General features: G+C 45.9%; 1 long non-coding RNA gene across 2 annotated transcripts; it reads left to right on the forward strand.

Moving 5' to 3' along the window:
- Positions 1-6,436: 6,436 nt before the first annotated feature.
- LOC119240068 (uncharacterized) lies at positions 6,437-37,910 on the forward strand. Of its 2 annotated transcripts, XR_008551163.1 has the most exons (4): positions 6,437-6,766; positions 20,836-20,909; positions 27,555-27,605; positions 37,578-37,910. It is a non-coding gene; the product is annotated as an uncharacterized LOC119240068 (long non-coding RNA). The 2 variants fall into 2 exon arrangements; XR_005124068.2 differs by lacking the exon at positions 37,578-37,910 and having other exon boundaries at positions 27,555-27,967.
- Positions 37,911-72,089: the final 34,179 nt, after the last annotated feature.

The raw sequence follows: 72,089 nt of genomic DNA on the forward strand, positions 1-72,089 counted from the left end.
GTCCCCTCGTGGGTAAAAGTCCATCCATATGGGATCGGCCCAGAGCAAGGCCCCAAAGCCTGCCACAGTCTAAAGCATCTTCCAGTGGGGACCCACAGAAAAGGGTCACAAACAACCAGACAAGCCCAGAAGGAAAAGAGCAAAATCAACATTAAGATAAAAGCTGCTATGGTCACCTCCCCACGGGTCTCACCCACATCTGTGTCACCCAGTCCACGACCAAAAGACAAGCTCAGTTTCTTCACGTGTCTCTAGGCTCCATGCGCCTCCTCCAGGTCTCCTGGCTCCATCCTGCTTCCTTCCTCAATCTCTTCTGCAGCTTCTGCTCTTCCTGCTCAGCTCCACCCTCCCTTGGGTGGGGCAGGGAACCTCCCCCTTTCCTGGGGACCACCTTGTTGCATCTGGTTCATAGTTGTTTGTTGATTTTGATATTTTCTTTCTTATAGTTATTCTTTTTCCTGGTCCCTTATTTAAGTTTTCTAGATTCCTGCTATGAGTGAGACCATCCAGTATTTTTCTTTTTCTTTTCTGGCTTATTTTGCTGAGCATGATCCCTTCCAGAGCCATCCATGTTGCTGCAAATTGCATGTGTTTATCTTTGTTGAATGCTGAATAATATTCCATGGTGTATATGTGCCACATCTTCTTGATCCAGTCATCTATTTTTGGGCATTTGGGTTGTTTCCAAAGCTTAGCTATTGTAAACAGTACTGCTATAAACATAGGGGTGCAGGTGCTCTTTGGATTTGATGTTTCTGTGTCCTTTGGGTAAATACCTAGGGGTGGAATTGCTGGGTCATATGGAAGCTCTATGTTTAGTAGGTCGAGAAATCTCCACACAGCTCTCCATAGTGGTTGGACCAGATTGCACTCCTACCAACAATGCAGGAGAGTTCCTTTTTGAGATGATATGGTTTGAAGCCTGGAACTTGGGTTGGGAAGGGTCAGTTTGTGTCTGAAGGCTGTCACAGAGGGCACCAGGCTGGGATCCCAGGCCTGGAGGGGTTGAGTTCTGTGGTCCACACCTGTGTCCGGGTCTGTGCTGATGTAAACCCAAAGGGGTGTGAGTGATCTTCTGAGCTCTTTGGACTTCACCATCTTCCTGCCTAAAGAGCTGATGAAGTTGGTGTATAGAGCAGAGCAGGGAGATAAGGAGCAGATCCTCCCAGCAATGACAGGTTTAAAACTAAATAGAGGTAAGAAAATATCTGAAACTTTAAACACTTGTTTTTACATTCTATGTCATGAACATAGTATGTATCCTTCAATTAGGTTTCTAGAATATCCCACATTCATGTGTATTTAGATTTTATTTTACTTAGTAAGTAGGAGTCTCACTAAAGTCTTTGCTAAAAGGATATTTAATGGCTTTCCTTGCTCACTGCTAGGAGCTTCCTAAGTAAAGTTGCAACATGATGGTGTGAGCTTCTATTCAATGTGCTCACCTAGTGTACATATTATAGGCTGCAGAGTCAGCGTGTTTATAAAGCTGACTTGACCCCTGGCTAGTGATATGCTCAGCTCTAGCAGAAAGTGGCTAACTCTTCCTCTGTGGGAAAGAGAACTGACCAGGAGTCATGGTATGGCATTACCAGGAAGGGTGAGGGGCACCCCAGAACTTCCAAGTCTGCCTGATCTAAATAGGTTCTGCCATCTGCCGCATCAAAACACAATACTCTAGTGCATGAGACCTTTAATGGAAAGGAACTTCAATACAATCAGTATGCAATAAAGAGAAGAGAAGGGAAAGAATAGATAAAATAGTTTCCAAATCAAGGACCAAAATTTACCCATCCCCATGTGGGCAAATGCCCAGCCAAACAGATTGGCCCAAAACAGGGACACTGAGGCCCAAAAGCCTGCCACAAATCTAAGGCAACTCCTGGTGGGGACACATAGGAAAGGGGCAGAAGGCCCCAGCACATTTGGGACTGAAGGACAATATGAAAATCAACACAAAATCTGCCATTGTTAACCTCCCCAAGGGTCTCTCACCCACATTGTTCCAACCAGTCCAAGGCCAAGAAGCAAGTGCAGCTTCTTTACATGTCTCTCCGCTCCATGTGCCTCCTCCAGGTCTCCTTGTCCTCCATCCATCCTCCTTCCTTCTTCCAGTCTCCTCTCCAGCTTTCCCTCCTCCCTGCTCAGCTCCATGCTTCCTTGGGTGGACCAGGGAACCTGGAACCGCCCCTTTCCCTGGGACCACCTTGTTACAATGGGCCAAAGGGGCTTCCAGCTCAGTCACCTTTCCCATGCCAGCAAGAAAGACATTTCCAGATTCCAAGGGTTCTGCTCAGAAGGGTTCTCTGAGAGGTACAGTTTTGTTTTTTAATGTCATACAGTCTATATTGTGTTGTATTAAGATTTTGGATCTAGAGTATATTCAGTATGAAAAGCTATTCTTTTCTCTCTCTTATTTTTTTCAACCCCTCTTGTGAAGAACCAAGAGGAAGGACAAATGTTGTCCTTCCTCCAAGAAGTGGGTAATACAGGTCTTCAGGGATGTGGGGCTGGGGGTAGGAGAAGCATCAGCCCCTCACTTTCCCTTTCCAGTTTATGCCTATGAATGTATGATGGTCACGTTTAATGGCACTTTGAAGAAAGCAAAAAATAAATGTTGAATTCTTGACTGTGGGGTTAGGCGATCTTTCTCTGTCTGAGAGGTGGACAGAGCAGCCTGTGTGAGTGGCCTGTCAGGTCAGGCCACTCTGCCTTTACTCTTACCAGTCCCTCATCTTCACTGCCACAGCATTTCTCTACTAGTCCTGCCTTGAGGCCCCACCGACCTGGCACAACTGCCTTGAACTGTCCTATAACATTTCAGGTATGTCTGAGGACATGTCTCAGGGATGCCCTCTGAGTTAGTGGCAGTGCCCCTTATGCCTCCCTAGGTGCCCACACCTCCTGTTTAGGTGGTCTGTGGTCTAGGCTTGTGAAAGGAACCACCACTCTGAATCAGAACTTTGAGGTTCGGGGCTCTGGGACAGCTGGCTTCCCCCAGCTGTAGGATGGGAACAGAAGAAACACATGCCTTCCCTAGAGAATCAAGTAGCTGGTGTAAATAGCTGAAGTACCAAGAGCTCAGCGGAGTCAAGGAGAGGCATGGTTCTTGGTAGCCCCAGAGCCTGCCTCTATTCCTTCTGAATTCTTGGCATGTAAGGACCAAAGAGTTTCCCCTACATGGTTTGAGAGCCTGGGAAATAAGGCAGGGTGGGAGGCTGGGAAAACTGGGGTCTAGTCTGAGCCCTGCCAGAATCTCCCTGTGTAACTGCAGAAAAGAAACTTAGTCTCAGTTTCCTGGACTGTGAAATGAGAGGCTATAAAAGATGACTTCAAAGATGCCTTCCAGCTTCAGCCATCTATAATTCTGCGCTTCTTTTCAGTGCAGCCATTAACAACAGTGTGAAGCCAGCGGTGTCTATTCTTCCCACCTCCCCCAAAATAAATCCATTCTTCTCTTCTGTCCTTCCCTCCCCCTACTGTTTTTCCTCCTCACATCCTTGTTCTCTTCCTTCTATTGAATAATTACCGAGCCCTGTCTGTGGTCCATGCTGGATTCTGAGGATAGAGCAGAATCCAGGGCCCCTATGCTATCTGCTCTGCTGATACTTTCTGATACTAGAACATCTCTGCCATTGTCAAAGAAAATATCTTTTCTTCAGAACTTTCCTGGTGTCCTCTCTCTGTGGAAATTTATCCTTTCAGATGCAGGGTCCTGACCCTGGGTCAGATGTGGGTAACTTTGTCCTGTATTGTTTGTCCACTGTCCCTGGACAGGAGTCGACTTGGGTGTGGCTCCCACCTGGGGCATCATGATCATCCTGCCCACCCTTCTCCTGAGCCACAGCTACCTCTGTGATGCAGCACGACCCAAAGCCACCCACACTGTGGTCTGTGGACCAGCATCAGCATCAGTTTCAACACCACCCACACCTACTGAGCTAGATCCTAAGATCCCCAGGGATTCATGTGCACATGAAGGTCTGAGCTGGCTAAAGTCTTCTCAATAACAGTTGTACTTTCTTTTACTATCAAAGGACATTACAACCAGTAAATAAAAGAATTAAGACCTTAGTTCAGGATTCTGGGCACAGCAGCTCAGCTCCCTGGATTATGCCTGCAGAGCATACAGGAACCTACAATCTCGGCACCCCCCAAGTCACTTCTTTAAAACCAGGAGGGTCATTCAAGCTCAAGCAATTGTTCCTTATGGTAATTACTGGGGTGGGCTCTCTGCTGTCACCCAATTTGTATGTTTGCATTCCTTCTCTTAGACTGTGAGTAAGCTTTATGGAAATAGATTTCTGGACCCTGTTTGTGAATGTTTATTGCCCACTAATCAGAAGCAAGTTGCAATTAGACTGGAGTTAGAAAGTAATGGCATAGTAGTTACCATGTAATTAAGGAGTAATGGCAGGCGATTATATCTCTGGCCTTGAGATGGAAAGCGATATCATTAGAGCCCACCTCCTCTTCAGAGCAACCACGAATACAAATGCAGCGTCAATGCAGACACCACAAATCAACCAGGCAGGGCTGGTTATTTCCCCTTCTCCCCCTCATTTTTTACTGTGGTTCTGGGACTCAACTGGATGCCTATTGGCAGCCGCTTAGCTGCTTTTGTTCCGTGCCATTAAACTGCAGCTCTGTTTCACATGGGGAGTCTCTGTCCCAGCTGGCTAAGAGGAAACCATTTGTTAGCTTCTGCCCATTCTGCCCACTGACACCATTCTCTGCAGCAGCAGGGTGCTGCTCTGCCTTTGGGGAGTCTTCCAGAAAGCCACAGGATTATTCTTACATTGGGAAGACCTCCAAACTAGGTTATACTGAATACACCTACTCTGAAATCTGCCCAGGAGCCTAAGCCTGCTTATCACCTCCAGGAATGTACTCCCAGGTTTGGTGAAGGGTGCATCTGACTTGGGTGCAAGGATTATTTGAAACTCCACTATGAGCAATGCTACTTGTCAAAACTGCCCTTGCCTCTTCCCAAGAGTGCCCGGCACATGGGTTATGATTCCTTTTAAGGACTAGGGAGATACAGTTGGGCACTGCCGTGGCTATTTGGTTGCCATCTGCCTGTTTATTAGTGCGCAGCTGTGCTTCTCTGGGTCCAGCTGGGAGGGCAACTTCTCCTGTAACGAGAGGAAATGACCTCCATGCAGAGACCTGGTGCCTGGGACACTGGAGGGTCTCAGGGACTGAGGAACCATCCTCTTCCACTAGGTCCAACCTGCTAAATCCCTCCTGGCCCATCTAAAGCTGTCCAGCTTGCTAGCGGATGACAGACGCAACACTCAACGGCCAGGGTATCCCGCTGGCAGCCAGTGCTCTTGAGCCCATTGTCCAGCATTGCCCAAAGGTCAAAGGAAGCATCTAGTATTTGTCAAGCCTCCACCAGCCCGAAGCACTTGTTCGATGCCCCATCCCAGGAATGACCTCCCAGGACTTGCCCAGGTTGCCAAGGACATCATGGAGTCATTTCACTGCAGGACTGTGTTAGCCTCAAGAGCACAGAAAAGTCACAGAGACAACTCATCTGAAGTATGGGATAGAGAAAAACTAAATGGTTCATCAGTCTATCAAGCACAGGCCCGGTTGGGAAGAAAACAAGTATCCCCCCACAGCTAACTTTGGACCTAAAAAAGGAGTGAGCCAAGACTAGCATGGAAGCAGAGAATTCAGAACTTGAAGCAAATTGGGAAATTACTCAATCCAAACCCATTATTTCACAGGTGAGGAAACAGCCCCACATCTGTGAGAGCCAAGGTCTCGCCTTTCCTAGAACGGAAGACCCAGTTTTGCGATGCTTGGAAGCTGGTAGTAATGAAACACATATCTTCCTTTTGAGAAAAAAGATAGTGAACAAAGCCAATCACTACTAAAACAGTTCAGACACAGAGATTGTGTGCTGGAAGGGAAACAAAGTGGCTTTAGGATGACAAAAGTTCACGCCAATTCATTCCTACATTAGGAAACTAGCTTCTTGTATACGTCATTACTGAAACTTACCCACCTATAAAATGGGAATAATAAAACCCATCAATTAAAGGGAAGACGAGGGAGGGAATAAGTGGAAAATGAAGTGCTGTATAAATGTTAGAATGGGTAGTTTCACTTAAAACTGAGTCAGTTTTGTATCTAGCAGCTCTCACTTTGGCTCTATAGCCAAGGATGACCAAAAAGTAACTTGAGGCACAAGTTCTGGCATAAAAGTCTTTCCCTTTTGCCTTATCAGAGTGATAAGCAGTGTAAAGCGTCTAGGGTAGGGAGCTCAGAGCAGCGCGTGTGGCTTCATCATTCTCTGCAGTTAGACAGCCTCTACTAAGTGTGAACGAGGCTCTCTGCAGCCTCATAGAATTGGTGTAGACAGAGAGAACTGAGTAGAGGATATATAATACTCATGCTGGTGTCACAATGGGAAAGAATTTGACACAGTAACCTCACTCTTCTCCACCCCCCTTCTCCAACCTGGCTTTCATCAGAGCCAGTAACGATGAGCCAAAGAAACTAGTCTGAGTCCTGGAGCTCTTCCTGCCCCACTGAGGCAGGGCTAAGCTGCTAACAAACAGAAACACAGCCCAAAGGTGGGCAGCAGGAGGAAAGAAGCAGAAGAGCTGACTTTGAAACAGATTTGGTGACTAGGTGGTTCAAAGATTAATGAAATGGAGGTGCCTGTGAAATTTAGCCACAGCTGTCTCACCGTTCCTAGTTTGGCTTCTGGTGTCCAACACACAAGGCAAGGACCTCTCAGAGGCGCAGGAAGGTGAGTGAAATGTCCTTTTATGGAAATGCATCTCAAATGAGTTTCCATGAGTAAAACAAAATCTTTCCTTAAGCTGCAACTTGTTTTATAAGTGGGACTCAACCAGAGGGTGCCACTTCTTTGCAAATGGGGATGTTATCCCCTTTTCTGGACATTAGCTTTACTTCCACCCATCTAGAGTTTATGCAAGTTTTCTAAGCCTTCAATTTCCAAATATGTTCAATGAATCAACAATAGTCTTTCCTCATAGGGTTGCTGCACTGGCAAAATATTTGATACACACAGTATTTGATAAGCTCTTGTTAATATGTCTAACTACCTACTCTTCAACATCCAGTTCAAGTTTGAACTTATTTAAAATTTTCCTTCCTAACGTTAAAAATGGAAACTGTATGAACTAGTTATCCCACTTCTGGGTATTTACCAGAATACAAAACCCCTAATTCAGAGAGATGTGTGTACCCTCTTATTCATCACAGCTTTACTTACAATTGTCAGGAGTTGGAAATAACCTAAGTGCCCAATGACAAATAATTGACTAAGAAGGATGTAGTATAGATACATAATGGAAAACTGCTCTGCTACCAAAAATAAATAAATCCTGCCATTTGCAACAACATGAATGGATGGACTTAGAAAGTATTAAGTTAAAGTGAAGTAAGTCAGGCAGAGAGAGACAAATATCATATGTGGAAGACAGAGAAAACTGATGAACAATAAAACAAAAAAAAATCGTAGACTGTACAAATAAAATAGTGGTTTCCAGAAGGAAAGAGGGGAGGAGGGAGTGGGTAATTTGGGTAGTAGGGGCAATTGGTATGGTAAATTTTAGAAATTTGGCAATTGGTGGCAAACTTAATGTAGTATATATAGCATCTGCTAATTTTGAAAGCTGTACACCTGAAACCTATATAATGTTATAAATCACCATTACTAAAAAAAAAATTATTTTTTTAAAGATTTATTTACTCATGCATACAAGAACTGGGGTACAGGCCAGATGTGTGGGGGATGAGAGGATTCATCAGAGACAGAGCGGGGAACAGAACAGGCAGACTGACTGAAATACACTGCTGAGGGGAGCAGCGGGTGAGTCAGGAGAGGTCTGTCACACCATGTGGGTATCTCCCAGGCTGGCTGGGATCAAACCCATGCCGCAGAGACTGCAGACAGCTTCGCAGCACTGTGCTCAACTGCCTGTGCTACCAGGGAGGCCCCCCAAAAATATTCTTATATACACCTAATCCTTTCTCTGTACATTTAGAAACACTCACAATGCTTTGTGTTATGGTTGGGTTATCCTTCCTACTAGATTACAAGCATATTGGAGATACATCTTATATTACACAGAGGTTGAAGGGATGACCCTGGGTTGAGTCTACCCTGGTTCGAATCCCAGCTCTACAGCTTTTTGGCTGAAACACTTTGGGCAAGTTATTTATCCTCTTATGTCTTGGATTCCTTCTCTGTGAAATAGATAATAATGTTATTCAGTCCAAGGGGTTATTAAGAGCATTAAATGAGATAATCCATGTAATTCACTAAGCACAGAACTTTGTACATAAATATGTGTTGGGTGAGTGTTTAGTATTATTGCTATTGTACTTTTCTGCATCATACATACCTGAGATGATACTTGGAACACTAAATAAAGATTTGGAGAATAGATGTGTCTCAGAGGCTTTGAATCTGGAAGGATCACTTTAAGCAGCAAAGTCTGCAAGTTCTCACGTGCTTTTTGACTCTTCCCACAAAAACTCCTTGGTAGCAGTGCATGACTGGGGCAGGTGATTTGTCAGCACTCATCTGAGTTGAGGTGAATTACGTAAGCATCAGTATGACCAGTGGGTAAGCAGGGGCTGGGTTTTTGTGACATCAGTCACGGGACACTTATACTGAAGACTAAAGGAACAGCAGGCTCCCTTGGGGTGGGGATGGGGAATGGAACTACCAAGAGGTACATGGGGAAAAGTATATTAAAAAAATAGAGCTCCCAAGACACTGTGTTCTACTTGACACTTACCATCTGGAGCCCCCTTCTTTAGTCCTAAGGGAAAACGGCCTTCAGCTGAATACTTCCTGCCTCCTGGCTGACCCCAGCTTTCTGGGAAACTGCTTTGATGGGAGAAGCTCAGGGGACTCTCTAGAGTCTCATGTTAAATGCGACCAGGGGGATTGATGCTCTGACACCGAGGAGTTAACCATCCTTTGCAACCTGAGAACTGTGGGGAGCAGAGACCTCTGTTTACATGGGGAAGCTCCCCAAAGCCTTCAGTAGCCACAAATGTGACTTCCATGAGCCCACAACAGCTTCGATAATCCTTTTAATAATTTTTGTTGTTGTTATTGCTTGTCAAATAATCCACACCTATGAAAAACAACAGTGATTTTTGTGGCCATTCTGTCTGTAAAACATCCTTTTCCAAATGCCAGATAAACAGAATATCATGGAGGGCAGGATTGTATCAGAAATGGTGGTTCGATGTCTTCAAATGGAAAGCAGTGGGAATGTGTAGGTGCTGAAGAAGGGAACCGGCGGTGGCGGAATCACAGTTCTGCTATGGAGTGCAGGATATTGTCTGGCACTATTGACACTGGGTCTGCCAGCAGCATCTGGGGACAAAGGTTTTCTGGCATGCTGGCTACCCCCCTTCTTGAAAGAGCCCAGGGGCAGGGGATCCCCAAAGGCCTCAGTGCTGCACTAGGCCAGCAGGCCCATGTGTTCTGCAGTTGCTGTAGAAAGTGGGAGCAACTCTGAGTGGAGCTTCCCCCAGGGAATCATCGCAATCCTGCTCTTCCCCTAGAGGATGTTTCTGCTGCTAGTAAAGGTCTCCCCACTCCTTCCAGCCCCCCTCCACCAGAGTGGGTCACAGAGCAGCTCGCAGCTGGCTACTCCAGCTTCTGCAGAGTCTGGTTCTATTGGTCAGCTTGGCTTCTGGACCTTTTGGGCTTCTAGTCAATACCCCCTACCCCAGACCCTCCACATCTCCCCATGGGCTGAGGTCAAGTGAAACCAGAATGAGAATAAAGTTGGTGAGGTTTGTCTTCTCTTCCTACTACTCTCCCTCGTACCATTCTACTCTCCCAAACTAGAAATGGCTTTCAAGGACTCCCCCAAATCTCACCCAGCAGGCCATGGCTATGACACTAGTGGCTGTCAGAACTTTACCATTCACCTCCAGCTCCCTTCCTATGCCCCCTCAGTGCTCACATGCCATCTTCTCTCATCTGCCTTCTGGTTGTGCCATGACTTTCAAAGCCACCTACCTTGTTTCCTCTACCCTTCAGATTAATTTGTCTAAAAGAATCCCCTCCTGTTCCTAATCTTATGCCAAATCATTCCCTATGGCAATCCTCACTTTATACTTGGGAGGAAAACAATAGGAAGTTCGATTGAAATTAAGATCTGTATGTGTTTTCTTTTATTTTTAAAGATTTATTTATTTATGCATACAAGAGGTGGGGTGTAGGCCAGAGGTGAGGGAGTGAGAGGATTCACCAGAGACAGAGTGGGGAGCAGAACAGGCAGATCTACTGAGATACACTGCTGAGGGAGCGGCGGGCAAGACAGGAGAGGTCTGCTGCAACATGTGGGTTAGCTCCTTGGCCAGAAATTGAACTTGTGCTGCAGTAGCTTGATAGCACTGTGTCTTTAACCCCTGCACCACCAGGGAGGCCCCTTATGTGTTTTCTAATCAACTTAGTGTATTTATGTTTCCTGAAGGGTTTATGTCTTAAAATACTAGTAATTCACAGTGGGTTGGATGGTGGCCTCTAAACCATATGCCCATGGCCTAAGCCCTGGAATCTATAAATGTGACCTTATTTAGAAAAAGGGTAGATGCTATTTTGTAGATGCTGTTAAGTTAAGAATCCCAAAATGAGACCATCCTGGATTATCAGGTGGACCCTAAACTAATGACAAATATACTTATAGGGGACACACACAAAGGAGAAGGAGTGCCCAGAGGCTCTGTGAACTGGAAGAGACAAGGATTCTCCCTTAGAGCTTTTGGAAGAAGCCAGGTCCTGCTAACTTTACTTTTGGACCTGTAGCTTCCAGAACTGTAAAAAAATAACTTCTATTACTTTAAGCCACAGAGTTTGTGGTGATTTGTTACAACAGCCCTAGGAAACTCCACCCTTGCTCATGAAAGCAATAGCATCACAGTCTCTTGGATGTTACTGGGGAGTGTGTGCAGGAGGACGTAGCAGGCTGTCATGAAAGGTAAAGCCCGGATGGAGAGTCAAATGCCCTGTGCTTAAACCGCAACTGGCCTGGGATGACTCCTCCCTCTAATCCTTCATTTATGAAACTTGTTCTGTCTGTCTCACAAGGTTGGTAAGACTCAAAAGAGAATAGTGTGTGGGGAAAGACATGACTGTAATTTGCAGGTTCATGGAAGGAGCCCCCAGACTCAGAATTGGGTTCAAGTTCTACAACTGCATCAGTTACTAATCATTTTCAGTCCCCATTCTCTCATCTGTAAAAAGCAATATTCACCAAGTAAGAACATTCTAAGGATTAAATGAATAGTCTGTATACCTGGCCTAGAACTTGAGAGGCCTTCAATAAATAGCAGTTGTAATTATGATTATCATCATCACTGCCCACCTATAAGTACAGATGGCTCCTTTATTCAAATTTACCTGAAGCTGCCCTGACATCTTTCCATGTCCAGCATGTTCCTTGGAAAGACTCAGTGTTTCCTGTTGGAGAGATGCTAAGGTGACTGACCGAGAGGAGGGCCCAGATTTTTGAGAAGCGCCTGGCCCTTACTATGATAGCCACTGGGAGGGATAGGTCTGTAAGGGCCAAAGGAGCCAGCTGTCTCTGTCACCCCATCAGAGATCACCTGTCAGACAGGAGATGGTTGGAGGGAGCCAAGACCACTGGGAGAAAAACCTCCAAATCCATAGCCAACGGCTCTCACAATATGCCTTGGGGTCTCGTGGAAGGCAGATTAAAAAGGCCAGCCACTTTCTTGGATGCCATGGGAAAGATTCTGCTTTAGCCATTCTGGGCAGGGACCTAAAAATAAGTACTTTCAGGCCTCCCTGGTGGTGCAGGGGTTAAGACTCAGCATTATAAATATATCTTCAGTCACTGTAACACGAGTTCGAACCCTGGCTAGGGCGCTAACCCACTTGGCGAACCCTCTCCTGTTTTGCCCACTGTGCCCCTCTTGTATTTCAATCTGTCTGTTTTGCTCCCCACTATGTCTCTGGTGAATCCTCTCACCTCCCCCTACCTCTGGCCTATACCCAGCTCTTGCATGCATAAATAAATAAATCTTTAAAAATATACATGTACTTTCCCAGCATGTCAGGTGATTTTGATGCACTTAGCCCAAAATGTTGCCATCAACCAGCAAGGAAGCAAGTTTTCAGGGTTTATCTTTCTCTCCAGGGGAGTGGGCTCAAGTGCTGGAATTTGGGGTGGTGGAAGCTTTCTAACAGGTTCCTTAAACCTTGTCAAAATCTCTGAAATCTGTGGCTTAGATATTATTTGGCTTGAAGGTCACGTATAAGGACTTATGTGGAAGAGGTAAGGAGTTAATCAGTTTTTGTGACACTTTTAAGCCTTTAGCTCAAAAGAGCTGGTTTTGTGGGTTCTAGCTGAGAATCATTGAAACCCAGGGACACTACCCTTGAAGCTTGTCTGCTGCCATTTGGTAGCTAAAGAGCAGGACAGAGGAGGGAGGGAGAGCTGCAGGCACAGAAGGGATGGATAGGGGCTGGGGACAAACTTCCTCTACAATGCTTTGCAATTTTGCCTGATACTGGCTTGAAGGGAGATGGAAGAGGTCCCCAATGGTAATGCTGAGCAAGAAAGCGAAAGAATAGGCAATTCATCAATTTATCTATCAGATCCCTGTGCGCCTGCATTGGGGTTTCCTGTGGTCATCAAGGTCAAGTCGTAGAGAGACTTATCTATGGGACTCTGAGGAAAACAAAAGAAATCCCATTTTCTCACAAATTTAATTTTACCCTGTGCTCAGAGAATGTGATCCTATCAGAGCTGGGGTGTAATAGCCCAGTTGGAGTGGATCAGATTGGATTTGCGATAGCGCTGGCTAGCTCCCACGTGGCAGGCACATCCCGCCCGCTGTCTGCCATGCTCAGGGACCCAGAGTGGTGATAATTCCTCTCCTCTCCATCTCAGCAATGATCCTGTCGTCCCTTTGCTTTAACATATGGTCAGCTGGACTGAGGCACTGGAAACATCCTACAGATCAGGGCGCAGATGTTTCTGTTACAGGTTTCCAGGGGGAACTGGGTTGTTTTAAAGTTTCTAACCACTGACTAGAAGGGATGCCAGGCTCACAGCCCTAATCCTGTGCCTCTAGGAGCAGGCGGGAACGTCAGCAGAGCTGGTGGCTGTAAAGGACTCCTGGCAAGCAGCCTAAGCACAAGAGAAATGCGGAAATGTAGAGGAAGGACTGCAGAGATGAAAATGTAGTGAAACAGCCAATGCATTTTATTACTGAGAACAATTTTCTTTGCCTTAGAGAGACGGAGGTGACAGACGGTGGGAACAGGTGGGACTGGCCTCGAGAAGGTCTTGGCAGTCACGAGGTGGGTGGCTTCCCCCTCCTCCCTTGCTGAGTATCAGAGGGATGGAGCTAAGGGGCTGCAGGAACCTGAGGGGCAGCCCTGAGAGCCCAAAGCCAACACTATGGTCCAACAGCCAAATTAGGAAGCCAAGCAATTTTATAGGTTGGAAATAGAGTTAGAGATGAGAGCCAGGTGACTGTTAAAAAATAGCCTTGGGGTGCTGGAAGCTCACCTTTATTCTTGCACGATCCTTAGTGAGCTGAAGTAGGGCAGATGCAATCAGCAGTAGGGTAAGGGAACCAGAATACATGCAGAATATGTATATTGAAAATAAAAGTGGCAATAGCTGAGCACACCGTTCCTCGTTGTATAAGTAAGTGATAACCAGCTCTTAGGTGAACTTCAGATACAGACTAAGTCCTGAGAAAAGACTTTGCAGACCACCTTTACCAAAGGTCATTCCCCATGGCAACCTCCATATACAAAGCCCTCCAAGACCTGGATGCAGCCTTACTAGGCTGCATGCTCTGAGTGGAGCAAGTGCCTAGCAGCTGGAAGGCTCTGAGGACAGAGGCCATGGCTAAAAACTAATAATCAGGTACCCCATGGTTTCACTTATACATGGAATATAGAGAAACAAAACAAAGGGCCAGTCCAAAGCAAAGCAATAACAAACCCTAGAAATCTTTCTGTAGAACTGAGGCTGCCAAAATGGGAGGGTGGAGAGCAAAGTGGAGAGCAAAGTGCAGAGTGGACTCAGTGGAGGGTGGTGTATGCCTTGGGGTTGGGGGTGGTGTGGAGACATGCATCTGAAGGGGGGTGATCCTTTACCTCTGAATCACATATACTATTAAAAGCAATGTTGCCTCAAAAAAAGAAAAATAGGGAGTGAAAATCTGGGAGTTACCTCCTCCATCCCTGGAGTCCAAGGAGTCTGAATAGGGGCAAGACCCTGCTCTGCTTTATGGAAAAGAGTCTTTGGCTCAGGCACACAGAGGAGAAGGATGCTTGTCCTTTGTCTGCAGACTACACATCTATAAAGCCTTGTCACAGAAACTTTCCTGAAATCATAGTTATTGAGAAAGTGTCTATCCGAGGCCAGTCACAAGCTGATATAGAGTATATTGTTTTTATTATTTGATAAGGGCAGCCATCAATCTGTTGAGTGTTTACCAGGTAGCAGGGGTGGGGCTCAACACAGTGATGACCTCTGCTTGTCCTGCACACCCAACTAGCACAAGGACCAGGCTCTGGGCTGATTTTCTCTCCTTCCTGTGCCCGGCCTTCCTCTCTTTCCCTTTCATCTTTAGCAAACAGGAGGGTTTGGCAGCTAAGAAGGTTTTGGCCTCTGTTTCAAATATACCTCCTCAGGTGTTTAGGGAATCCCTTTCCTACCATGGTATTTAGCTTCACTGTTAGCCTCCTTTTAATGAATAAAACACAACCTTTTAGAGCTGTCAGGGCTATTTCACACTAAATTTACTTGTGCTCCTAACTCTACCTGAGGCCTCAGCTGAGCTCTGCTGGCAAAACAAAGGTAAGCTGAACAGCTTGCAAGTAACGGGCTGAATTCTCATCCAACAAGAGGGTCAGGACAAGGCCCCACCAGCCCTCTGTGTGAACTATTGGCACTCAGACTATGGTCATCTGGCTACTCTGGAGGGAGGGCAACAGGACAAGGAGATTAATTTCTGATTTGCAAGAATCAAAAAGACTGAAATCATCCTGAACTGGGAAGGATGTGGGGCAATGGATAGTCTCAAATGTTGAATGTGCAGTCTTTGTTAAATATGACATGGAATGTTCTAATAAAATTAAAACTGTACAAACCTGATCAGTAATCCCTTGCTATGAATCTTTATGATGGAATAGATATGTGTATATATAGGTTTATGAGTTCCATATAAGTTTTGAGGATTGGGGCAAATTATAGGATAATGTGTTGTGAATGAAACCATTTGCTAAATCAAACAAATAGGAAAGTATGTGTGGTGTGGTCTGAGGTCCGTGTGTGTGTGTGTGTGTGTGTGTGTGTATGCTATGGTATATGTAGTGTGTGTGTATGGTGTTATCTCTGTGTATTACATGTGTGTGTGCGCACATAGAAAAATTTCTGGAAGGATGCATGCCCCAAATTGTGGCCCTCCATCATCTCAGTTGAGTGGAGTTAGAGGGATCACGAGGATTTTAGCCCTTTATACACTTGCATATTTACACTATCTAACAAATGATAAAAAGCATAGAATGCTTTTGATTGAAAATTAAAATGTAAAATCCTGTTTAAACCTGTTAGAAAAACGCGGAGGCATAAAAGCCATTATCATCCAGCGTAGCCAACGATAGCAACATGCAACCCTCACTAACACAATTTTTCTCTAGAGGAGATAAGTGGGTTGAGGTCAGTAGCCCTGAAGTGCCTGAGGATCCTGTGAGGGAATCTGGGCTGAGTGAAAACTCCCCAGCTCACACAGGCCCCCGCAGAGCAGGCTGTGCTGGGAGCTCACTCCTGCAGCTCCATCACCAGTAGAGTCACTCCACTCAATAAACTTCATAAACAAAGCAAAAGCAACTTTGGAAAAAGTGGTTAGCAAATCTGATATCATAGATGTGTGAACAGAGCTGGTTTCTAAATTCCCCCAGATCCCCAGTTTGCTGAGGGCTCTATCAGACATCCTTCCACGGGAGTCAAAAGAGGGGACCTCCAGGCTCTTACTACATGATCTCTGTTGACATTTCTGCTCTAATAAGAACTCATATTTTAATTTCAGCTGATTCAATTTCACTTGGAAAATAGGGTCTGTAGGATTAGAGGAAACCAAACAATAAAGCTCTCTGAGCTCTAAAAATATTGGTAACAATGAACCGTCAACTGTGAGGGTTGACAATTCACTAGATCCTGCTGAGATGATGCAATTCTTAATACTTGCAAAGCATCTATACGTGTAAGGCACAAAAATTTGGGGAGTTAAAAATTAAAGTAATATTAATATAAACCTCCATAAAATGCCTATTCAGCCCCATGTACCTTACCCCCTGTAATTTGACAATAGTGTCCCAAGGTTTTATTGTGACAACTCCAGCAATCACAAGAAAGAGATGGGAAATTTGCAACCTGCCTTGTCCATCTAGAAAAACTGGAATTCATACCCAGGGCATCTGGTATCCACAACTCAAATCTAGAACTTCTCATACCACCATACCACACTGTTTTCATCTACAAGGTTATAATGACCCTTTCAAAGGAGTCTATAGTCTTGGTTATAGTTCTTGACCATATAACTACTTATAACTGCATCGTTCCCCAAGCACCTCCTCTCCACATCTTTGCACAAACTGTCCTCCTTTACAATGATCTATTATCCTCTCAAGTCTTGGCTCAACTCTACAAGCTGAGTTAAACATATCTTCCATCTTCTTCTATTGTAAAACTTAGCTTACCTTGAGTTGAAAATTTTTTCATCTGGTGAATCCCATTTGTCTACAAGGATTTTGAGAACAGAATATGTGTTCATTTATGTCCCATAGAACCTAACACAGAGCCGGACACCCAGAGGCTGCTCATGTCACGTTTTGTGAACAAATGAATGAATTAATCAAACAGAAATGAATGAATAGCCATCACTCCTAGGTCTCCTTTGTGAAATAAGAATTGTTCCTTATGGGAGGATTTAAAGAATAAAAACTAGAAAAGTCAGAAAATATCAGGCCTCAAGGGTGGATTCCGAGTCCAGCTTTGAGACAACTCTCATGCCCGCCGACATAAAACATTGTGTACGAACATCTCAGGCAAAGACAATTTGGGGAGCCTCATATTGACCTGAAATGGCAGAGCTCCAGGGATGCTGAGTGGGAACCCATTATGTGGGCTTTCCTTCTTGTGTCCCCCATACTTCTGTGATTGAAGCCCTTTTCCTATAGGCAGAGTCCTGCCTGGGCCAAGTGAGGATGCAGCCGGGACTATCACTGCCAGCAGTGGACACACTCAGCTTTCCAAGGTGTAGCTGACTCTGAGGTGCTGGGGCCATTCAGTGCCCCTGGGGAACAGGGAATGACTCTCTGTCCTCCCAGAGCTCAGCTGGAAAGCACAGCATATAGCAGGGTGTTTCCTTAGGTCCTGAATAGATGTTTTAGTGGCCACTGCCTGGCATTCCCAGGTACTCAAAATTCTTCATTGAGTGGATGAATGAATGAATGAAGACTCAGATTAGAGAAAAGAAATGAAAATAACCTTTATCAACCCCAATCTGCTCTTCCTAGGAGCTTGCTTGTATTTCTCCTTATCCATACAAAAGTTACACATATTTCACACCTGGTTCAAACCCACATCCATCCCCAACAGTGTACTGGGTAGATAACAATCACCTGTGGAGTTTTTTTACTATTCATATTTTAAGGTGTTTATGGATTGTCACCTCAAGTAGACCCTGTAGACTAATGCTTTGTCTTCTATTCTTTTTTTTTTATTATCCCTATCACAGAGTACTAAGGTGTGACTGTCACCCTCTGACAGTTTGCGCCTCTGAATACAAGGGAAGAGGAACTAAAAGATGGAGAAGGAAAGGGATGGTGAGGGAAAGGGAAAGAGAGAAGAGGTTTTGGTGGCAAAGAAAAACCATGTTTTGTACAATGCAGCCTGTGCTAAAATTAAAATAGAAATGGCTTTCAGGATGGCATATGTAATTACAATTAATTAAATATTCTGTTACCCAAATTATTTAATTACCAAAGCTTCCCACAGCCTCTGAGTTGATTTAATCACAAATGCCATAAAAATTAAGGAAGTGGTGAATGGATGGCTTCTTAGCACATGCCCTGTTATAAATGGAATGCACAGCCGGAAAAGGGAGGAGAGTAGACCAAGAGAGGAAGAGTAAAGCAAATGCCTATTTATGCTTCAGTCTGCTGGGGCCTTTGTCTTGGAGTGGGGGGAAGGGGTAGAGGAGAAGAATACAATTAGGGAAATGGACTAAAAGAATATGCCCAAAAGAATGTGCCATAAACCAGAGGGGTTCGGCCCCAGGGCTAGACAGAGAAAAAGGATGTTCTCAAGAGTCAGGCAAACCCAGGGGCACCCAGCACTGGCAGTTACTAGCTGAATGAACATTTCTGACTTTATTTTTCTCCTTCATATACCTAGAGTAACAATAATGGAAACACAGCCACTCATGAGGTCACCGTGCCGATAAAAGAAGTCAATATACATAAACCACTCGACACGGTGAACGGCCATGGTCCACTCAGTGATTGTCAATTCTCTACTTCGATTTTGAAAACCACTTGCTGTTTAAATTGGGGCCAGGGAGGAAGTTGGGGAGGAGGGCAGAGCTCTAAGCTCCTGACTCCTGCGTTTCAATTCCCTTGAATGATTGTCTCACTGTGTAAGATGATGCGAGTGCTGATGATACGCTTGCTCCGCTTGTCACCGCCGGCCTCCTTCCCCCAGCCAGCCAGCCACCTCTTATCCTACTTCCCATCAGCCCTGCCCTCTCTCTCACCTGTGGGTCTCTCTGCCTTGTCTGTGGTGCCATCTGTTCTGCTGATGAGCTTTCATCTTCTTTTACATTTTGTTTTCTAGGCTTAAATGATAGCCCATCCATCTCACGCATGTGTTTTATCTCAATAGCCTAAGTGTGTGTGAAGAGCAGAATCTATCAGAGGGAAAGTAAGGTCTTTAGTGAAGTGAAAATGTGAGTGCTGATTGGGACTCGGGATTTGGGAGCAAAAGACAAGATTCAAGGATTTGAAATACGGGGTCTTCACACATCCCTGGTCCTTCTTGCCTCCACCATTCTCAGTTACAAATGTGGAGACCAAGACACAGAAATGGAAAATGTGTCTGCTCATATGTGATTCCTACCAGAATTCAATCCTGAATTCCTTCTTGGTGAATGCTCTTTTTGTGATAAGCCCCTGCTTTTTCATTTTCATTATTCACAAGTTATAAACTTACATGTTATTATTTACTACAAAAAGCCGCAGAGAGCAAGATTGCCATGGCTAGTGTAGGTTGCCCCAGTGCTCCTTGGTCTGATGGCAGGTGCTCCTATGCCAACCCCTCCCCCACCCACTTCTGCCCCTGCTTGGGTGTTGGTGAGGCTGTGTGGGTACCAGGAATGGGAGTCCTGCTTCCTTAGACAGTAAAGATGCATCTGTGAAAAACAAGAGGTCTGCGGCTTATCTACATGGGGCCTGAACTTCAACACGTACAGGCACATGACCCTGCAGGAAGCTTATGCTCACATGTGATGGATCTGACCCGGAGGTCAGAGCTGACTTAGAAGCATGGCTAGACCTGGTCCTATCTGAAAGTTCTAGACTTGGAACACTGTCCCCGTGCCATCTTGAATATGTCCCTTGACCTGTACATGAACTTGGTCTCACATTTTCCCCTTCCAGCTTTGCTCCAGGGTAATGGATGAGCTCTAGCAATTTGGAAAGTCTCCAGATGGGATTTGTCCTGGTTTTAACATTTGCCTGCAAAAGCTGATTCCAATATTCAGAAAGAGTGAATTTTCTTATCATGACTCTACATCTACATTTGTAGAACACATTTTATCAAGTACTTGGCAGGAGATATGGAGTGGCAAGGAGGTAATTCTCTTGTATTGAACTGATTTGAGAATTTTTAATAAAAACTCCCCCCAAATCCAGTTGCACTGATTCAGATGGAATTGGTAGTGTGTGCTTCAGACTGAATTAACTCTATAGAGACTGAATTATTAGAGGAGTCCTCAGGAGCCATTCCAGTGCCCACGCTTGTGTACAATGCTGTGCTCACCCTTGACTACAAAAAGCTGTCAGTCAAATAATGGATCTTATTCATCTCAGGCTATTATAGTCCATAGAGACCAGTAGATTGCTGAGAAGAGGGTTAGCAATATTCACATTTGGATCCCTGAGTGTTTATTTTAGAAATACAAAAAATCAATTTCAATCCAAGAGGATTTATGTTTCCCCACACCGAAATCAGGCAAGCTCAGTTTTTGAGAGCTATTTATTATATGTTACTGCCTTGGAGTCACCTATATAGGCTATTCTCAGGCTGCTAGCAGACCCACATTTCATGTGCTCTCTCTCTAGGTCCCCAAAACCAGAACTCTGTCCCTCTACCTGATGGATCCTTACTCCAATCCCCAGATCCAGCTAGAGAGATGAGAGGCAGCATCTAAATAGTCTTACCTACAACTGCTGGGCTAAGCACTGTCACCTTTCTGGGCTGAGATCCTGGTGCCCACAATTAACCACTGCCTCCTCTCGGCAGAATAGGGAGATGGCATTTCTGGGATGGCCACACGGACATAATAATGGTTAATAATAACAGGTTATGCTTAGCTATGCTCTAGGCAGTGTTCTAAGCACTTTACACTTACAAGAGCATTGAAGGTCTTCCACTAACAGCTGAGTCATGCGCCATCCCTGAGAGCTCCCTGCCTGCTTTCCCAGGCCCCAGCTCCCAGACTGGCTACACCTTTGATATTTTGTTGATTACCACTTTCTTTTACTATTTCCAGAACACCTTATAGGATTAGAGCTTTGAACTCTAATTTGAGGACCAGGACCAGTCACCCATGAACCAGATTCCCAGGTAATGATTGTATTGTCTTTGCCTGATTTGCAAAACCCCTCTGTGTGCTGGCATTCCATTCCCTGCCCTTTGATCTGCTGGGATCTCTGCTGTGTGGCTCTTGGCTGAGGTGGCCTCTCTGTTTGGACACTAAACCTCATCTATTCCCCAAAAAAAACCCACACTTGATTGGGATATGTCTCATGCGGGGCATGAACTGGATGCCTCAGGTCAGAGTCTGGAAAAATATCATGAGATGCCAAGATTGCTCAACAGAGAGCTCCTTGTGGGAACCCCATAGCTAACATGCATTTGGAGTGGTTTAAAGTGAACTTGATTTATGCCAATAACGAAAAGAATGATAGTGTGGTTGTACCATGGATCTTTCAGATTCGATTCTGAAAATTTAGCAGAAGGTATGGACTTAGTCCAAATGAATCAATGTTTAAAAAAGTAAGTGCTAGTTAGTGAAAGATGGCAGGGACATTCCAAACAGCAGTCTGGGCTTGTCTTCTGTTTATTTCCGCTGCTCCTCAGCATCCTGAGTTCTAATGGTCCCTGATATACGGCATGCTGGAATATGATTACAGAGCAGACGTTGTTATTACATGCTGCGGCTGTCACCTTGCAGCGGTTACTACAGACGTCCAGGGATTCATAATAATGAAGCAGAGATAACATGGATAATTAAAACCTAAAGAGAATCCAATATCATTTTTAAGCCATTTAGTTTCTCCCACACCAAATCCTTTCTCTTAATGTACAAATACATAGACTATCTTGAGCTGTACCTCTTCTGTCTACTCATACCCATTCTATGGCAGAGGGAGATAAGCCTGATTTGTAAAATTATTAAAAGCCAGAGAGTAGCAAAAGAAAAAAAAAAATAGAAAAGCCCTGGATAATCCACAGCCTGATTAATCATGCCTGGGTGACAATGAGTGAGAGGTAATACATTTATATTTTCATGATAGGTCCATCTTTAGGGGCCAGAATAAGCCAGGTATCAGCTAATCAGTGCCTGGATAATTAAGTGCTGGATGAACTTCTATGTGACTCCAAGAAGAAATCTTCTACTGAGGAGGAAATGTCAAATCTAATGTCGTCTAGAATCCTTTTCATTGTCTAAAGCATGTCTCAGCTGTGACTTCAGATTAGAACTCTTTGCTCGGCCTTCTTATCTGTACATAGGGCCTCATGGTCACCATCAGACACTGCTCTACAGAGAAGGAGATACTGAATCTGAGAGGGATGGGAGCAGCATCTCCAGATGTTGCTTTCTCCCAGGCCCAATGAAGCTTGACAGAGACTCATGGACCCCCACAGTTTCTCCATTACTTATCAGTCTGTATATAACCATCATTGCCCATTCTAGGAGGCCCATCTCATGCAGCCTGGTCCTTTATTGACCAGGGGGTGCAGACCTTCTAGTAATATCCCTAAGACCCTGAGGCTGAGATCTTCCCCAACTGGAGAAGAGACAGTGGGATGAAACTTACTTTAACATAAAAGGAGGCAAAACTGGTATTGAACTCACTGGTTGCAGATCACAGAGGCCCATACACTGGAATATTGAGAAAAGTGAAAGTGTACCAAAGTCTTCCAAGTAATATTACAATATCACAGAATCTCCCATGTTTTAGCTTAATCCCTCTCTTGATTAATTGATTAGATGACTCTATCAGACAACTAGTGGCCAAGTACGTCGTCCAACAAATCAAGTTACATTAGACCCATCCAGAATATCCTTTCCAGAATATTGCTTTTCCAAATAGGAGTATCAATTTCCACTGCTTTGTTCATCATTTAACACCTACTCTTTCTGTTCAAACACAAAGTTTTATTAAATGAAGTATTTTCTTCCTGTCTCCTCTCTCTCAACACCTACATCTCATCCATTAATAAATTCTACCAACTTTACCTTCAAAATATATCTAGCACCTGCTCATTCTTCTACCTCCACTGCACCCCACTCTGGCCTTGGCCCTCAGTAGATCTCAGGGAAACTGACAACCCTGTTTCGACCCTAGTCTCATTATAGTCCATTCTCTGTATGGCTGCCGGCATGAACTCTTTTAAATCCCAAATCATATGTCACTAAAATCTTGACTAACATTTGTGTTGAGGGTAATAGTGCCAGCAAATGACTTCTCAGCCAAGTCCCCATAAAATTCTCCCTCCCAAGCAGCTGTTTAAGTACTTGAACTGATCACTGGAACAAGATCATAAAAAGTCCTGTAGGTCACTATGATGTGCTTGTCCTTTACTTTGTGTGATTTTTATAAGATATTTGATCAAAGATTGTCCATCAAATTGAAAATTCTCATTCTCAAAGGTGACTTTGCTCTGCCTTCCTCAAGAGATTTTTTTTTTAAAGATTTATTATTTATCTTTATACAAGAACTGGGGTACAGGCCAGAGGTATAAGAGGGTGAGAGGATTCACCAGAGTGGGGAACAGAACAGGCTGATGGACCAAAAACACTGCTGAGGGGAGCAGCAGGTGAGACAGGAGAGATCTGCTGCACCATCTGGGTACCTCCCTGGCTGGCTGGGAATCAAACCACCACTGCAGAAGCTGCAGACAGCTTCACAGTGCTGCACTAAACCTGCTGTGCCATCGGGGAGGCCCCCTCAAGAGATTTTAATAAGTGCTCATGTTTAGTGGTTCTTCACTATGTGGAAGTACCCACAGTCAGGTTTCTGTCATCCCCTTAGATTTCCCCTGGGCTCATAGGAGATCTCAAATTATGTGTGCATATGCACACCTTTGCAAGACAACCTTCTCAGTCATCTTTTAAAGGTCCAAGGAAAGATATTGCTTCAACTATTTCACCTAAATCAACAGTATGTTATAACCAATGAATATTTGTATTTGTAAGTAGGGTAGTGGGTTAATACCATAAACTGTTGCAAAACAAAGGATAAACTAATTTGACTTCAGAAAATTAAACATGTAATCCCTTTTCCTACCAGGGAGAGGTGCTTTGTTTGAGATCCATGTAATGGCAGCCTAGTTTGATGTAGAACTTCCATATCATTCTGTTTTCTATATTTTATGTGCTCCTATTTTAATGTGTAATTCACATATTGTGATGTCTATTTATTGATATACTTGATAACCAAAGAATTCAGTGTAGCTGATAAAGACATATACTATAGAGTAAATACAATTCATGAAATTTAGAAAAATGGCTCAAAATAAAATAATGTAGGGAAAGAGAAACATCTGGAAATGAGCTTAACACTAAAAAATTTATCTTTGAGGTTGTGTATAGTAACAGCAGGATAACCAGAAGTTTGATTTCAAAAATTCGTAGAGCTCAAGATAAAAACAAAATCAATTTATGATTTGCATTCTCCATAAGCTTAAAACTAAATGAATCATCCAGGAGAAGTATCTGGTAACAATATTGAATAAACTCACCTAAGTGTCCTTGTAGGTAGAACACACTAATAAAGAGTTAATAGAGACAAAAGCATCTTCCATCATTCACTGTGAAAAAGGTACAAAGGGGCAGAATCATATAAGGGTTAAGGAGAATTTACCCCAGGGATAGGAGAGGGAAGATGCTCAGCAGTTTAGTGATCCTTCTTATATGTTTTTGTCTTTCAGATAGAATTAAAAAACAAAATCTTCCTCACATCTGACACTGGAATAAAAAACTAGCTTTACTATTGTGGCCCTTTTTCATGGGCTTGCACTGGGTTCTTAAACTGTGTTGAGAATCCTTTGTATTAAACAGAGAATGATGTGTTAGTAGATTATTGGGCCAAAAACTCTCATAGCACAACTTAAAGAAATGAGCTCTCCTAGGTGTTGGGCTCTATCACCACCAGAAGAAAATGGAACTTCCATGACAAATTTACTGCCGCTCAGTTAAGTAGACATTTATTGAGAACCTAATATGTACGAAGTACTGTTAAGTGAATATGATAAAGAAAAGAAAAAAAAAAAACTTGTCCTGTTATCCTGCAACCAAGTCAAGGTCATAATTAGAGAAAACAGAGAGGTAGATTCAATCATCTCTACCCAGAGCATTGCCAAGTCTTAAGACTGCTCTGGCAGCAATGTGAAGGGGCCTCTAACTTAGCTTAGAGGAGTGAGAAATGGCCACCCAGAGGGATAATCTCTGAATTGCATCTTGAAGAATATTCTATCACCCTGCCCCCAACCCACAACAGCCAGCCACCTGGTCATTGTGTGCACGTGTGTACATGTGACACAGATGTGTTTGTGGGATGAGTGCTGGAGTGGGATGATTTTGTAAACCTAGAGAAAAGCTCACGCAGAAGCAAGGAAGCAAGTAAATTGGTTTATCACTGAAACTTGAGGTGAGAGTCAGGGAGTTGTAGGAGTAGTATCTGGAGAAGCACTGAGAGGCGAAATAAAAGGAACTTGAACTTTTTCTGTAAGCAACAAGGAATCACTAAAGTAGACATGACCACATTTGCATTCTTGAAATAGGGAAAAGACATTTGGAAAAAGGGAAAAAGAACAGTTTCGAGAATCCTTAGAGGAAACGTTATTAGAACTTGGTAATCTTTCAGGGGGAGCGATGGGGGAAGGGAAACCAAGATGTATTTCCCGTTACCGATGGGTGATGATGAACTAAGTGAACCCAGAAAGAGCACATGCATATTCTAGGTTCTTCATCTATAAGAGGGTCACTTTTTGGATAGATGTGGGCCTCTTATGCCCAACTCCATAGCCACTTTCAACATCCTTAAGATGTGCTCTGAGTTGTGATAGGGATTCTCTCCCACTGCATCAGTCTGCAGTTAAAAGGCAGTGTATTGAGAAGCAATGCTTAGAAGTAGGAATCAAGAGTTCCTAGCCTCTACTAAACTAACATTGAATAATCAGGATATTAGTCACCACAAGTCATCAGCTCTATGCCTCAGTTTTCTCACATGTGCAGTGGATGTTTGACTGGTCTGTCCCTCATCTCAAGAGTCAACCTAACAGCCAGACACAGTACTTTTGGACCATGCTTTGAAAATATGTGTGCCCTGTCAAGGCAAGATACTGTTATTATTACAGGAGAGGAAAGCAAAACAAGGGAAGGAAAGAGAGGGATCTAGAAATGCAAGGGCAATTCTGCAGAGCCTAGAGAACTTTTTAATCATTTCCCTCCTTCTTTTCATTTTCTTTTCAGTAGGCAATGAAAAATACATAGAAATATGACCACAGAAGTGCTGCCAAATTCAATACTCATAATATCTATTCAGTATTCAGCAATACACATGCAGTATTGCAGATGGTTGTGGGATGTGATGGTCTCTTTCCAATAGTTCCAAAGGGGAAAACAAAATGTTATAAGACAACAGCCAGTCATTTGATGCATCCTGATTGTTTAAGTGATAGGAGAGTCAGCAATCATGTGCAAATTAAAACATAATTATGCACACAGACCACCCAGGATTAAGTAACATTTCACAGATGCATGCTAAATTACTAAACACACTTTGAAATAAATTGTGACCATCATTTGCTATTTTCCCAAGAATATTATTACTAAAAAACAGTCAAAATACAGCAATATGCATAGTCAAGTGAGTTAGTACGCATGCTACTAACTCGTTACCCCAAAGGGTCTGTAAACAGTTTATGTAAACATGCACCAACAGACACATTGCTCAACAATACACCCTTCCTAAGACTGTTTAGTTTTGGGGTAGCTGGTCACATAAATTGCAGAGCTAATCAGCATCACCTCATTATAATGACCAGCTGCAAGACAGTAAGCAGCCACATCATGGCTGTTGGCAGAAGGGTCAGCAACACAATGATATTGGCCTTACTGGACCAAGAATTGGAAGATGAAGAGAGACTAATTTATGTGAGGACGTACAATATAAAGTCAACCAATAGCTGATTCTTCATGGTCATCCTGTCTCCGTCCCACTGGCCCAGTTCCACAAAGTCAGGCAACTCCAAAGAAGACATGACTCTAATGCAGTATCTTGGGGCCATTTTGTGAATTGTGCTTCTTGGTCTGTCTTCTTTTTTTGCCACTCCCAGACTAGATCATTCCCTATCATCTCTACCCCCCTCGCAGGCACGGTACCAGGCACATCGTTAACACTCAGTGTGTGTTTGTTAAGTGCAAGAAATCTTAAAACAAAGTTGAGGGCCTGATCTGGTTTTAGAATGTCCTTGGATCCAAGAATCACAGAGTAAATTATACTTCTGCATTTTGTCTCAGAAATCATATTCATTGATAGAGGGTGAAACTGAGTGAAACCTATCTATTCTCTTACTTTATATCTATGAATAAACTTTCATTCTTTGCGTGCTTGAAGCTCTTTTCCTTTTACCAGTGTCTTGGGAATGAGCCATTACTCAATGTTGAAGTGAACAAATTAGCAAGTATTTATTGAATGCTAACTAAGTGTAAACTCTGTGTTAAGTACAATGGAAAGATCTTTAAAGATTATAATCCTGTGTGAGGAGATTAAGGAAATATAGATGAAATAATTTGCTAACAGTAATAAAATGGCATATGTTTAGAAATGATAACAAATTTTATGTACTCCTTCCAAAGCTATTTTAAGATGTGATAAAATACATGTAAGCAGAAATACAGAAGATAATTTAAATTAAAACAGGCCAACACTAAGAAAATGAAACAGAAAGATAATTGTACTCCTCATTTGGTAATAGGTGCTGCTGTCACCAGCATGAAGACAGACTTTCAGAATCCCAGTAGCCAAGGTAATAAAGATTGGGAGTCTTTGCAATCCCTGCCTAGGAAGTATTCTCCTTGCCAAGAGAAGCATACATTTTCCTGATATTAAATTCTGAGTGAAATTTATAATGTGGATCATTGTATCAGGAACATTGAACAACATAATGGACAATAGCTTCCACAACAGTTTTTAGAGAAAATGGGGAAATATTCTTCATTTGACTGATTCTTAAAATGGCCTTCCATAAAAGTCATGGGCATGGTAACCAACATGAGTCAGTGGAAATATTTCTGCAGGGAGTGAAATTAATATAGTCCAGGAATTCAACTTTCTGGACAACACAACAAGAGTCAGGGAGAGAATTTAATAAACTTTCAGCAATAAATGATTGGCATCTACTTAAAATGTATCAGTTATTTCAACCAAGTTTTTGTCTAGAACTAGAGTGCAGTAATTTTAGTACTGAATAGTGGTAAATAATAGAATGTTGAAAGAAGAGAGGGTCATGTGCGTTAGATTGATATTTTAGATGTAGATCTTACAGACATGACAAAGCTGATATTTTGTAATAAAAGTTAAGAAACTTGACGGTTATATTTGCCCGGACTTAGGGCCGCAAGAAGGGCCTCAGCAGGACCATGTGTTTCTTAATTAATTCCTGGATGCCAAGGCAAGAAGGTGGGTTTTGATTTGTACATTAAAGGGTGAATGTGTTTAGCCCATGGATATAAAATAAAGATAATATAACTGTTACGGAGCAGCCCCAATATAAAATGGGTTGCCTGGCTGTGGGTCCTCACCCACACGCTTAAAAGGGACTTATTAATACTCCACTATAGGCACACACAAAAGGTTAATAAAAGGTTTATTTACAAGGGAAATGGAAATAAGGAAATGTACAACTCAGGGAGAAAATAGGGAAATAAAGTCTTTAATGCGTCCTACCCGATCCGCCGACCTGGAAACCCAAAGGCACTCTCAGAGTTGGCCCAGCCTGCGAGCTGGCGGGGAGCCAAAAAGGGGAATCCCCCAAAGCCCACGTGTCTGGTTTTATACCAAACTTGGTATAACCTGCTTAACCCCACCCTCGGGTTCCAGCAACCTTCCCTTTGGTGGTGATGGGGTTTGTCTTGCCCAATGTCTTTTGGCTTTGGTCTGGAGTGGGGGTGGAGTCCACAAAGCCTGCATGGAATTAGCTTTAGGACATCCTTTTCCCCCTAACATAATGAGTAGAACAGTGTCTTCAAAGACTTGCCCCTCAATTTTCCCCTCCTCCCTCATAATTCAGTCCCCATCAAACCTCCAATTCCATGACCACAAAGGGGAGGTATCCTATCTGACTCAGGTAGTCATAGTGTTGAAACGTTACCCAGGACATAGATCAATTCTTCATGCGGATTTGACTTTACCGACGGGGTCACTTTTTACTAGAAAGAAGCCACATTCACAGTGCTGGTCTTGTGTATAGGTAAAGAACCAAGTGCTGTGGTGGCATAATTCACTGGGAGACCAGGCTCAGGACCATGTAGATTCTTGCTGCAAATAACTTTTTCAATGGTCTATCATAAAGTGTCTGGATCCACCACTGAAACCCACTGTTCAGGCTTCCTATCTTATGCAGATGCTGTTAAAATAAGAGACCATAGAGTTTTAATCTTCTACCACCTGCTGATAAAATCAAATGGGTTATAGATATAACCCAATGCAGAGATCACAAGCTTACTACCTACACATGTTTGGGTGGGCTAGAGAGTTAAAATATGAAATTTTCACATCAATTTCAAATTTTTTGGCTAGCATAAAAATTAGAAGTTCTTGCAATACCAGACTACACTACTCATGTAACAATCAGCTAGATCAGACTAGCCCCTCCTCAGTCACTGTAGGCTTCCTCCATTCTGCCACAATCCCCACCACTCTCTATCATCTGCCAGTCCTATTCACCCATTTACATGACCTGCCGCATCCTACAATTTGAGTTTTTAACCCTGTATAACCCAATGTGCTCATGTTATGTCCCACAGAAGGGAAGAGACATCGGATTAGTGACGAGCCAGAGATGACCCAGTCTCCTAGTTCTCTCCATGGAAGATCTAAGCCCTCAGGAGGAAGGGTGAATAGGTATAAAGGAGGCCAGCCCCCAAACAAGGAAGAGGAGTCAAAAATGTTTCACATGGCTCACACAGTTTTACCCCAGGCTGGCTCTGTATGCAATATTTTACAGCATCCTCCAGAAAAATCAATTTGTTTAAAATAGCAGCTGATTTTGCCCTGGGTGAAAATGTTTGGCATATGCAAAAAAGGGAGCATTGTGTTTTCTTGAAAGCTCATCCTAACCCATGAACAATTAGAATTGTTCGCTCTACAAATACACAAAAAAACTGCTCAAGTGCATATTCTAGGGAGAGACAGATTTAAAATTTGGGAATGTAAGGTTTTATTTAATTCTTTAAGAGCTTTTCTTTCAATCACATACAGCTTTTCTCTTTAGAATCTTTGAAAACACTCTCATCAGTATTTCATGCCTTTAAAAAAGTTTGTGGCTCTAGCTCCCTTTTAGGAGAAAGAAGCAAAGTGAAGGGAGGAGGGGAAGTGAAATAAATGGTTCTGCCTAAATGAAAAAAAACGCAGGCAGAACATTTCCAAGCTGCTAAACACCAGAAGGAGATAACAGGCAGTGTGCAAAATGCCAATCACGATGGTAACAATAATGAAAATAGTCCTCACAGCAGTGCTCACTGTGCTTTGGAAAGCCTCAAGTTCTAAAAGTCATGAGCTCCTCTGGGGCCATGAGGCCTTCCTCACTTATGAGCTGTACATTCCAGGGGCGTGTGTCAGGAATGAGAGTCCCCAAGGTAGAACCCAAAAGAAAGAGCCACCTTTATCCCTCTGTTGCAATGCTAATTGGTGTGGCTTTTTCTCGAAGGCAGAAGGCTTTGTAACTTTTTCCACTTCTGTCCCTGGCAGATCTTCTTCCACAGGTGTATGCCAGGCAGAGGGCATGAGTAATCAGCTCCGGCTCACCTTGACCCTCACCTGCTCTCCTCTACCTTTCTGCAATTTGCCAGCCATCCTTTAAATGTTCTTCTCCATGAAGCCCTCCCTGACCCAAGGTGCCCTCCATCCACTAGAACTAAATTTTATTTCCTCTCCTGCTAGTTGTTGCCTGCAATTCCTTCCCAGCACTTTGTTCTGCCTGGTATTATAGTTCTAGTTTAGCTGTCCACATCCCTCACTAGATTGTGAATGCCTGGAAACTGGGAACAATGCCTCACTATGTTTGTACCCTCAAACCTTTCAGGGTTTTGTCTATAGTAAGCACTTGATAAATGTTTAATGAATAGAGCACTCCACTTTTTAAAAATGAACTGCTTTGGGCCTCCCTGGAGGCGCAGCAGGTTGAGCACCATACCGTGAAGCTGTCTGCAGCCTCTGCAGTGTGGGTTCGATTCCTGGCCAGCCAGGGAGAAACCCACATGGCGCGGCAGACCTCTCCTGTCTCGCCCGCTGCTCCCCTCAGCAGTGTTTTTGGTCCATCTGCCTGTTCTGCTCCCTGCTCTGTCTCTGGTGAATCCTCTCACCTTCCTGCCCCTCTGACCTATACCCCAGTTCTTGTATAAATAAATAAATCTTTGTGTGTGTGTGTGTGTGTGTGTGTGTGTGACCCTCGCTGGCGGCCGGGGAACGAACCGGCGCTGCAGAGGCTGCGGGCAGCCTCGCAGCCAAGCGCTCAACTGCTGCGCCACCAGGGGAGACCCCAATAAATAAATCTTTTTAAAAAAAAAAGTAAAAAAAAAAAAAAACGAACTGCTTTGCTGGAATGAAAAGGATCTGTGTGAGACCAGCCAGATAAAATATAAGTAAATAGTGGGAATATGGCCAAGTTCATGCCTCATGTTAATCTGTCTTAAACAACTTAAAGGGGCAACCTTATCCTCATACCTCTCTCCACTCCAACATGGCAGCAGATGACTTGGCATCCTTAGAAGACTAAGCTGGCACAATTTTAGTTTTCACCATTGCAAATGTTTTCCCTTTCTTTCTCCATTGCTGAGAAGGGAGAGTCCCTCTCTTTCTGAAGTATCACTCCTAAGTAGGGTCATCCATCCCCACACTCAACTTGACTTTTCTCTTTCATTTGCAAGATAACTCAGTCTTCTCCCCTAGTAAAATAAGTTCCCCCTTCCTTAAAGTCACCTTCCTTTCGTTCCTACTTAGCAGAGCGCTTCTGCCCACCAGAGGCCCAGCCTGTGCCACCTTAGCCTGTGCTGCAGGAAATGTGTCCCTATTGTGAACATATTATAAATGTTCTGAGATCCCTCTTCCTGGGTTAGCAGGCAAGAGAGCAGAGCCAACTGCAAAGACTTCAGGTCAGAAGAGGCTCTGTCTTGTTCTGTGAAGCCACCAGATAGGACTTGCTGGCTGCGGGCAAATCAACCTTTTCAATCCCACTAGGGACCAAGCAGTCAGACCAAGAAGACTTTGACAATGGGGACCACCTTTGCATCTCCACAATGCATTCTTCAGAAATCAGGGAAGTGATTAAACCTTAGCATTTGCCCTCCTCTGCACATCTCTTTAGGTCAAGATAATTTAGGAAATCAAAAGAGCTAATCCTATAGCCAAAACTCAGAAGCCCCTATCAAGAATAATTACAACCTGACATACATGACTCACTGATCCTTTCTCTTCTGAATCTCTAAGAAGGTATAAAAACTGAACTCCACTTTGTGGTTGTTGGAACAGCTCTCATAGAGTAAAACCGAACCCTTGCTAGGCCTCCCCGGTGGTACAGGTGGTTGAGCGCGCACTGTGAAGCTGTCCGCAGTCTCTGCAGCACGGGCTGGATCCCGGCCAGCTGGCGAGAATCCCACATGGTGCAGCAGACCTCTCCTGTCTTGCCCGCTGCTCCCCTCAGCAGTGTATTTCAGTCACCCTTTCCTGTTCTGCTCCCTGCTCTGTCTCTGGAGAATCCTCTCACCCTCCCACGCATCTGGCCTATACCCCAGTTCTTGTATAAATAAATAAATCTTAAAAAACAAAACAAAACTCTTGCTTTGATGATCTAATAACCTCTATCACTGAGACTTTTATTTCAGTCAACACCATCTATCCTGTGGCTCCCCAAAAACCTCAGGAGACAGCCTTAGTTTCTCCTTCCCTCCCCTCACACTCCATCCAAGTCCCAAGGGTGTCCGTCCTTGTCAGCAATGCCTTCAGAACACCTTCCCGATGTGCGTACCTGTGCCCCCACCTCATGTCTGGACCCCTACTGTTACTCTGACCCCATGCTGCCATTCCTTCCCACAGCCAGCACACCACAGAGCATGCTTAGGATGCTGCTCCCTGCTTGAGGTCTCCGCTGGCTCCCTACTACTCCAGGATGACTCCTGCCCCTTCTCCTCCCTCTCTGCTTGGTTTTCCTTGGGCCAGGGATCAACCCTCCATCTCAGCGACTCCCCTGCTCCTTCTGTCTCAAAAAGCCCTTTCCCAAGCACTCCATCTCTGCCTTCTCTCTCCAGCTTAAAATCTTAGGTTCCGGCTTAAAACATTCTCAAAGCAGCCTCCTTGACCCGCTGTTTAGAGGACCTCTGCCTGTGGTTCCTTTTCGCCACATCCTTGGTGATTTTCTGCTCAGGGCTTAGTACTTGTTGTCCAAGATTGGAAAATATGATGTCACTGTGCTGTTTACTATGCCAAGTTCATCCCCCATGTCAAGCCATAAACTATATGAGGACATCATCTTCCTTGATGCAGCCCCAGCACTTAGCATGGGGCCCAGCAAGGTGAAAGGGACCCTATAAGAATGTCTCCTGGATGTGACCTTTTTTAAAAAAAATTATCATTTATATATATTTTACATATTTTTTCTTTTTTCTTTTTTTTTTTTAATAATGTTTGCTTTCTTTTCTTAGGTGTAGTGCCCATAGAATTTTCACCACCAGTTCACCTGTGCACCATCACCACAGTCCCTTGTGTTCTTCCCTACCTGGTTTTGATGTGAGCTTTTTACCCCAAGGTCACCTCTCCACCACCCCACCCTCAATTCTGGCCCCCACACTCTCCTGAAACTCCTCCTAAAGGGCAAGCTGGTGAGCTTGAAGGCTCATGGTTCTCCGCCTCTCCAGGAGGCTTCCTTCATTTACAGCTCTGCTTTTCCACCCTTACGTCCCCTTCCTGTGTGTGGGGTTTTTAGCCCTATTTGTACCTCATATCACCCCTACCTTCATCTACCTTTATGTCTTGGCAACTATCCTTTGCTCTGCCTGGATGATCCTTATTTATTTGTTATTTATTTATTTATTTATTTATTTTGTGAAGATTTATTTATTTATGCAAGCACTGGGTACAGCCAGAAGTGCAGGAGGGTGAGAGAATTCACCAGAGCCAGAGTGGGGAGCAGAACAGTAGAAGGACCGAAGTACACTGCTGAGGGGAGCAGCAGGCTGCAGGAGAGGTCTGCGCGCCATGTGGGACCCTCACCCAGAGGCCGGGGATCAAACCAGCGCTGCAGAGGCTGCAGGCTGCTTCGCAACCCAGCGCTCAACCGCTGCACCATCGGGGAGGCCCTGGATGATCTTTTTTTAAAAAAAGAAAAACTGGTAGAATATTGTGATTTCTTCATGTTAAATTGTGCTGAGATTATAAAAGATTAATATTTAAAATAAATGGAACAAAGCATCCAGGTAAGTAGAATTCCTTCAAAACAGTGTTTCTCAAACTGCAATCAACTGAATCTTAATGGATTTTTAAATGTTGTATTTTCATTTTAATTTCAATCATTTAAAAGTAGTTAATAGAAGCATAACCCGCCCCCCCCCACCTCATTACTAACCTCCCTCCCCTCATAACTAGCTCCTCCCCCACCTTGGCACTAAATCCTTTTGCACCACACTTGCAAACACCAGATCTATGCTACTGGAACCAAAAGACTGCTGTTGGAAAGACCCTGCCCAGGCAGAGTGGTCAGTGTGTCCTCTGAAGGGGAGGTGACCTTGGAGCAAGGGAAATGATGGGTGGCAAATGGGGAGGTCAAACGCCAAAAAGAATATAGAGGCTTTTTGTCCTAAGCCAAATGAATGAATGGATAAACAAAGAAATAAATAATTTAAAGTAGGGAAATGCAGGCACGGTAGAGATTTTTTAAAAATAATATAGGGCCTCCCTGATGGCACATCGGGTTGAGAGCTGTGCGGTGAAGCTGTTGGCAGCCTCTGCATGCTGGTTCGATTCTCCCCCAGCCAGGGGGAGTCCCACATGGTGAGCAGACCTCTCCTGTCTCATCCACTGCTCCCCTCAACAGTGTCCTTGGTCCGTCTGCCTGTTCTACTCCCTGCTCTGTTTCTGGTGAATTCTCTCACCCTCCCACACCCCTGACTATACCCCAATTCTTGTGTAAATAAATAAAAGAATAAAAAATAAAAATAATATAAATTTTGTGAGTAGCTATGTTTCAATAGAGTTGACAAAACTATGTAAAATGGATAAACCATAAAATACAGTGTTTATTACAGATATTGCAAAGGTCATTGGGGAACTCCTTCCAAAGAGGCATTTGTACAGGTGCAGACACCGGTTATTTATACAGGTATATTCCATATAAGCAATAGTCTTATACTCAAGCAATAATCTTAACTTTGTTCAAATTGTTCCAGAAAATGGAATAAGAAAGAGGCCCAATTCATTTCATGCTATTGTGAGCCTAAAACTGGTTTTAAAAAAGTACAAAGACAGAAATTATAATTTCATTTCACTGTTGTACATAAAAACAAAAATTCTAGATAAAATATTACTTAACTAAATACAACAGTGAATTGGAACAATTAAAGATTGTAATCAACTAAGATTTATCTTAGGAAAGAAATGGTAGTTTAACATGCGAAACTTATTCCCAATCATTATAGCCTTATAGCAATTATATTCTTGTTTTAATATAGTCAGGAGAAAACATTAAATGAAGTATAAATCTATATATGATTTCAAAATAACTTCAAAAACCTAAATAGAACTTTCTCAACCTGATAAAGGGAATACACTTTGCTCTGATAAAAACCAGAGCAAACTTCATACTTTTTTACTCATAGATTTTTTAAAAATGACAATTTATTTGTCACTTTGAGTTGGAAAAGCACTTTTTAAGTGGATTGAGAAGCACAAACAACAAAGTAAAAAAATAATAAATTCATCTACATCACAGTTACATAATTCTATTCAATGGTGGCCATGCAGACAAAATTAACAGATAAACCACCAAGTTGGAGGTAATGTTCCAAAGTATAAAACCTGGAAGAAATGAATATCTATGATGTAAAATCTACAATGAACAGGAAAGAAAAGCAGGCATATGTGAAGTGTAGACAGTTCACAGCAGGGGGGAGCAACCTGGCTAACAAATACACGAAAATGTTCAAATCACCATTAATTAGGGGAGAAACACCAATGAAAATAATGATAATCCTTTATGTGTATCAAGTTGGTAAACACTGTCAGGGTTGACAGGGAAGTAAGAAGAGATACCTAATGTACTCCTACTGGAAGTCTAGCCCAGCACAATGACTTTGGAAAATCATCTTCCTGAAATTATCTATGCAGAAGTATGTAGTAGCTACCAGGTTCAATCCTGGAGACAGGTGCTAGAAAAAGACCTCACACAAATGCACAAGCAGATTGGCCAGAGCTGTATTTGTGGCAGCTGGAAATTGGAGGAGACCTAGGTGTTCATCCCTATGAAATCTGCCAATAAAAATATATGAGTGCCCAGCATGACACTAGGCACAGCTAGAAGCAATATTTAGAGGTTCACTCAACAATGTGGGTAGCTCACATGGCAACAAATGGGGGGGGCAGTAAGAAAGAGAATGAAGTATATTGCTCAATATCACATCAATTATAACCGAATCACAAAACAACACTATATATATTTTACAAATGAATAAACAATATCCTCAAATGTCCAAGGACACAAATTAGACACATTCAGGTGGGCGTTTATGGGGATGGGAGTGAATTGGAAAGGCAGCAACAATGAAGGAGAAGAATAAAATGGAATGATACAAGAGAGGGGCCTTGTAATGACAAATTATGACAGCTTGCCATGATTTAAGGGGTGTAATTAATTCATTTTTCTATTTATGGGAAAAAGACAACTGGTAGAAACACTGGGTTATTATGTAACATATACAGATATCTTGATGTCAAGGAAGTAGCACTGTATAACTCAGTAGTCAGACTTGCTCTTTACTTAATAAGCAAAGGTTCATTATGAGCAAAACAACAGCATCATTTATTAAATTGATGTGATTAATTTCAATGTGGGTTTTTTTTTAAATTTGGACTTAATTTATAAATTTACCTTTATAATTGCATAAGGTTTTCAAGCATATATATGAAGAATATATACTTAGCTTTATGTTTGCATAAATTGAAGTTCAATATAATAAAGTGATTTAAATATTTGCGTTCTTGAGAATATTTTTCTCTCTAAGAGAATAGTTTCCTCTTTACTACAGTATGTAAAACACAGGATATGATTCATCCCCACCCCAAGAGAGTGTTATCCTAAGGCACATGGTTTGATGCCCCAAACACATACAGATAGTCCTTTTGTTCCTTCCTTGTTCCAGAGCATTACTGCAAATTTCTCCAAATGCTTCCTGTTTATTGCTTGTCATGGTCCCGAGGTAACCAGTTCCTCTGTGGTGTGTACATGTCTTTTTAAATGGGGCTTTTCAAGAGCATGATGCTGGTTTTAGCTTCAGAATGTTCAAAGAGTTTGGAAAAGCATCTAAAATTGATATTTGCCATGGATAATACAAAGAATGTAGAAATGCAGAAAAAGCTGAGCCCCACACTATCTTGAAGAGAAGAGATCAGAAAGTTGCCCTTTGATGCCGACCTGAGGATTGAGCATCTTTCTCCCATTCAAGATCTCTGGGGACTCACAACTTCCAAGTCACTGCACTGAAACCCACCCCTAACATGCTGTTTGTATTCCTAGGTCTCGTGAAAGTGGACACGTTCACTCTTCCACATTTGGTGTCTGTTTGAAGTTCTTCCCTCTTCTTGGAGTGCTACCTCTTTCCACCTGCTGGTCTCCATCTGTCAACCCCTTGTAAGATTTATCTCAATAAGTCCTTCTTCCTTTGGTCCCATGCCTTTTGCAGCTGATGGCTGACTTAGGTCATGGTGCATAGGAACTGACCTTTCCAAGTCCCTGTGGGGCAGAGATGGAGGCTTGCCCACTCGCAGCCCATGCACCCTGAATACCTGATTGGCAATCTACCCATTGCAGTGCACCCTGCAAATGAAGTAAACCAGAAGCACAATTCAGTCTCTTCTAAACCCACCTGCTATATCTTGGCTCCTTCCAAAAAGTTAATTCTTTATTAGGGCTCCATCACTTTTCTTATTTTTCACCCTGTATCTAATCCTAGGATAAAAAATCATTTAATTTTCCCAATATGCCTATAAGACAAGTCCTATTACCCCCATTTTGCAAATGAACTGAGCCTTAGAGAGTCTATAAAACTGTTTACTGATGTAGTACTAGGCAAGAGCTGGGTTCAAATCCAGATCAACCTGGTTCTCAGCTCCATTCTCTGATACCCACACTGGGCTGCCCCTCAAAATAGAGGAATGCCAGGGAGTGCCTCAGGGTTCTCCTCATCACAGTTCCTCTCAGGAAACTGTGAAGGATTATTTGCAATTGAGTGATTATAATGAGTGTTATTATTGCTGCTTCTCCCACTGCTGTTAGCAAGGAACCAGCTGTGATCTTATAGCAGTGAATTGCTCTGGTCATTCCCTGAGGAGGGACACTCAGGCATCACACCAGTTCCCTCACCTAGGAGGGGAAGTGACAAAGAGGTCGAGGAGGAGTCTGTCATTAAAAAGCACCTGGAGGAGACTCCTCAGCGCCCATGGGGAGATGGGTGTGCTGTCTGTTCAGGGCTGCCTTGTGTGGTTATGCAATCTGTGCTCTGGCCCTGGGATCGAGGGTGCTGGAACCCTGCCAGTGCTCTGTTCACTTAGCTGTGTGTGCTGTTCAAGATGGTGACCTCCAGAGAAAGAAGCAGAATCACACTGAAGCACCAAGCCATGAATCCATCTGCTCAGACAGGGTACTTTGGAAAATATGTCCTTGCAGAGAGAAGGGAGGAAGTGTGTGTGTATGTGTGTGTTCCTAATTTGTCCCACATCTCCATTAGTTCACCAAGCTCTGTGCCAGCCCAGCGATGACCTCTTTTGCATGGTGGGGTGGGCAGGAGACCCTCCTCTAGCTAATGGTGGCCATGAGCTGTCAGATAAAAATATCTCAGTTCCTGCTGACCAGAGCTGGGTCTGAACCAGTGACCTCTCACTGAAAAGTTTCCCAACTCCATTAACTCAGCTGCCCAGGAGCCCAGCCACTGGTTACAGTTTAGTCCTGAAATCAGAGCCATTAGTTGGAGATGCTGTGTTTCTGAGGAGCTCTGTTCAGATAGAAACCTGGATTGGCTTGGAGCTGCCTTGCTCTGTTGACTGTACTCCCTCCTGTCCCAATTAGCTGAGGCTGGGGGTGGGTGTCACTGGAGAAGTGTCTTCCCCACAGCATGACAGCTGATCAGAGCACAAATGTCAGCCTTGCTCTGGAGCTGGCAGAGGAAGAGAGAAGGGGACTGTGGGCTGGGGGCATTTGTGAGCGAGGCCACTTGAGCGGCTTGTGTGTGCATGCATGTGGTTGTACGTAGCAGAATCAGAGGTGGTCATGCATTAATGCGCTTGTCCGTGAGGGTGTACGTATGCAGTTGTGTGTCCACAGTATGCCCTGTGCACTATGAGAGCAAGAGTGAGACAGAGAGAGAATATTTGAGGAAGCAGGTGAGAAGGAGGAAAATGCAGGAGGTAAGGTGGAGCAGGGAAGACAGAAGAGAAAGTGGAGCGATGAGAAGGAAGGAAAAGGGCCTGCCCTTTCTCAGAAGCAGACTTGAATGCTCCTTGCCAGATGGGTGTTTTGAGGTCCCCATTAAAGTCCCGGGTTAATGACGGGACAGGAGAAATAGAAGTAAGTGCAAACCAACTGCCTCCCCTCGGTGCCCCTGAGAGAACCGGGAAGAGATCATGTCTGGATGCAGCACTCAGGGGACCAGGCAGGCTGTCTCTGGGTCTCACTTCACTCTTGCCTCCCTCTCAACTCCCTCTTCACCCTCAGGAGAATCCCATTATGAGAAATCAAGAAGTCCAGTTGAGACCCAGGAGGCCTTGGTTTTTGTCAATCCCTGCTCCTCAGTCTCCCCAAACATCTCAAGGAAACAGTGGCCCCTGCCCGGACTCTCTCATCGATTTTGTTGAGGGTCAAATGTGTCACTGTCTATGAAATCTAAAGGATGCTCATGGGGAAGGGATTTTTGTTTCTCATAAAGACCCAAAGGCCACGCAGACTACAGCTAGAAAAACCACACCACACACCATCAGGTGACTGGGTAATAACTTCAGGAAGGGTGAGGGCAGAGGTAGGGGTGCTAGAAAGAAATAACCTGGATCCATAGAGCAGGTTTTTTTTTTTGTTTGTTTTTGTGGTTTTTTGGTTTTTTTGCTGTCATTGCTGCTCTTAATTTTTCTTTCACCCTTTTTTTTTTTTCCTGAATACAAATTTTGGAGGTGGGTCTGGTCTGGAGTCACATCTTACTAGGAAGGAAGGCTAGAAAGTTGGTGACTCCTGGTCCAGAGACACAGTCTGCTCATGAGACTTGGCTTTTTCTCCTAACACTGACACCAACACCCTCAGTCACTTGGAACCAGTCTCACCCCCTCCCTGAACTCAGTTTCCCCACCTTTAATAGAGGAGGTTGAACTAGCAGAAGCTCTGAGGAAGGTCTCCATGAGATGGGAATAAGACCTCACATCCAGCTGGTACTCGAAGGCAGGGACGCCTGAAACAAATCAGTAACTCTGCTATTTGGGCTTGAGAGGCTAATCAGTGCTGGGGGCGCCCAGTCAGCATCATGAATTGGAACAGCCAGGGGCACAGTCCCTGAAGACTTCGATCATCCAGGCCTGGGGGAAGGTCACCTTCCCAACAGCCTAAAGATAATTTTACCAGGATTGATCTCTCTAGTATCATGTGACCTCAAATAAATCCCTTTTCTGTGTGCCTCAGTCTCTCCATCTACTGATGCAATGCAATGCCCTGACTGCCTCTCAGACTTGGATCAAGAAGGATAAGGGGGGGGGCCTCCCCGGTGGCGCAGCGGTTGAGCGCTGGGTTGCGAAGCTACCCACGGCCTCTGCGGCGCCGGTTCGAACCCCGGCTGCTCCCCGGCCACCGGAGGAGGGTCCCACATGGCGCGCAGACCTCTCCTGCCGCCCGCTGCTCCCCTGAGCAGTGTGCTTCGGTCCTTCTGCCTGCTCTGCTCCCTGCTCTGGCTCTGGTGAATTCTCTCACCCTCCCGCGCTTCTGACTGTACCCAGTGCATGTATAAACCAAAAACAAACAAACAAATAATAAATAAATAAATAAGACATGCCTCTAGAAAATTAAAAAAAAAAAAAAAAAAAGAAGGATAAGGGGGGATGATCATAAAATGTCCTTTAAAAGTCACAAACCGGGCCTCCCCGGTGGCGCAGCGGTTGAGCGCTGGGTTGCGAAGCTGCCCGCGGCCTCTGCGGCGCCGGTTCGATCCCCAGCTGCTCCCTGGCCACACCGGAGGAGGGTCCCACATGGTGCGCAGACCTCTCCTGCCGCCCGCTGCTCCCCTCAGCAGTGTACTTCGGTCCTTCTGCCTGCTCTGCTCCCCGCTCTGGCTCTGGTGAATTCTCTCACCCTCCCGCACTTCTGACTGTGCCCAGTGCTTGTATAAACAAACAAACAAACAAACAAACAAACAAATAAATGAATAAAATACATGCCTCTTTAAAAAAGAAAAAAAAAAGTAAAAGTCACAAACCTTCCCCCGATGCTAAGTTTCTGTTCATTCAGTGTATGTGGGAATCTCAAAAGATGCCCAGTCTTATCACAGACATGAGGGAGGGAGTTTGAAGTGGATGACCAAGAAGCCAGACAGCACAGTGCCATGTGGATCATGGAGCCCTGTGAGATCCCTGCTATCCAGCAGACTCCATGGAGAAACGGGGAAGCAGTTGGCAGGAGAAAAGAGGTCCCAAAACGTGACCCAGTAGAGTCTTCATGTAAAAGCATCTTGGGCCTTCCAGCCCCAGCTGACCTCCTGTGGAATAGAGACAAGCATTTCCCACCATCACTGCCTGAATTCCTGACACTGGGATGTGTGAGACATGATCAAATAGTCCCTGTGCTAAGTAAGCTACATTCTAGTATAACAGATAAAGAAATGGGACCTCAGAGCAAGAGTGGGGGCACTGGAGGACCCCTTATCAGGGACATCAAGGAAATTTCTCTGACTAGGGCATTTGCGTTGGGTTTTAAGGCAGAAGAAGGGTTCCAAGACCTTTCTTCATCCTCTGCACTGCACAGCCAGCCCCACTCCAGGAGAGGCCTGCCTCTGACAGCTGAGCAGAATAAAGCAAATGTCTTCCCATAGCGAGGGATTTTGCTGCAAATCCTTAATCAATGAGGAAAAATTTAAAGAGATTAAGGGAGCTATGGTGCTGCACACATCTCCTGTCCCCTCCCCCTGCTGGACCTTTCTGTCCCACTGACTTTAGTTTTCTGTTTCGTCCCCCTCTACATCTACCAAGTCTTCCTCTGTCCAGTCTCCAGCCCTTAGCACCCTCCCCCCTCTCTCTCCTCTCAGCCTATTCCCATGTCAACATTTCACCTGCAACAGGGACCTTCTCTCCAAGGCAGCTCTCTGGCCTTGAGGGGACGCTCTGGCCATTTATAAGTGTCGGACCAGACAAAACTGCTCTTTTGACAAGCGCCCAGGGAGACATTCCTGCTTCCACCCCCCAAGTGCCTGAGACCAGCCAGTGCCTAAGACTCTCAAGATGACACTTGCCCTCCCTACACGTTAGCAGGAAGAGGCCAGGATTGGAGCGTGGGGCTTAGAACCAAAAACCACAGGTGAGCAAGCAGGGAAGATGGATTCAGGCTCATGAGAACATTACGGTCCCTGTTAGAGATCCTGATTTGGGTAAGAAAAACCAGGAGAATGTAACCTGATATCTAATCACACCTGTGCTAATGACATCATCCTTTATATATATCAAAGCACTCTTAATGTGTCTTGTTTCCCTTGTGTAGTGTCTCCCCCTAGTTGCTCTGACCAGAGGAAGCCAAGGGGGCTTGTGGTGGGCATCCTCCATGCTTGCACTCAGGGACTCACCTGCTTGGCAGTCTGGAATAGAAGTGATATCCAAATAGTGAACACTAATTGCTCCTGACAGAATGACTAAGATTTGAGCTTTGGATTCAGACAAAATTATGTTCAAATCGAGTCTTGAATATAGCATTATCTTCAAGCCTCGCTTTTCTCATCTGTGAAGTAGGATTAATTTCTACCTTACAGATTTGTTAAAAGGATTAAAGGAGATCATTTATATTAAATAGTTAAGATGGTAGGGTAGTCTCCCCCCTTATCCAATATTTTCTTTTCTGAGGTCCCATTTATCCAGTTACAGTTACAGTTACAGTTACTGTTCACTGTGAAAATATTACAAACAATAAGATATGTTGAGAGAGAACATTCATACAACTTTTATTATAAAATATAATTATTCTATTTTATTGTCATTGATCTCTTACTTGACTAATTTATAAATTAAACATATCGGCAGGCATGCTTAAGGGAAACATAGTGTATATAGAGTTTAGTACTATCTGTGGTTTCAGACATCCAGTAGGGGTCATAGAGCATATATTCAATCAACCCTTGTCTGCAAATAATAGGGGACTACTGTGCCTGGCCCTTGGCAAATGCTCAAAAAAATTATGAATATTCTTTGAAGTCACTAGACTCTTCTTGTTAAGAAGATACTAAACTGGGCCTCCCTGGTGGTGCAAGGGGTTAAGACACAACCTATGAAACTATCCGCAGCCACTGCAGCACGAGTTTGATCCCCGGGCAGCCAGGAAGCAATCCACATGGCGCAGCAGACCTCTCCTGACTCACCCACTGCTCCCTTCAGCACTGTACTTAGGTTAATCTGCCTGTTCTGTTCCCCACTCTGTCTCTGGTGAATCCTCTCACTGCCCCCCACCTCTGGCCTGTACCCCAGTTCTTCTATGCATAAATAAATACATCTTTAAAAAAATTTAAAAAAAAGATACTAAACTCCATGGGCTCCTACCTAGATGGGCTGTGCTCCACCTGGGCCCTCACTCAGGGCACTTACCTCTTAAAGAGTTGCAAGTGGGACTCTGGTACCCACGAGATCAGGTCAGAGCAAGCACTTGTCCCAAGGAAGTGTGGAGAAGAAGAGAAAACTAACTTAAGGAGCAGGATGAAGAGGCCTCTTGTAGTGCATTGAGAAGCAAAAGTCTGCCCTGGATTGCCAAATTTCTAGCAATATAAGAAAGCAAACTGTTTAAGTAGAGGATGAGGGAGGAATGGCTTGTCAGCAGCACATACAGAAAAAACATCAGGGTTTTCATCAACTCTAAGTTCACTATGAACCAGTGACATGAAGGGATGGCAAAAAGTCTTATACACATAAAGAGTAAAACAACCAAACGACAGGGGTTCTAGATCAAACGATATTATGTAGTGACATGAAGAAGGGGGGTAACAGGTCTACACTACTTAAGCCTGGATCCCACCCTTTAAATGACAGGGCAGACAGTAGGTATGCTCAGAAGAGGGTGCCCAGGATGGCAGAGGATTGGGAGCTATGACTGCCTGTGACCAGCTGAAAGAATAAAAACACTTAAGAGTCTTCAGAACTGGAGACTGGTAGTAAAAGGGGATGCATATTAAGTAATGTCCCAAGAGAGGAATTTCACTTCTCTGTGGGATCCCAGAAAATAAAATGATTTACAGAAGGAGTGTCTACATGGAAGGGACTCCTGTCCAAAATAAGGTGAGTTCACCAGTATTTAGCATTACCTGAGGGTGAGCCTTTGGGGAAAGTAGCAGGCACTGCTGGAGGTGCGTGGCAGATTCTGGACCTTGCTGGGGGAGGCCGTGTTAGAAGGGAGTTGGCTGTGCAGCCTGAGAGGTCCGTCAAATCCTCAGTAGTTATTATTGAAGAGTCATATTTTTTCATTCCCACCCCCACCCCAAGCAGATGCAGCCAGCCTTCCTTTGGGCAAAAGCCTAGACCAGGACTTCCCCCATGTGTGGGGTGGCCAGAAAGGCCTCAAGAGAAGCTGGCCTGGTCACTGGGATGCCTGTCAAATAGGGGCTGCGCTGACATACAGCTGAATAAAGAAGATGTGGTCTACATGAACAATAGACATATAGTGCTACTAAGCTATAAGACGTAATCCTGCCAATTGCCACATGAATGGACCCAAGGTCATTACGCTAAGTGAAATAAGTCAGAGAAAGACAAACACTGTATGAAATCATTCATATGTGGAAGATAAGAAAACAAAACGAAAAAATAAAACAAAAATAAACTTTATAAGAGCAAAATAGTCTTGGGCCTCCCCAGTGGCGCAGCGGTTGAGCACGGGGTTGCGAAGCTGCCCGCAGCCTCTGCGGCACAGGTTCGATATCTGGCTGCCGGTGAGAGTCCCACATGGCGCGCAGACCTCTCCTGCCGCCCGCTGCTCCCCTCAGCAGTGTACTTCATCAGTTTGCCTGTTCTGGTCTCCGCTCTGGCTCTGGTGAATTCTCTCACCCTCCCGTGCTTCTGACTGTACCCAGTGCTTGTATAAATAAATAAATCTCAAAAAAAAAAAAGAGTAAAATATAATCTTTATCACAGAAGAGAATGGGGAAGGGGATAAACTGGGAAAAGGGTCAACCATATGGGGATGGATGGAAACCAGATTTTTAGTGACAAGCATAATGTAATATATGCAGATGTTGATTTATGACTCTGTATACCTGAAACCTACCTGAAATAATGTTATAAACCAATGTTACTTCTACTTCTAAAAAAGGTAAATACCCATGCAGCAATTCATAAGAAGGAAGGGATGGAGGGAGAAGAAGAAAGAAATTGGGGGGGCAAGGGGAGGCACCCATCCCTGGCTACTCAAAGTGTGGCTATGGATCAGCAATAGAGGGAGTTTGTGAGAAATGCGGGTTCTCAGGCCTCACCCAGGATTAGGGAATCCAGAAGATGCATTTTTATCAAGAACCCCAGATAATTCACATGCATATTATTCACATTTGAAAAACTCTGATCCAATCCATACTTTCTGATCAGTCTTCCTAGAAACAGATTATGGTCCAAGGAAGGATGAGCTGGGGGCATCTCGTCTTGTGTACTGTCTATCCAGTACGTTTACACCCACGAAATTAACATATAGAGCATTTAACCAAAGAAAAGAAGTTAGGATGAGAGGCACACGGGAGGCAGGAGATGCCTCCCCCTGTTTGCTAGACCTCAGATTGAATGGTCAAATGACTTCCACATTAGTTTCTTGAGGAGAGCGGTCTGGTGTGTCTGTCAGTACCCAAGTCTGTTTCCTGTTACTGCTGTGCCCCTGCAGGAAAAGCGGTTGGACCTGACTGCAGCAGGTTTGAGACTCCCCCACTGCGGACTGGTATCCAATCCACCCTAGCAGAGATTTGACTACCCGAAACTGGAATAAGGGTAGAAGTAGTCTAGTGGGCAGCCACAGATGCTGCCACCTGGCTTCTCCAAAAGAGCCAGGGAACGTGGCCCCAGCTGTAATACGCATAGTAATCGATTTATTGAACACCTACCATGACTGGCCCCAGGTTAATATTACACACATTCTCTGTAATGATCACAACAGCTGTAGAAAGAAAACTGAATAGCCTCTCTTTCTAAAGTGAGCAACTGAGACAGAAAGAAAGTGGCTTATATAAGCTTGCACAAGTTGCAAGAGACGGGCAGAAACTGGAACTCAGACCCTCTGACTCCAAAGCCTGCAGTCTTTGTACCGCCCTAGCCTCCAAGCCAATGTGCCTGGTCTCCCTGGCATGACAGAGCTCCTCACCCAGTCTCCAGATGTTGTGTCTCTACCAGGGAAGTGGCTCCCAGTGCTGCATGAGACCGGCACAGGGAGCCAGTCCCTTGCAGGGGCTTGCCAACGCCTCTCACGGCCCTCAGCCTCAGTCAGAAACCAGCACATCCGCCTCAGCCTCAGTTTCCCCACACTTTCCCAGAGGCAGCAGTAAGTGATAATTAATTATCTCACCAGAGGCTGTAAGTGCTAAAGAGATAATGACAGTAAAGCACTTGAATGATAAAATGCAGTAACCATTGTAATTACTGCTTCAGTTGGAACTCCTGTGTTCCCTGTAATCAAGAGCAGAAAAATTCCCTGGAAAGGTCCATTGCCAAGCTCAGTGCCTGGCACTCTGGTTGGTGGATGAAGTACAAGCGAATGAAAACCCCATAACTGGTCTACTCCCACCCCTAGTTGCCCTCCAAACGCATACTCTATCACCACACATAAAATAGGGTCGTAAAGTGGCAGTCAACAATGTGGGGTGACTTTCTCCCACTTTTCCCACCCCTCTACAAAGTACACTGCTGCCATTCCAGGAATAAAACAGTTAATCACTGTTTTGTAAAAATGTAAGTGCCCAGTCATAGGGCACGTAATTACCCAGGTAGATTTTTTTCCTAGTAAACTTTCAAACTAAATTTCAAAAACAAAAAGTGAGAATCCAGTAGAGTATTAAAGATAACAACCACCAGCTAAGCCAGGTTTTCCAGAAGGGCATAGTAGGTGGGGTGTGAGGAGACCTGTAGGGTAAGGTAAAAGGTATCAGGCTTTTCTGCCCTCCCGCCATCAGGATAGATGAGGGAACCCTGAGGTCCTGAATGCATGCCTGATGGCGGGCACCTGGAGTAGGGTGTGGGCAGAGGTAGATGGGATTCACCTGGGCTAAGACTGGTCTTTTAAGGGCGGCGTCATGGGGACGCCAGCAGAAGCCAAAAGAGAAGCCAAGAAAGAAGCAGCAGCAGCTGAGAGAGAAGCAGAACACCAGAGAGCCCAGATCGAGTGAAGGCTTGCTGGGTGCTGGGAGGCCTACCAGCCTCCCGGCCCCCCAGTACCCCTGCCTGCTGTGTGCCTGGTAAACCCCAATAAAAGCCTGCAAAAGCCACTGAGGACTCTGAATCCTCCTTTACCTGGTCTGCGGGATCATAGAAAACCTGCACTGTGGTCTTCCCGCCCCTACAATTGGCGTAAGTCGGCAAGATGATCCATGCAGACGGGTATGGAGCCCTCCGAAGACCTGGAGAGACTAAGGAGTAACAGACTGTTTGCCTGTGACGACACTGGAGGCGCCATGGCGGCACAGGAGAGGGACAAGTTCCGGGAGCTGCGGGACGAGACCTCAGCTGGAGGAGGAGATGCCCAAGAGGACCAGCCAATGACCCCGAAGGCAGCAAGAATTGTCGGAAAAGAGGACCACGATTCGGAGCTCGCCGGTGCTGATGCAGGGAGAGGCTAACGTACTTGGACTAATGGACTTGGACTGATGGACTTGGACTGACAATCCCCCAGAAGGCGGAGGAACTTTGGCAAGTTAAGTTTTGGGGACCCTGGGAGAGGATGCTATTGTACACCCCGGGACATGGGAATCTGGGGTGGCCAGTGGGCCTTGATGGCCAAAAGCAGCCTGTATATGCCCAGCAGCCAGGTGGAGGAGAAAAACCAACTAAGGCAAAAGCTGGTGCTGATGCTAAGTTTGGGAACCCCTGAGAGGCTGCTAAGCACTCAGTAAAGCTGAGGAAGGCCAGTGAGTCTCATAAAATCACCTGTGGGTGATGCCCTGCTCGTTCTCGAGTGAGGGTGAGGAGCTGAGGAGCCCGTCCTTGGGGGACGGGTGGGGAACGTGGCTTGGGGTAGAGCCCAAGCTGAATGTAGAGTTTGTATCCAAGGATCCCCGACCCATGTGCTTGTGCAGTGGGTTGGCCCGAGTGCAGGGGTCTGCGAGTTGCATTGGTGGTTATGAAAGCCGAATGTTGGAGCGACTGCAGACAGAAGCCCTGAGGGTTGGCGATTCCCCCAACAGAATAGAATCGCCAGTCGCAGAGCGAGTGCATCCTGGGGGTGGATGTGGTGTGTGGCTTGTAGCTGAGACTACAGCCAGAGAAGGTCAGGAAGCCTGACAGCTCCTGGTGTGTTACAGTAGATGCCGTGAGTGATTCCCCTCCCTCGTATGAGCAGTGCTTTCGCAGCAGATTTGGTGGCTGGTCTGCTGGTGCCAATTTTCTTTTGCCACTAGGTTGGTGCCCTGCCTGGACTTATTTGTGTTCTGTTGTATTTTGTTGTTATATTGTGATGTATTTGCTTTTGTGGGCTATGGCTGCATTGTTTGTTTGCTAAGAAATGTATATATGTAGATTGTATGGCAGAAAACCCTGAGGGGGTGGACTATAGGGTAAGGAAAAAGGTATCAGGCTTTTCTGCCCTCCCGCCATTAGGATAGATGACGGAACCCTGTGGTCCTGAATGCATGCCTGATGGCGGGCACCTGGAGTAGGGTGTGGGCAGAGATAGATGGGATTCACCTGGGCTAAGACAGGGCTTTTAAGGGCAGTGTCACGGGGATGCCAGCAGAAGCCGAAAGAGAAGCCGAGAAAGAAGCAGCAGAAGCCAAGAGAGAGAACACTGGAGAGCCCAGATAGAGTGAAGGCTTGCTGGGTGCTGGGAGGCCTGCCAGCCTCCAGGCCCCCCAGTACCCCTGCCTGCTGTGTACCTGGAAACCCCCAATAAAAGCCTGCAAAAGCCACTGAGGACTCTAACTCCTCCTTTACCCGGTATGCTAGATCATAGGAAACCTGCACTGTGGTCTTCCTGCCCCTACAAGACCTCCAAGCCCTTTGCCCTGGAGCCTTCGAGCTGACTGTGGGGAGTGTGCCTAGGTGGTGGGTAAGGAAAGAGGCAGGGCTGGTTTCCTAATGACTCTAATTGGAGTAATTGGTTTATGCTTCAATAAAAAATGACCCCTTCACCTGTTGTCCTCCTTGTGTCTGAGCATGTCCAACCCAGGGCGGGGGCTCTACCAGCATCTAGCTTCCAGTGCTCCATAGGGGGATAATCTAGCCCTTGATTCTCCTGCATTTGTTGAATGCTCACCCCGCACCATGCCTCCTGGCTCTTCCAACACGACCCAAGCCCCACTCCCTCCCCCTTTTTCCTCTCCTCTCTCTTGGGCACAAACAACAGCGAGAGGTCACTTGACTTTGCTGGAATATGGGAAAATCTGCACAGGCACGGGATTGAGGACATGAACTTCATTTCGTTTGTACTGTGACAGCGTCCTTTGCGATTTTTTCCTATCTCCAGGGCACAGGCTGCTTACTTCATTAACCCCTGAGAGCTGTCAAAGCCATAGGGGATGGCAGTAACATTAGGATCTAGCCAGCCAGGCTCTGAGAGTCTCACATCCAGGAATCCTGGTTTGAGGAATCCGGTGAGCTCCTGGCATTGCTTATACAGGCCTTATACAGGGAGGGGGTACAATTAAGGGGAGAGGGGCTGTAACTGAGCACCAGAGGAAAAGAAAGTGGTATGATTCTGAGTTGGCATTTTATGAACTCAGGGAGTTGGTGAGTAAAATGTTTTCAGTCTTGTAATTCTTTATTCACTTGCTTATTCAGCTGTTCTGTGTTGAGTAACCACAAAGTATAGATACAGTGCTCCCCAGAGGAACTTGACATCAATACAGCGTGATAAGCGATTGAGGGGGCAGGGGGCTGGGGGAACCCAGAGGAACATCTACATCACTTCTGAGCCAGGAAAGGCTTCCGGGAAGAGAGGCCAACGAAGCTGAACTTTGAAGGACAATGTTAGGAAAGAGCGGGGTGTTTGGGGGAAGTAAGACAGTTTCGGGTGGAGAGAGAAGGACAGAGATGGGAAAGGGATGGAATGAATCTAGAGGCAAGAGGGGGTACAAATCATTAAAGCGGTGTATGCTAGTGATTTTAATGCTATTTAATAGGGAGTCAATGACTATCTGAATATGGGCAAGTGTAGAACCAGATTTACACTTCGGAAAAAATTGCCTTGAGAGAGCGTTCCATGGGAGGTGGACTGGAAGCAAATGAGCTTAAAGCTATGCAAATGATTCCATGACCAATGATGGTGGCTGGCAGGCAGGTTCTGACTTGGAGGTGAAGACAGGAGGAAAAGATGAAAACAGCACATGCCTTCTGGCTGTTGTGGGCAGGTTGGGAGAAGATATCTAGAAAGAGAATGGCTTATGATTCTAGGTTGGGTAAACCCTTCAATAGTAGAAGAAATAAGGCAGGAGGCACAGGTTTGAAGAAAAGATGGTAGGTCAGTTTGAGATATGTTAGTTTTGCAGCAGAGGGGTCTGTGGCCCCACAGGTGGAGGTGCCCATTGAGCCCCCACCTCCCACTGCATATCCAGCTCTCAAGACCCACAAGATACAGGAGCAGGGCCTCCCCTGGTGGCGCAGGCAGCAGAGCGCCAAGCTGTGAAGCTGTCCGCAGCCTCTGCAGCGCCAGTTCGATCCCGGCCGGCCGGTGAGGGTCCCACATGGCATGGCAGACCTCTCCTGTCATGCCCGCTACTCCCCTCAGCAGTGTATTTTGTCAGTCTGCCTGTTCTGTTCCCCGCTTTGTCTCTGGTGAATCCTCTCACCCTCCTGCACATCTGGCCTGTACCCCGGTTCTTGTGTAAATGAATAAATCTTAAAAAAAAGAAAAGAAAAGAAACAGGAGCAGAACCCCAGGTAGGTGCCCGGCACACTTCCTGACTTACAGAAAAGCTGGCCATGTCGAAAAGCATTGATGACCTAAGAGTGAAGCTATGGGAACCTCCCTGACTCCTTCTGGGTTGGCAGAAGCTGTGGAGGGCCTTGCCTGTCCTCCCAAGTGGATGGAGATGCCACCCTTCACTCTGCAGGGTGGTAGTAATGGGTAAGAGGATAAGGTTACAGATTAGCAACACTTGTTTTTTTAAGCATGAGTATTTTCATTTGCTAAGTCTGGCACCCCTGTAAGGGGGTGAAGCAGGCCCAAACCCCAGGTCCTGATCCTACAAGGCCCAGAAATTCACTTATGTTACGCTTGTGTTAGCAGCAGGAAAGTACTCAGGGCAGCCCTGGGCAGATCTGCAGACACAGTCCTGTGCTCTTCTTGTCCACAGAAGCCTGAGAACTGCACCTCTGTGCATGTGACAGGGGATATTGATCTTCCGCAGTGGTCTAGCACAGAAATGACTCCTGGTAGACCCCTCAATAAATATTTGAATAAAGACATGGATGAATAGCTTCAGATCCATATTATGGATCCATATTATGACGTCGGGGAAGTGACTTATCTCACCGCTTTCATATCCTCACTAGTCAAATGGAAATAAGAAAAACCTTGCAGACTAATTCGGAAGACCCCATGAAATAACTCCAGCAAAGTGTCAAGGGCAGTCACTCAACAAAAGCTCCTTGCTGGCCTTGCCTCCAGCTCTGCTAGGACCCAGCTTGGGCAAGAAGAAGATTCTCGTGGGTATGACATTTTCAGTAACCACCCTGACTTTGGTCTGTGAGTTGGGACAACTCAGGACCTGGTGCTGTGATAGATAGAGATGCTGACTTCTATCATTTGATTTTGCTTTTTTAGTGCTGTGAATAAGGTTAGATACCAGTGTCATTGTTATCCCCCTTCAGCTGTGACAGCTCTCAGGGGCTAATGAAGGAAGCAGTCTGTGCCCTACATGTTGCTCTTCTTCTTGATCAAGGATAATTATCATTGTCATTTAACATCCATTGACTGACAGCTCGGCACCCCCCCTCCAAAGGCAGTTTCTGCAGGCCTTCTCTGGGAAGCCAACTTGTATCTGGGCCAAAACACTGAGAATTCAGTAAGATGGATTCTAACCAGGGAGTCCTCCCCCAACCCTGCAATTCCTTTGGCTGGCAGCCCTGGAGAGCCTTCTAAACTCTCTCTGGCCAAGTCTCTGGGCTCCCAAATGCTCAAGGTTTTCGAAGGAGAAAGCAGGTACATCCTGCAGGGTGTGGGTCTGAGTTTTCATGGTCATCAGCTTCCATTCATATTCCCCTTTCAGCTCAGAAATGCTGCCTCCCACTAGGCTGGTCTCCTCTTTGGCTGCAATCAGCACGCTTACTTCTGATTCCAAGCCTGCCCATCTCATGCTCTTTCCTCAGCCTGGAATCAACAGCCTGCATAGCACTGCCTCACATCCACATCCACAGAGCCCACATCCACAGAGCCGAAGTGTCCTCTATGCTTGGAACCAGGGGCCCTCACCTGTCTCTGAGTCTCTAAAGCACAGATATCTGCATCTGTGGAAAAAGGAGAAGGTTCCTGTCCATGAGCCTGAGCTGGCCCAGGAGAACGCCCTCGATGGGCATGGGGAACATATGGAGAATGAAGGGACCAAGGATGTTCACTTGTTCAGAGAATCAGCATGACTCCATGCCTCATGCAGAGCAAACAGACAAGGGTCCTGCCTTTCAGGGATTTCTAAACTATCCCAGACAAGGCGATTCACATGAGACCGTAGAAGTGATGGGAGGGAGGTGATGGGGTGTGCAGGAGCAGAGGAAGGGAAGACAAGTGTCCATGCAGCCCATGAGGAGCCAAGACCTGTGTGTCCACCCTACCTGGAAAGAGGGGCTGGAAAAAAGTTTAAAGTAAAAGGAGAAAAGTCCTGGGATCCAGGGATGAATGTTCATGTTCTTTTCTCCTTTCAGCAGAGATAGCTCCTCTCCTGAGTAAGTCTCCTTAAAATGGAATACAGAGGGCCTCCCCTGGTGGCACAGTGGTTGAGCGCTGGACTGCGAAGCTGCACGCAGCCTCTGCAGCGAGGGTTCGATACCCGGCCACCGGAGAGGGTCCCACATGGCGCACAGACCTTTCCTGTCGCCCGCTGCTCCCCTCAGCAGTGTACTTCAGTCTGCCTGTTCTGTTCCCCGCTCTGGCTCTGGTGAATTCTCTCACCCTCCCGCGCTTCTAACTGTACCCAGTGCTTGTATAAATATATAAATAAATTAAAAAAAACAAAACAAACAAACAAAAAAAAAAACCCAACAGTTCTCCTTTAAAAAAAAAAAAAAAGATACCCTAGAAGGACCTCCCCGGTGGCGCACCGGTGGCGCAGCGGTTGAGAGCTAGGTTGCGAAGCTGCCTGAAGCCTCCGCGGCTATGGTTCCACCCCCGGCTGCTCCCCGGCCACGGCTGCTCCCCAGCCACGGCTGCTCCCTGGCCTCAGCCGGCCATCGGAGGAGGGTCCCACATGGCGCGCAGACCTCTCCTGCCGCCCGCTGCTCCCCTCAGCAGTGTACTTCGGTTCTTCTGTCTGCTCTGCTCCCCGCTCTGGCTCTGGTGAATTCTCTCACCCTCCTGCACTTCTGACTGTACCCAGTGCTTGTATAAATAAAATAAATAAATCTTTCAAAAAAAAAATGGAATAGAGAGATGTTTTCTGAACAGTGACAGCACTAGGCTACAGCTGGAGCCCTGGAAAGCAAAACCCAACTCTACCAAATTTCATCCTATATACTTGAGCCCCAAAGCTTCCATCAGGCTGAGTTTATCAATTTCGCCCTTCCCCATCCCAGCACACCCAAACCCCAAATGTGGGCCCACATGCTCTCTTGCCTGCTCTCTCCCTTTCCTTCTCTCTCTCGCCCTCTCTCTCTCTCTCTTTCTCTCACACGCGCACAATGGCCTTACCCCATTGCTCTATGGGGCAAGGAGAAGTCTTGACAATGTAAATGAGGTGACCAATCATCTTCCACCACACTTTGGACTGTCCTGGGCAACAGTGGCTATTTAGGTTAGTAAGTGACCTCGGAGTATGGATTGTAACATCCTAATGGCAGGCCAGAGGGTCCCCCCAGCAGCCCCACCCCAAGCACCACTTGCGCCTCTGGTCTCTCTGGGACTTGCTCCCCTCACCCATTCCTTAGCAGAGAGAAAATCACCAGGCCCCTCGGTATCAATCTGCTGGGACCTCAGAGAACCTGTCCTGCTGTGATGGATTTTTTAATTGGATTGTGACAAACATTTAATACCTAATAGAGCTCTTACCAACACAGTTAATTAAGAATGTGACTAATTTAATTCAGTGGATGCTCAGGAAGAGAGAAAGAAGGGAAAGCTAAAGGGGGGAGTGGGGTTAGGGTTGGGGGGCTGGTTAGAGAAGGAAAAGACTAGTGAGCTTGTTTTTCTTCAGGGCCAGGGCGGTCGCATCCAGTCTGCCAGGGAGAAGCCAAAGGTTGGCACACAGAGCAGCCTGGCGGACAAGGGCTTCTCTCGAAGTCTCTATTCTCAGTCCCCTTGTGCCCATGGGTTGTCACTGCCTGCTTGTTAGCCAGGGTTGAGCAAACGGGGCTTTGTGGAGCCTCTAAGCTGTGGCAATAAATGCTGAGTGTCACAAGCCTCCTTACTGAACCTGCCTCACAGAGAGTAGCACGGCTTGGCACTGCCAACCAGGGCTGGGGGGGCCCTTCTCCCTCCTGGACCCTCAATGTCATGCAGATAGCAATTGAAACACAAATATCACATTCTCTGTGACTCCCACACAACCATGCCATGTCTCGTTGCAGCAGCCACATGTCCCCATGTGTACACAGCTATCACCACGGGCTGCTCAGTGGAGATGCGGGCACACGCACCTAAGACACAGATGGAATCACTGGAGCTGCTATGCAAAGGCAGCTGTACAGCCTCAGACTCTCAGGGGGGCGGAGCGCCCCCTGCAGGTAGATGAAAGGGGCGACTGTCCTGTCTGCACCAGAGACCTGTCTCCTGCCTGCCAGGCCTGCGGCTAACTGAACAGGAACACACCACTGTATTTGTGAGGGCTGAGCACCTGCGTCCCCCATAGCAGGGGCTGTAGCTGCTAGACAGATGTCACTTTCATTCTGAACAGTGCCCCCACGCACAGGAGTGGAGAGGGGGGCCTGTGGGAGGACACTGGGCTGGGTCCTTAAGTGAGCGGTGTCCACCCTGAAAGGTGTCCTGGAAACATGAAGCTGTCAAATTGCACCTGACTGTGGTGGTAGCAGAGGGGAAGGCTCAGTGTCAGGGTTAACTTTCAATGGGGGTGGGGTGGGGGGAATATTAATCCCTGATACGCATGGTGCCATAGTAACTGCTGGCGAAGGAGAACTATTTTGAGTTTCTCCCTGTTGTTGCAGCTCAGTGGCAGCACTGTGCTGAGCTTTACAAATGTGAGCCTTTCATATTCTGATCTTTAATGGCAGGTGATAAGATTAGGACAAGAAAGCTGTGATTTAGCTGTTCCCAGGTACTTGATATCTCACCACGGGCTCAGCTACCATTTGTCTGCCTTAATCCCCAGCACAAACCTGGGAGATGGGTGGGCAGCAAGTTGATTTTGTCTCAGAAAAGGGAAAGCCAGCCTCTTGAACTTCTGTTCCTTCAATAGGGCAAAACTCCCCTCTCCCCCTTCCCCCTTAAACTCTGCTACGGGGGCTCTCACAAGTACTGTGGTAAATGCCAGGCCACTCCAACCTGGGGTCACTCAGACCTGGCTGTGAGCAGGAGTTTGGACAACTGGCAGGACCACTTCCTTTCCAACTGAAACAAAAAATAGGTCTAGGTCTCCTGATAAGACTAGAAAGGAGACTGATGATGTAAATCACAGCTGGAACGACCAGAGAAGGCATCGACAACAAACTAAAAGCTGAAAAGGCAGAAAAGCAGCTTAGAATTGAAAGGATCCTCTCTCCTTCCCTTGTCTTCTAGCATGTATTATTCATCTCTTATATTTGTATGGGCATTTACATTCCCAGGCGCCCTCTTGGGCTGTTAAATTCTAATGTCAAAAAGAACCTTGACCTCTCCTGCGCCTGGAGACATGGAGCCCCAGGTATGACCTGGGTCCCCAGATCTCAAAGGAGCACAGGCTCCTCCACACTGGGTTTCACTTAACCCCATGGGATCTCTGGGAGGAGCAGCCACTCTCCCCGCTTTCCAGGAAAGGAGGCTCTGCAGGCAAGTGGCCAGCTATGTGGGAGATCCCTCAGGCCCAAGCAGCAGAGACAGGATTGAGGTCAGGCCTGTAGATTCCAGGGCAGGACTCCCCACTTCCCACACCATGTTGTTGGCATTGGCAAAGAGGGGTGTGAAGAATTCATCAATGGGCAGGAATGTCATGGATCTGAAATGCCTCAGTTGCCTGTGGGCACATGGACCCGGAAGGCCAAGTCGGGGAGGGAGATGGAAAGATGGCCAGGTGCATTCAACAAGCCTACTCCAGGGTCTTCTTCTGCCTCCCCTTGGCTTCTAGGGCCTTGGTTTGTGTTCCCTCCAGTGGCCCTCATGCTGCTGCTCTGGGGAAGCCCTGTCCCTCCCTAACTGGACAGGCCAAGAGTTTTTATTATTGTGACTTTAGTTCTTGCAGCAACAACAGCAGGAGGGAAAATGCATGCCCTTGAGAGGATGGCGTGTCACAGCCCACCTCTCCTCCCTTCCAACTCAGCCTCCCGGGCTCGGCCCTTTCACAGGCCTTTTTGGAAGCAGAAAACCTCTTCACAATTGCTTGTCTGACAACTTTATCCTGAAGGAAAAGCGGAGGCAGGCAGGGCGGGAAAGGAGTCTGAGGTCCAGCGAAGGCTGACCCAGCAGTGGGCAGAGCCTCTGGCTAGGAGAACAAAGCCTGAATGTGCTTCTTCCTGCTAAAGTGACCTTAGCGGAGTCATTGAACGCTTTTGAACTTCATCTATTAACTGGAATTACAAATCTCTGCACGCCTCACTAGATTCTAGTTGGGAAGAAATAATACATGGGAAAGAGGTTTGAAAGCTGTAAAGGACTACAGAAATGAAAGGTATTTTTTATTAAGTAGAATAAGGAAGATCAAGAGTGACAGAGAAAGAGGAGGGAGAAGCCAGGGGGCTGGGAGTAAGTGCCAGGGGGAATGAATATTCTCCCACAGAGAAATGCATTAGGCACCTTCAAATGTTCATTCTTTTCTAGAAGATCATAAAGAGAAAGCTATTCCTAATGGGCATCAATTATAAGACTTAAGAGTTTGCTTGTGGCATCTATGATTGGTAGATATCATAGTGATTCTTTCAATTATTTTCCCAGCTCCAGCCTGGTACACAAAATCTCCTTTTTCTTACTCTGAGCCATTCTAGAAAGGACAGTAATAAGGATGAAGGAGGTAGAAATGAGGAAGAAGCAGAGACACCTCCCGAGGGAGGTGAGCTGGGCTAGGGTTGAATAATTCTGTGCTACCAAGACTGAGGCCCAGGTCTGAGGTCTGAGGTTGGGGTAATGCAGAGGGGGGACAACATTTTAATCACATGGGTTCTCTTGCCTCTCCCTGGGCCTACTAAATTGAAACCTCTATGGCAGGGCCCTGGCATCTGTATTTTTCCAACACGCCCCTGGTGTTCTTAAGCATGGCTAGGCTTGAAAGCTCCGTGGCCTATTCCCCCAGCCATGAGAGCACTCTGCAGGCTTGCTATCTTTCTGCTGCCCCTCCACTCCCAAAGAGGGGTCCCTGTGGAGGACACCATGCTAGGACCATCCTGCTTCCTATTGGCCCACCCTTTCCCGTCTGCTTCCTCATGGCCTGTGTTCCTCTCCTGATGCAGACACATATTTGGAGTATCATCTAGGAGGGGATCCAACTTGCAGCTGCTGGATCTTGGGCAAAGGCGGTGCTCAAAGACTGTGTCCAATGGCCAAAGCAGCACAGCCAACTAAATCAAACAATCAGGCTTAAAATGAGAGGACTTGGCAGACCCAGGAAGACCAACAGGAGACCATAGTAGTGAGGGTTGAAGGACTAGAGAGTGAGTCCCCAAGGGGCCTCTGGATTCATTCAGGTAAGACGATCCACACAAATGTCATGGGGGGTGGCTGTTGTGCTGCCCCCAACCCCATCCCACTCCATCTTCAGAAAATAACAGGGTGTCTCCTTTCTCCCTCAACCATGTCTGCTCCCAGATAATTTTTTGCGGGATGGAGGTGGGGTAGGCACATTTCTGCTGCCAGAACTGAGTAAAACTGTTCCCACAACACATATTGTGACTTGCAGGGAATCCAGAAAAGAGAACTTTGTAGGTAGTCTGCATGTTTTGTCATGGACAAAATTTCCTCTTAGCAGCAGGGTAAAACAAGGGAGGGCTTTTTGCCATGCAGGCTGGCAGGTCCCTGCCTACAGTGCTGATATCTGGTAACAAAGCTGCAGCCCTTAGGAGGCTGCAGCCCCTTCCCTGAAGCTTCCTGGGCATCATGCATCCTCACTACACCCTGGGACAGGCTGCCAGGCCTGAGAGCTAGGGCGCTGGTAAGAAAGAGGTCTCCACGTTTCCAGCAGGTGTGGGCCCTCTAGACCATCAGCCCTATCTGCTAGACTCCCACTGGGTGCTCAGTGCTAGACTAACTGCTAGAGAAGGGGAGGGGCAGCCTGAACAGGAGACACGGTCCCCTTCATCAGAATAGCTATAGTTCAGTGGGGTTGGCAGATGCCCAGTGACAAGCCCGGACTTTCATGAGGTACTGTCCTCAGCTATGAAGCTGATATCACTGTCCATTGTCACCAAGACTAGATCAAAGAGAGGTCTACCTGAGGGGGTTCTGAGGAAAGGAGGGATTGGGGTGAAACAGGAAGAATCAAAAGCTAGGCTGGAGTGAGGAACTGTGAAGAATCCTATTGCAACTCTCCATATGGAGGCCACAGCGAGGACCAGGAGGTTATATGACTCCCTGCTGTCAGCCCCATGCCAGAAGGCAGCCTGGAGACCCAGAGGACACTGCAGAGGAGAGAGAAGACCTAGATTCTTCTTCCCACACCAGTCATTTCTTGATTCTGGCTTCGGGGTTCATCTGCATGGATTGTGTGCATGTAAGTGACAAGAGGTCTATGGTCCCAGCCCTCCAAGACCCACAGATCTGCCAAAACCATGTCTGCCCAAGGACCCCAAGAGAAGACAGAGCTGCCCTGTGACTGCACTGCCTCTATCTAAACACCTCTTGCCTTGACAGTGGGAGGAGATGCTGGCCGAGAACCATGTAGGCCCCCAGCTGAACCCAGTCACCAGTCAGTTGCTCCATCTGCAACTGACTGAGGAAGTCCCCAGCCCCAGACTTTATAAATAAACCAAGAGAGGTCATTTTGTCCCAAGAGACCAGGATGTCTCCTGAAATACAGAGCTGTTCTGTCTTGTGTCTACGTGGCTCTTGGGCTCACTGTTATTCTTTGGCAGGGAACAGGGTTTGGATTGAACATGGTTCCGTCTACAGCTGAGAGTCTCAGTGAAGGCAGAGGGCGGGGGAGCAGGGACATAGACAGAGACGTTCTTGGTAGTACCCCAATGTAATAAATGGGGCCACTAAATGAACAAGAGAGGGTGACAAAAGAGAAGCATGGCAGAGAGGGGGCGAGAGGGTGGAGGGCGCAAGACGGGAAGGGGGCAGAGAGAAAGAGATATTGACAGAGGCATAGAGAAGAGATGCTGGCAGAATTACAGATGGGAAATCCATGCCAAGGCCGGGAAAGAGAGACAGGGGAATTATAGGAGAAAAATACAAAGGCAGACAGCTTGAGAAGAAGTGCTGGGGCTGCGGCAAGGCGAGAGGGCCAGGGAGGGCCAGGAGTCAGAGAGCAGCGAGGGACAGAGGAGGGGCCTGGCACAGGGAGAACAGGGAGAGATAAAGGGACAGTGTGAGGGCCTGAGGTCTGAGTGTAAGGAGAAATCCCAACCTGTGTCTAAAAACAATAGAGAACCGAGCCTTCCTAGTGTCGTCTTGTGTGAAGACACGCTCTTGCGGCAGTAGGAGCATGGCCTCCAGAGCAAGGCTGTCTGGGTTTGAATTCCGTTGCTGCCAATTTCTCATAGTGTGACCTTCAGCAAGTTAGGGAACCCATCTGATCTCAGTTTCTCCTTGGTTCAAATAATGTTAATGCTACCTCATCAGGTTGTCACAAAGGTTGAAGAGTTTTCTAGAAGATAATAAGGAAGACCTTCAGGGGATTGCAGGTGCAGACAGACAAAAGGGGACAAGAAGGGTGGGATGGTGCAGGGAGAAGCAAAGGTGAAGGACAAACATACCCTTTATTCACACATTTATTGTTTGGGGGTGGACACACTACTGTGAGCAATGGTCTGTGGAGGAAAGTGAGGCTCCCGGCAAATTTGGGTCAACAGAGCAAGTCAAGGAGAGACCTGAGCCATAAAGGGGAGCATGTTGCTGGGAGTCAAGGGCGGAGAATCTTGGGCAGATGGGCTCTCCTGCAAACTGCCCTTGCAGCAGAGGGAGCTGGCGGGGCGGGGTGCAGAGTGAGCGTTAAATGCCATCTGTGGGAGACCTGTTGATCCTTCATAAAGCCCAGGAAGGGGAGTTAGATTAAATATGCCACCGCCCACACACATGCTCCTGCCTACTGACAGCTGGCAGCAGGGTGCTTCCTTCCTAACGGGATGTGAGACTTTAGAAATGACTTCCTGTCCCTGAGGCAGCCACCTGCACACCTGTGGGAACTGTGCACCTGCTAGGCCAGGTGCAGAGAGGTCATTGGATAGAAGCAAATCACAGACTTGAACTTTTTCTGGAGAAAGGAGGGAAGAAACTGGAAGCTTATTCTATTGCAGTCCCTGCTCACCCCACCCCAACACATGCACGCTGGAGACTGTCTTTCACTATGTTGGGGTGATGGGGTTGGGGTGCAGGGTGCTCCAGGGGCCACCTTGCAAACTCCAGGACAGGAAGCTGAGGATGGACATTTCTCTCCCTCCATTCTCCCTGACCCAGCCACCCTGGAGGCCAGTCTTTGCATGCTTGGTATATGCTCCTCTCCAAATAAATTTGTCACCAGGGATGATTCCTGAAGCAGGCGATCAGGACCCCTACCCCTAACCCCCTAGCAGCAAAAGGATGGTTTTCATCTTCCAAAAAAAATGCAGGAACCCAGTATCTTAAACCTGCATTTCTTAAACCAGACTCTTAATGCTGGAATTGAGCCTGGAGCAAGAAACATAAGGACATGTTGAAAAAGTTAAAACATATTAATTACTGCCAGTGTTCATTTGTGGTTATAAATATTATAATCATAGCTATCACTTACTGCAAGCCTCCCAGGGGCCCAGGTGTTTATGCCCATAAGCTTCTAAATCCTCACAACACCCCTACAGAACAGGGATTAGGATTCCTGTGTTCGAGACAAAGACACAGGCTCAGAGAGGTGAGAAACGTACACCCAGAGTGACTGTGCAAACTCCACTCTCTCCACATCTAAAGCTACCTCAGGTTTCCTTAAGGAATGTGGATTTCCTTTCATCTCAGATTCTATTGAAATTCGATTTCACTGAGTGGCAGCCTTCCCCCACCAACTGATGTCTTCTACTGCCCCCCTCACCACCACCACCCCCTACCTGGTAGATGGAGTGGTGAGCTCAGTTAAGACAGTTCTTAGGAATCAGATGTGATCCTAGAACACTGGCAGAGAGGAAGGTTCTTCGCAAAGACACCTGTCCAGAGATGCCATTGGCTCTCCTCCCTCCTGCCCACCCTTATGGGTGGCTTAGACTTCTGACGGGGAGCAGCAGAGGGATGCACCAGGGGTCACCTTGCAAACTCCAATGGCAGGGGCACAGGCGCCTGGTGCCCCTTGTTTCTGGAGACTGCTCCCCCCTGCCACACACACACAGACACAATCTCTCTCTTTCTGGGGGTGATGGAATGAGACAGGGATTTCTGAGGAATGGATGGATTGGGGGTGAGGCAGGAAGAACCCAAAAGCTAGGCTGGCGCGTCTCTCTTTTAACTGTCCAAAAGCTTAAGGCCTCACCACTCCAGGTAGCATTTCATGTCCAGCTAGAGACATTGGAAAACCACAAAACAGGAGGAACATCATTTCTCTGTTTGCAACAGGACTCAAATTGCTGTTCCCAGAAATGAGGGTAGGTTTGAAGGTGAGGTTTGGCCACCAAATGGGCAGGGGTCTGTGGCCTGTGACAGCTGATCCTGCTTCGCCTTTGTCTGTCTAGTTCTCTATCTGTGTCCACATGGTACACAAAGGAGCCTTAAATATGTGTTTTAGTCCACTCAGATTGCTGGAACAGAAGACCATAGCTTGGGTGGCTTCTGAACAACAAACTTGTTTCTCCTGACTCTGAGGCTAGAAGTCCAATATCAAGGTGCTGGCAGATTTGGTGTCTGGAAAGGACTCACCTCCTCATTCACAGATGGCCATTGTCTCACTGTGTCCTCACATGGTGGAGGTGGGGAAGGAGCTCTCTGGAGTCCCTTTCATAAGGGCACTAATCCCATTCATGAGGGCTCCACCATCATGACCTAATCACCTCTCCAGGAGTTTCCATTCCGTTCTCTCCTTATAATCTATCTCTCTGTCTCTCTGCTCTCTCTCGCTCTCTCTTGCTCTCTCTCTCTTTCACACACACACACACACACACACACACACACACACACACACACACCACAAACACACATACACACACAATTCCCTAAAGAGAGTATGGAGCACACCAGGGTCTAATAGAGAAAGATAATAAAATTTTGTCCCAGAAAAATTAGGTTAATACCTAGCTCCTTACAGTTATTAAATGGCAATGTGTTACTAATACTGATGGAATTTAAACGTGCGCAACCCCACAAGTCAGAGCTGCTTTTACTAGAACAGATTTCTTCAAGAAATCTGTGATTCTGCTTTCACCACCCTTTTCCAGAAAATACTCTGAAACAGAACCTAACCTGGCCAAGGGCAAACTGGCAGGTAAGATTTCTGAGTTCCTTCTCCAACATGAGGTGGGCTGTGGGGTCTCATCTCCTGGATATTCACATGGACACCTGGGTGATTTTCATTCAGCACCTGTCTCCCACCTCAGCCCAAATACCTGCCATGACAGGGAAGGTCTGAGAGCTGGGAGGAAAATTGTGGGAGGTGTGAGGGGGCACTAAAGGACAGAGTGAGGAAAGTGGTGTGAGAGTGTGGGCTGGAGTGGTTTGGGTAAACCCCAGGAGATCGGCTTCCAACAGTGATTAATTTAGTGAGGGAAAATAGATTTTCACTGCCAGCCACTAAGTCTGCAGAAGCTGACAATGAAGCAGTCAGCTATGTGTCCAGGCAGCTCGGTCCTGTGAGAGGGCAATTTGTGAGTTTTGTACTCAAGCACAAATAGGAGAGTGATTGTGGGCATCAGCCCACGGTGGGGAAGGAGCCACCCTGCTCCCCATGGTAGGAGATAGCCGTTAACTCCTTCTAGAGCCTGTCTCAGCCTCTGTGGGACTCAGGGACCGTAGTACAAGGATTCTTATGGACCCCAGTGCCTGGCCAGCTCCTCTGGCTTTCTGTATTTGTCAGATTAACTCAGCCACTGGGAGAGATTGAAGGTGGCATATGTTAGCATCCAGATCCTTCTGGCAGGAATGCCATGATATCTCATCAAATATGGAACCACTCATTCATTCATTCATTCATTCATTCATTTAATGAAATGTATCAAACTTCTGTTTCAGGCATTAAGTTACAAAGGTGCAGATAAAACAGGTTCAGACCCTGCTCTCCTAGAATTTACAGTGGAAACGTAAGGAGTAGTGAAGAAGACCAAAAATTAATTAAGAACTGAATGCATTCCACCCATCCACAATTTGCACATGGTTCTGAATATTCAAAGGGAACCAATTAGAATGGTAAAGCTAGAACAGGATGAGTTTCATTATCATCTAGCTCAACATAATGTGACAGCTGAGGAATGTGAAATCCAGAGGGTTGCAGAAGCTGCATAAGGTCCACAGGCCATGTGACAAGGGCAGGACTAGAACTTCCACTCCCCTTTAAACACCTGTGCTGCACACCACCTGTCACCATCCAGAGACCTGAATGAATGAAGTATATTCAACAAGTCCTAAAGTATGTTCCCTGAATGTCTATTCTCCAGGAAGAAAAGGATTCTATTGTCAACAAAGTTTGGAACTCGCCAGCACTGTATCTTCCTGATGGAGGTGGACAGTCCATATGGTTGGACTAAAGACTTTGAGATCGGAAGGAAAGAACTGCCATTGTCTGACCCCATGCCCACCATGCTGCTCTGACCACGGACACCCTCTTATTTATGGAACACCTCTTAATTCCACATGCTGGTATTCCTCAGAACTTTGTGGAACCTAGATTAGAGTTCTACACATTTTAAACATCTGACCCTTTCTTGCTGGCATTCCCTGCTGAATTTTTTTCATCTGAGTCTTGCTTGTTTTTCTCCAGATCAGAATCTTCATTTTCTTCCAGCTCCCCAATATTCTCTGTATTTCTGGATCTCCCTTTTCCCTGGAATTGCAGTGCTCTCCATTCTGTTGAATGTTTTCACTTTGTTTCTCCTGACTCGCTTTTGAAGACTTCTCATTTCTTTCTATCCCTACCACACTGAAATTGTTCTCCAATTTACTTCAAGCTTGCTTTTTCCTAGATAGTCAAAGAAAGTGTTGGCATCACCACCTTATGCATTAATTACAAATCCAATAACTGACCTGTGGCTTTTCTCCACCATGACTTGCCTCCCCAGCTAACAGTTAACTCATCTATTTAAACAATAAAATACTCATTGGACACTGATGTACAGGTATATGACAGGGCCCCCTCCCCAGTCATCTCTGCCTCCTTGATTCCATTGGTTAAAGAATTGTGGGAACAAGTTTAACTTCATGGTTCTGACTTCTTTGGCGTCCATTTATTTCATCTCATCCATGTCCTCAAACCTTGGTTAATAATCCCCCGAATGTATATTCTTAGGTGTGAAGGGGATAGGATAAGAAAGTGTGACTGGCTTGGTTCAATGTGTGTCTTCTGAACCAAAAAAAAAAAGAAAATAGCACTCAGTTCCCTAGGATTGGAGACATCCTCATGATAAGTATGTCCAAGTGATGCTAGCTCCTCCTACATCAACCATCCTACTTCTCCCAGGCTCCTAGTCATTTCTGAAGCCATCCCCCTGCTGCAGAATCCCATAATTATTTCATCAGGAAATAGCTATCTTGTGTCTTTTATTCCTTTTTACTCAAACAAACCAAATGTTTTTTCTATTAACTGTCATTTCTGTATTCCCCCTAGCACTGTGATTCATGTGTTGCTCAGAGATTTCATTTGGACCTGTAGAAATGAGACAAGCGGCCTTTTAAAACATTCACTGCTCAGCAGTGGGGTTATCAGGCCTTGGTTCCTTCGCAATGAACTTTCCGCCAACAGATTGTGGCTAAGTCTAAATTTTGCCTGCACAAAATTACTCCCTGCCCCCATACCACAAATGTGTATGTGCACACGTGCACACACACACACACACACAGTGCTCTTCCATAGGAAGGAAAATCTCAGAAGTTGATTTTTCTGTCCATCTCCATTTTCATGGAATCACTTGGGGAATTATGTTCACGGAAACTCCAGCTTTCCCAGTGCACACCTGGGAATATTTAAAATATAAGACAAATAATACTCTCCCGACAGAGTCATTAAGAAGGATCATAGAGAAGACTACCGACACTTTCACCAGTCACTAATTTGAAGGACTGCACACAGGCACAAAGAGTTCTTAACCAACCTTAGTTTGCAAAGCACGACTCTTAATTCTTTCCCCAGAGTGGGTGGGAGAGACGGGCAGTCCCGGATCTGCCTGCCTCATCCCTCTCCCTCCCGCTTCTCTCCACTGTAGCTTTTTCCTGCCTCCTCCAGCCCCATTTGGAGGGGCCTCAAGTGCTTCAGAACCCTCTGCCCACTCTGTCCTCCACCACCCTGCCTTCCATCTTTCATTACTGTCTTGTTACAAACAATTATTTTTCCAAAAGCTCAGTCTACATTAGCCCTGTCAATTCTTTACACCCACAGAAAGGAGCCCGCTAGAATAGAAAGAACATAGCTCTCAAAAATAAAGCAGCCTGTTCCTTCCCTTCCTTTTCTTTTATTTTCCTTTCTTTTTCCCAGGCAACCTCCCTCTTGACTCTTTCCCCATTTCTGAATCTTTCTAAATTGGCAGATCCCCCCGCAAAATGCACAAGAGTTGTGATGGGCTAAGATTTCTCATTTGCTGGCAAATCTCTTGTGTCCCTTCTTTTCTTTCTAGAAGACAATAGTGGGGACTGAATCCATGAGCAGGTCCCCTGCTCCCCAGCACCAAGAAAACGGAGCTACAGAGAACGCAAGGCAGATGCTGCTGTCAGGAGCCCAGGCTTCAAGCAAGACGCGGCCCATATGGCTTGAGCTGAAGACGCCCTGGCCCCCCCATCTTCTGCTGTCAGTCCCCCCCACACACACACCTCCCCTCCCCCAGGACACGCTCCAATCTTCCAACAAGTCAGGCGTGAATACACCAGCCATCTCAAACACCAGGGATTTGGGGAAAGTGTTAAGAAGGAATGTAAACAATACATACTAATTGCTGCTGTGACATAAGTTATAAATTAAATTAGAGAGGCCAGAGTGCTGAGACACCCCCCTCCACACACTGCAGTGATCAGGATGGTCAAACAGCCATCTCAGGGGGAGGAGACTGGCTTCCCATGAACACCTCTTGATATTTCAGTAACTAGGCCCCTGGATGCTTTGTCAGATGAGCCTTTCATTCTGCTGTGTGCTGAGGTCCTGGCCTCCGGGGCTGATGCAGGGAAGCACCCTGACTCCCTCCATCTTGGGGTGACTAACAAATAAGCACACTGGCACCTCCGGTGCTTCCCACTGGAGGGGAGCCTCATCCTTCCAGGAGGAGCACTTCTGTGGCCCTGTTTGGGAGAAGTAACCTGGCAGCTCACTACCATGGAGCTTCTTCCACATTTGTGTCCCTACCTGGGGAACTCTCTGGGCGGGGAGCAAGGTAGATGCTAAATGAACACTGGCTGAGTAGACAAATGAATGAACAAATGAGTAGGAGCATGGGAGGATCTGGTGGAGACCCTAAGTGTCTTTGTATTCTGCAGACCCAAGTTTTTTTGTTTTTATTTTTCACCAAGGAGAGGATGACAGGACCCATCAAAGGGGAGGAAATGGCAAGGCCACAGGGTGAGCTGGGAGGCCTTGCCTTTGCCACAAGCGATACCCAAAACTAGCTGACTTGAACAGAATATGAACAGCAAGGGAGGGTGTGTAGTTGCTGTTTTGTGAAGTCAGAGTGGGGAGAGGGCCTGAGGTTCCTGTTAGTTTGCCCTAGTAACTCCCCACCCACATGTCGGTTCTCTCTGAGGCCTCAGCCTGCTCCCCTTCAGTCCCTCTCAGAGAGAGAGTTGTGTCCAAGCTACCAGGCCAAGGCTGCATCTTCTGTGATGGGTCAAGAGATAGTGCTGTCAAAGTCTACGCATTCACTCAATAAACAACAAATGAGCCCTGTGTGCCTGGCTCTGTACTGGGTTCTGCAGATCCAGAAATGAAGGGAACACAGTTGAGTAGGGACACTGCCAGCAAACAAGTCAATCCAGTTCTGGTCCCCTGTGGGCCTCTGTGCCTTGATGGCCACATCAAGTTCCTTGGCACAGTGAGTATGAAGCCAACAGGACCAGAGACCTGAGTGGGGCCAACTACTAAGGTAGTTGGCTCAGAGACCCAACTACTAAGGTCCCCAGGGACCTTCTCTTGGCTCCCATCTAAGGCCCTTGATCTCTACCAGGTGATGAAGCTGCTTGGCCACCCAGACTGCCCAGGGACAGTGCTCCAGTGCTGATCCCTTACCTCGCCTCTGTTGAAAGCACATCACACAGAGCTCCTGTTTCCACCGTGTGGAACGTGTGGACAAATATCTTTGCCCACCTGGGTTTTTTTCTCCATTGTTTCCATCAATATAAATCCAAGGTGCCAAATACCTCTTAGATTGGAGGCCCGCAGGCTGCCAGGGAGGGAAGCTACACTGGAACAGGGCCATTTGCATGCTTTCATTAAAGCTGGCTATGGCTTGCCAGGCTGCCAGCTCCCCTGAATGCGTGTCTTCCTGGGGTGATAGAGAATCAATTGGCTTGATGCAACTTCTGGATCCTTGTTACAGCCCTGGCTTGGGTCCCGCGGAGGCCCTCAGACAGACATCAATAACCTTGCCTCTCATTGCCTTTATCAGCCTCGATCCGGTCCCATTAGAATGCACCAATATTTATGTACATTTTAATGACACTGCCAACAGCAGCATTACAACAGGGTAGCCAGGCAGGGGGAGGGAAGGAAAGCTGCAGGCAGGGTTTTCTATGCCTCACTCTGCTTTTACTCCATGTGGGGGCAGAGGGCTTTTTCTCTCTGTTACCTGAGGCTTCAGATTTCATTGCTACCCAGAGGTTCAATGTTAATATTAGCAGGTAATTTTGTTGGGGATTCATAGTAGTCAGGGCACACTGCTTTACATGATCTTATTATCTCACATGAGCATCTCAAAAGTCAGCAAGATTACTGGTATTTCTATTTACCAGGTGAATGAATCAAAGATCAGAGTAGTTAAGAAGGAGCTCAAAGTCACACAGCTGTAACTAGGGTTCTAGGCAGCATAACAAGATCACACAGAAATAAGAACCAAGATTTTAGCTTATGTCTGGACCCAACTACTAAGTGCATTTATTCAATCATACTTGTATGATTTTACACATTTAATAAAATATAATAAATATTGATTGAGTACCTACACAGGGCCAGGTACAGTTATAGGCTGAGGATACAGAATTGACTAAGACTTCTGTATCCTCTGTAAGCCTAAGGTGATCCAGTGTCTGGACACCTTAAGACAATATACAAATACAACAGAAGAAAATATACCTGGTGATGAGTGTGTGTAGGGAGTTAAAATAGGCTGATGTGAAAGTCACTACTTTTCCTGGCAGTCCCCGTGGAGATAATATTCACAGAGACTTGAAAAGCAAGAAGGAGCCTGCCCGTGACCGTCAGGGGACATAGCTAGTGGGTCCATGGGAAAGTGAGCTGGGTGGATTTAAGGAAAGACAAGAAGACCATGCAGCTGAAGGACCATGGGGGAGCAGGGGAGGGGGTAGACAAGGAGGCAGAGGCAGGCTGGATCCTCTTGGCTTATGAGCCAGAGGAAGCCCTTTGTATTTTGATCATGATAATAGGTTGCCAGACTTTTTTTTAAAGATTTATTTATTAATGCATACAAGAGCTGGGGTACAAGCCAGAGATGCCGGGGGTGAGCAGACTCACCAGAGACAGAGTGGGGAACAGAACAGGTGGATCTACTGCAATACACTGCTGAGGGGAGCAGGGGCGAGCCAGGAGGGGTCTGCTGTGCCATGTGGGTAGCTTCCTGGCCAGCTGGGGATCGAATTCATGCTGCAGAGGCTGCAGACTGCCTCACAGCGTGGTTGCCAGATTTTTTCCAATATAATGATTTAAAGTCCCCTCTGACTTTGTGTAGAGACAATGGTGTTTGAGGGGAACAAGAGAAAGCAGTGGAGTTAGGAGGCTACTGTGATGACAGCTCAGGGAGGGATGGCATCTCTGTGAGCTGGGAGAAGTGAACATAACCTGGATAAATGGGTATATTCAACTGATGGATTGGATACTGGGAGAGAAAAAATTCCATAGTCTCCTGGGTTTGGAACTGAGTAACTTGGTGAATTGTAGTGACACTTCTTGAAATGGGGGGGTTGAGAAATTGGTTGGGGGATCTGGGGCTGGGTGTCAAGAGTTTTGTTTGGGCCATTTTAAGCTTTGGCTATTAATTAAACCTCCATATAGTAAGTAGTTGGATATTACTATAAAGAATATGACTAAAGAGAGGAAGGAGTCCAGTACTATCCCTGCCACAATTTAACATTCAGAGGGAGAGAAGATGAAAAAAACATTGAGAAGGAGAGTCAGAAGGCTCCAAAGATAGCCTAAAGAATATGATGTCCAGCAGGCAAAGAAATAAAAAGATTTCAAAATAATGATAATAACAGGAAGAGGGGAAGGTGGATCCAGTAGAAAGAGAAGGAGAAGGAAAAAGGAGGAGAAGAAGAATTAGAAACAGCATAAAGAATGAAATGTTGTTGTCCCCATTTACAGAGGAGACCACTGAGGTACAGAGAAGTTATGTTAAAGTATAATTGCTGGTCTTTCTAACCCTTGCCTTCATGGAATAAGTAATGCCAAGTTCCTTCTTTCCATGCCCTGCAATTTAGCTTCTGAGCCTCAAACAATCCTGACTGAGTTCCCTGGCGGTCCTGTCCCTTTTCAGCCCTGAACTTGGTTTATTAATCTTTTTGTCGGCTTCAATGCTCAGATCAGGAGAAACCTGCAAGCTTGGCTGACAGACAAGCAGGCTGCAGCTGTAGGGAATAATCAGGTTTCCTATTTTGCTCTGTTCTCCAACAAAGACACCTTTTCCTGTAGCTCTGCCTCTCACCAACGGCTGAAGATGTCATGACATACCTGGGTCTTCCCTGGCCATCCCAAACTGCTCCTGATCCATTCTTGAGACCTCATGTAACTTTCCCCTCCTCTAAGGGGGCTTCCTGAGACAGCTCCCTACATTCATTTCCATTTTCAGTCCCTCAGAAATTATTTCACATATAATTAATTTTCATTTCTAGTTAGGCTCAACTGGGCACGTCCTACTGGTACAGTAGTCCAGTTCCCTGTGACATTCTTGACAGTCAAAAATGGTATTACTAGAGGTGAAAATCACAGTGAAGGGAGGGGAATGTATCCCTATGTGTCACAAAAGGAGCAAGGAAAGAAAAAATGATCACAGATTTCAATTACCCTTGGGGCAGGATCATGCAAGATCCAGGGGCACCAGGGAAAGCCTAGAGGAAGGGGCCAGTGCAACCATGGGCTGGGTGGGGTCAATCTTGGTGTGGAAAAGACCCAGCTTTTTGTCACAGGTGATGCTTGGAACATGATCTTGGGCAGCTAGACATGGCCCTGGCCAATCCTGCAGGGAAGAGGAATAGGGCCATCTGGGAAGTGAGCCCGACTGTGGCATCCCTTCCAACCTGGCTCTTGTCACATCCATCTGAAATAGACCAAATACATCTGCACATGGACCCTGCCCTAGCAGTCTAGCAGTGATCCCTATGATTTAAGAGTGTTCCACATTCCATGCTACAACTTCCCTTCACCAAGCTTCCCATCAGCATAGAATATGAAATGTGCACACTTGAAGAATAATACTTTAATTTTACAATTATAAATAAGTGGGCTCATTTCCAAGAGCACAGTTGAGAGAGCACAGTGGGAGAAGGTCAGTCATACTGAGGACTTAGCAGGTGTAAGCAGCATGAAATTGACCTGAGAAAATAGTGCCCTGAATGGGGTCATCCATAGGGGTGAGGACAGGAAGAACTCACAAAAACGTCAGTGTGGGACAAGGGATGAGGTGTCGTGAATATCACAAGGTCCAGGATAGTCCATGCTTTCCTCCAAAGTATAGAGACAAATAGAATAAAAAGAGAGTTCTTATTCGACGTGGCTTTGTGCTCAGGGGAGGTCCTGTAGAACCACCACCATCACATGCAGGAGATACCTTCCAGTCCTGCTTCATGAAATTCTGAAAAATGCTCATGTAGTCATTCAAC

Source organism: Talpa occidentalis, unplaced genomic scaffold (genome assembly GCF_014898055.3).
Source record: "Talpa occidentalis isolate TD23 unplaced genomic scaffold, MPIMG_talOcc4v2.1 talOcc4.12, whole genome shotgun sequence".
In the NCBI taxonomy this organism is placed as follows: domain Eukaryota; kingdom Metazoa; phylum Chordata; class Mammalia; order Eulipotyphla; family Talpidae; genus Talpa; species Talpa occidentalis.